The following is a 72,089-nucleotide window of genomic DNA, read 5'->3' on the forward strand; positions in this document are numbered from 1 at the left end:
GCCCTGACTGCTGAATACTGGTTCAGTGAGTGAGTCAGCGAGTGCATGAACGAGCTTCTCTTGGGGCCTCAGTGTTCCTGTGGGTCCAGAGCCCAGGTTGGACCAGGGCATCCTTTCTGCTCAAAAGCTCCATAGTTTTGGGGCCTCAGAGGAAGCCTCTGCTGCTGCTAGGTTCCATCTACACCCTCACCAGCAAGGCACAATGGAACCCCACCTAAAGAATGTGAGCATGGATAGGACACTGGACCCGAGACAGCTTGTCACCAGCCTGGCCATGGAGCACACACCACCCTGCGCAGATCTCTGCATGTCTGTCCCACAGGACCCGAGCCTCCCCAAGGGAGCCACTGTGTCTCACTCATCTTGTGTCCCCAGCATACAATTCAAGTCCTGACATGTAGCAGACGTTTTGTCTATGTTTGTTCAATGAATGAATGAGTGAATGAATGAAGGTTAAATATAATAAGAGAATGAAAGTGCAAACTTCAGCAAAACCAAGATATTCACCAAAGCAGATTACCAGGCAAATGGGCAAATGGAGATGGTTGGTTCTCTGTCGATAAGTAAATCACGGGGAACAGAGGCTTTCCTGGAGGCTGAGGCTGAGCTGATTGTTTCTTACACTGATGAGGAAGCTCAAGTTCAGAAAGGCCCAGGGCTGTCCGAGGTCCCATGGAAAATCAGAGGCAGGACAAGGGGTTGTGATGATGGTCAATTCTGTCAGTTATTAACCCAAGCCTAGACTAGACATGCGAGGCCAAGCACTTGTGGCAGAGAAAGCTAGGAATGGTCCAGTGTTAAGGTCCCAGAGAGGCAGGAAAATGCCTGTGCTCTAGGTAAAGGCTGAGGCCCTAGAAGGAGGCCCCCCAAAGGTTAGCCCGCGAACCATTTGTTTTTTCAACAAATATTGTTGAGTGAGCACTAGGAATGAACCATGCATGAGACAGAGTATCTGCTCTCACGGAGCTTATCTTCTAGTGGGGAAACCAGACAAACATGTCCTATCATGCCAGATGGGCATCAGAAAAACCAGGCAGGGTGAGGGTGGCAAGGGCAGAGGTGGGGTCTCTCTGGGGAGGTGACCTTTGAGCAGACAACTGAGTGAAGGAAGGAAGCGAGCTGTGGAAAGGGTGAGAGTAAGGCTGCTCCGGGCAGCCAACCGCAAGAGCACAGGTCCTAAGCAGGAAGAAGCTTGGTAAGTTCTAGACTAGCAAGAAGGCCAGGATGGTTGGAGCAGAGGGAGGGAGGGAAAGGATGGTCAGAAGGAGGTCAGAGGCCAGGCGCAGTGGCTCACGCCTGTAATCCCAACACTTTGGGAGGCCGAGGTGGGCAGATCTCCTGAGGTCAGGAGTTCAAGACCAGCTTGGACAATATGGTGAAGCCCCATCTCTACTAAAAATACAAAAAAAAAAAAATTAGCTGGATATGGTGGCACACACCCGTAATCCCAGCTACTTGGGAAGCTGAGGCAGGGGAATTGCTTGAACCTGGGAGGCAGAGGTTGCAGTGAGCCTAGATCATGCCACTGCATTCCAGCCTAGGTGACAGAGCAAGACTCTGTTAAAAAAAAAAAAAAAAAAAGGAGGAGGTGAGAAAGGCTAGCAGGGCCTTGTCATGTAGGGCCTCCTAAGGTGTGGTGAGAAACACAGGATTTCTCTTAGTTGCTGTAGGGTCATTGGAAGTCTCCAGCAGGGAGTGAACGCATCTGATTTACCTGTTGAAAGGATCACAGTGGTTCCCTAAGTGGGGCCCAGGACCAGCTCAGACCCTTGCCAAAATGGATTCCAGACTCCATGGAGGCCTGCTGAGTCAGACCACTGGAAGGGAGGCCCCAAGTCCGCTGCCACTCCTGGGGCTCTCTGTGCCAGGTCCTGGGCTGAGTGTGCTTCGTGCATGATTGCTTTGAATTTCTGTAACCTTGTGATGTGGGGATTCTTAGCAGCATGCCACAGAGTGGAAGCCGAGGTCCTAAGAGGCAAGGCCACCTGCCTAAGGTGCTGGGCTTATATGAACCCAGCCCTGGACTCCTCCCTGTACCATGAGTCACCTCCTGGCCCTCCCCTCCTCACAGCTTCCTGTAAGTCTAAGGTCAGGGATAAGAAGTGGGACTCAGATGGGCTAAGTGAATCGCCTGAGGTCATAGATCTGGGATCTGGTGCAGCCAGGATTCATGGAAGGGTCCTCTGGAGGAGGGGCTCTGACTTTGTCCAGAGATCCCGCATGTCTGTTTGTGAGCAGGAAGCTGAGGTGTGGGGAGGAGGGCATGGAAAGGGAGCCCCCAGGAGAGGCAAGGGGAGCCTTGAAGTATTTGCGGGGTGCCGGAACAGGGCAGACACTTGGTGAATATCACACATTATCATTATCATTACCATTGACATTGCTGTTGTCCTCTCTGCCACGCTGCTTTCAGACCAAGGACCCCAGAGGATGGAGGCCTCTCGGTGGTGGCTGCTGGTCACTGTGCTCATGGCTGGGGCTCATTGTGTGGCCCTGGTTGACCAAGAAGCTTCTGATCTCATTCATTCTGTCCCCCAGGACAGCAGCCCTGGGCCTGCCCTGCCCTGCCACAAAATCTCTGTGAGCAACATAGACTTTGCCTTCGAACTCTATAGACAGTTGGCTTTGAACGCCCCCGGGGAGAACATTCTCTTCTCCCCAGTGAGCATCTCCCTGGCCTTGGCCATGCTTTCTCGGGGGGCCCCAGTGGCCAGCAGGACCCAACTCCTGGAGGGCCTGGGGTTCAACCTCACCGTGGTGCCTAAGGCGGAGATCCAGGAAGGCTTCTGGGATCTGCTGCTCAGGCTCCGTGGGCAGGGTCCCTGGCTCCTCCTGACCATGGACCAGCGCAGGTTCAGTGGCCTGGGCGCAAGGGCCAACCAGAGCCTAGAGGAGGCCCAAAAACACATTGACGAATACACAGAGCAGCAGACCCAGGGGAAGCTCGGGGCCTGGGAGAAGGACCTCGGCAGTGAAACCACAGCGGTTCTGGTGAATCACATGCTCCTCAGAGGTGAGAGCGTGTGTGCGCAATGCAGATCTCCTTCCCAGAATCCCAGAACCCAGGCTCCAACCACACCCTAGCCCCACCCCTCACAGCATCTGGAAAGTGTCCCCTCCTGACTTGGATATAGATGACACTCGGTGAGTGTCTGCCCCTGAATCCTTGATGTCTCTACTTGAATGCCTCCCGTAACACGGAACTCATCCCCTTCTCTATGTTAATGATACTGGAAGAGTTTGTTTTTAAAGAAGACTTTTTCAAACTTAATGTGCATATGAACTCTCTAGAGAGTTTGCTTAAATGCAGGTATCTCGTACCTATCCTAAGTGATTCTGATTTCAGTGGAGTAAGTCCAAGACCCATGACTTTGCGTTTGAAGAAGCTCGCCTCCCTTCCCCACACAGGTGATTCTGCTAACGGAAGGCTGAGCTCCCCTTTGAGCAACTCTAGAAGCCACCACTGTATTAAGGAACCTGAATTTCCTTCCTCTGGCAGGCCTTAGGAGGCACGGATTAGAGCAGGAAGAATCCTAAATTTTTTTAAAGTCCTTAATTTTTTCCAAGAGAGTGAACAGGCTGCATGTCCCCACCATTGTGTGTGTTTAAATAATATGGTCATGACATTCAACCCACCGCTGTTAATGCCTGGCTTAGTTTAACAGTCAGACCATACTGAGGCCATGGTGGCCATTTGGGGGCAGGCAGGGGGACGCGTGTTGTTATCCCCTTGTTCTCATTCAGGACTCAGGAGGTGAACTCAGTTCTCACATTTGTACAGTGCTCTGTGGGTCTCAAAGCGTGTGTACCCCACAATCTCCCTTGACTCTCTCACTTGGGTGAAACGGACCAGGCTTATCTTAGCAGATATGCCTAAGATCAATATTCCCATTTTACAGATAAGAAAACACATTTTTTAAAAAGAAGAAAGCTTATTTGCCTGAGCCAGTAAGGCATCACTCAAATATGCATCTATGACTATTGATGGTGTTAATTTGTAGACATGGTTACTCATATACACACGCACATATTGACGACGAAGTTCTTATTAACATGCCGGCTCTGTGTATATTTAATTTTTAATTCTCATCACAACCTGACAAGATAGATATTATCGTGTCCACTTGAAAGATGAGAAACTGACGCAAAGTCGGGTAACTTGCCCTAGATTTCAAAGCCAGGCAGGGCCTAGCCTTCAAATGTACACCTACCTTCAAGAAGCCTGTGCCACAGTGATACATTTTTTCTTAAAAATTAACCACCTCCAGGAGAGGTTAAGGAGATGAGAGACCATTAGTGTTTATGTGATTATAATCTTGCTACACTATTGTAATAGTTTCTAATAGTATTGATCATTTTCAAATGAGGAGACAGAAGCTCAGGGAGGCTCCGGGCTCAGCCCCCAGGGCCACACAGGTACTAAGGGACCTCTCAGGAGGGAGTTAGTGAGTGGGATTTGGCTTCCTGAGTGTGGACTCCAAGATTCCAGCATCCAGGGTGCTTTCCTGACTCCCACAAGCTGCCAGAAGGGTAACCCCAAGCCCGTTCTCGGTTGTCAGTGAGGATGACGTCCGTGTTGCTCTTCCCCTCAGCTGAGTGGATGAAGCCCTTTGTCTCACGTGCCACCAGCCCAAAGGAGTTCTTTGTAGATGAGCACAGCGCTGTGTGGGTGCCCATGATGAAGGAGAAGGCCAGCCACCGCTTCCTGCACGACCGTGAGCTGCAATGCTCTGTGCTGCGGATGGACCACGCTGGGAACACCACCACCTTCCTCATCTTCCCCAACAGGGGCAAGATGAGGCAGCTGGAAGATGCCCTGCTGCCTGAAACACTGATTAAGTGGGACAGTCTGCTCAGGACCAGGTAGCCTGCACACAGCAGAGCCCCGGGGAGGCCGGGCCTCGCCTTCTCACTCAGCCACCGTAAAGTGTCCCCAGGGCACAGTCACCTCAAGAGCATTGTCACTCCAGGGCACTGTCATCTCCAGGGCACTATCACCCAAGGACTCTGTCCCTATTCAAAACACTGTTCTCTCCCAGGATGCTGTTACATCACCCAGGACATCTCACCTCCAGGACACTGTAATCCCTCAGGATATTGTCACCCACTCAGAGTACCGTCACACCCCAGAACACTGTCATTCCCCAGGCACTGTTATTTCTAGGACACTGCCACCCTACAGGTATTGTCACCCCTCCAAGACACTAATGCTCTCAGGATACTATCACCCGCCACCCATGCCATCATCACCCCCAGAACACATTGTCATGACACTATCACCACAGGGACACAGTCACCCCCCGGGATGCTGTCACCTCCATGGTATTGTCCCCCCTCAGGGCTCTGTCACTCTCCAGGGCACTGTCATTGGCCCCTTGAAGATATCAGTTTGGGTCCTGGGGAGGAAAGACTGGAGAAAGCACTGGCCCAGGAGTCTGGAGGCTGGTTACAGTCCCACCTCTGCTGCAGACACTGTCACCTGTCATGGGCTCCCTTGGCCCCTCACGCTGTTTAAGAGCCTGGTGCTCTGGCCTCTCCCAGTCTCAGCCTTCTCCCTCCTTGGCCTTTTTTTCTGTGTTCCCAACTCCCCCATGCTTATTCCTGGAAACTACTGTGCTCCCTGCAGTTTCCTGAACTTGCCAGGCTGTTCCTCAGCCCCGGTCTTTTGTGTGTGCAAATTCTCATCCTGGCGTGCCCTTTCTTGACCCAGCCCTCTTTGGGATTCTTATTCTTTATTCATGGCATAGCAGAGCTATCACTTGCTCTGTGAAGGCTTGACGGATCCCCAGAACAGGCAAGGTGTGCCCTCTAAGTGTTCCTGGGAATATCATCGTATCATCTGCTATTATCACATGGGAATAACAGTGTCTTCCTCATAGGGCTTCCATGTCAGTGTAGTTACAACCCACTTCCCACACTGAGGTGAATGGGGGATGGTACGCCTTTTAGAAAGCTCACACCCACTGCCCCTCAGAGAATGGGATGGAGGGGGTGTGTGGGGCAGAGGGACCCCAGGCAGGGAAGAAGGTGAGAGGCTGTTTCAGGATCTCTACTGCAACCCAATTTCTGTCTCTCTGCAGAGAACTCGATTTCCACTTCCCCAAATTTTCCATTTCTAGAACCTGCAGACTGGAGATGCTCCTCCCACGAGTGACTGTGGGTGGAGGCTTCCCTGGGCAGCCTGGACTGAACATTTCTAAAGTAAGTTGGGGATGGTGTGTTCAGAGTGCCTCTTACTGTCTTTTGACGAACACTGGAGGGAGATGTCCAGGACCTCCTTAAAGACAGGAGACGCTGTTTCCTTTAACTTTGCAAGTTGCTGTTTGCTTCCTTGCATTTATTCCATGACTGCAACCTGCTTTGTTAAAACACTGGGGATCCCAAAGGAAATAAGGAAAGGGAAGGCAGTAAATATGCAAATCATGTCCCCACGTTGGAAGCGCAGAGGATGCTTCCTGGGGAGGTCACTCATGCTTTTAGACCTAAAATACAAGCTATGTTAAAAAAAAAAAAAAAAAAGAGGACTGCTGACAGGGAACATGGGGAATAGCTTGGTCCTCAGGGAACTGAAGGTTTCCAAGTCTTCCATGATCTAGTCATCACCCTCCTGTCCAGACTACGTCTCCTACTCTTCATAGCGTCCTGCTCGACTGAACTTCACGGAGTCCTACATGCCCCACAGTTTTCACCTTCTTACTTTGGCTCAGACTTTTTATTTCTGAACCACCCAAAACATTCTCCCCATCTCTGAATATTCAAATTATATCAATCCTTCAAGGCCTTGCACAAATGTTACCTCCTCCATGAAGGTTTCTTTGCTCTTATCCTTCACCCCCACATTCAAAGCAGAAAGAAATCTCTCCTGATAACTTTCCACTCTTGCTTTCTTTACCTGTCTTATCTTCCCGATCAAATGATGAGCTTCTTCAAAGTCAGTCCAATCCATGTTTCTATCCCCTACCATCCCTGGCACAGTGGAGTGCACAGCATCGGTACTCAATAAATGCACACGGAATAAATTCATGAATACATGAGTAATGGAATGAGAGAGGATAAATTAGCAAAATGAAGTGAATGAAAGAATAAGTCAATAATGGTTGGGTGAAAGAGTAGTTGGATGAATGCATGGATGAATGGATGGAGAAATGGGTGGATGGACAGATAGATGCTGGTGTGATATTCAAAATATACTGCAACCAGTATAATGCAGATGCCAGCCATAAAAATGGATGTAGATGGGGAGATTGGTGATTGGATGCATGAATAGGTGAATAGCGAATAGCTGGAATCATAGAAAGATGCATGGGTAGCAAGGTGCATGGATGATGCATGGATGGGTGGGTAAGTGAGTGGTGCATGGACAAGTATGTGAATACATGAATGGTGCATGCAGAGATAAGTAGATGGCTGAGAGAGTGTGGAGTATGATTGGCTGGCTGGCTGGTTGAATGGATCAATGATGGGTGGACAACAGTCAGACAGGAGTATGTAAGAGTAGTAGATGGACAGTGGATTTTTTAAAGGGTAGTTAGCAGAATCACTGACTGGGTAAGTGAATAGATGGATACATATGGGGTTAAGTAACAGAATAAAAAAAATTGATCCCAACATAAAGGCCTGGTTTGTCCTTCCTATGGGGTGGCTTGATGATTCTAGAATTTTCCTTGCAGGTCACTCATAAGGCCATGATGACACTGGATGAAAAGGGCTCTGAAGCTGCTGCAGCCACCAGCATTCAGCTCACCCCTGGGCCTCGCCCGGACCTTGACTTTCCACCCACTCCAGGCACTGAGTTCAGTTGGCCCTTCCTGGTGATGACTTTCCACACGGAAACAGGAAGCATGCTTTTTCTGGGGAAGATTGTAAACCCACTGGGATAACGCCCCCTCAGACATGCTGGGTGACTCAGAGAGAACAGAATGGCCTACACAGCAGGGAGCTTCTATTACAGGCTCAAGTTTAAGGAAAAGCTGAATATACCTGAGTTCTTTTGCTTGGTTTCCACAGGAACCAAGGGGGTAAGGATAGTAACGGTGATCAAGGCTGCTCTCCCTGCACACAGGCAGTGATTACCATTGAGCAAACACCTACTATGTACCAAATGCTTTCTATCTCTTATCTCATTTTAAAATGAATTACAACAACAATCCAACAAAATAAGTATTTGATTGAACCATATGAAATTACTTATATTTGGGTTGTACCTATATTTTGTAGATACAAAAAAAAAAAGGCAACTTCTTATGATTCAACCCTTCTCATAGCTGAGGATCAGAGAATTTCAGAGACGTGCTCAAGTTCACTGAGCTAGAAAGCAGGCGAGCTGCATTCCAGTCTTATCCATTTCGCTAAATTAATGAATCTCAAACTTTACTATATGCACAAATTCCCTGTAGGTCTTTTTAAAAAGCACATTTTGAATCAACAGGTCTGGGATGGGGCCTGAGGTCCCACACTTCTCACAAGGTCCCAGTGATGCTGAGGCTGCTGGTAGAGTGGCTACATGTTGAGCAGCAGCTTGCTAAATGCACTTGCCCCCATGATCCTCAGAGAGGTTAAGTTGGTGTGGCCTGCAGGGCAGGGGAGTGGCACTGGCCCCTTAATCTATGTGTGGGGCTGAGAAAAATATGAGCAACACCTTTTTGAAGCCTACAGACAAAGCCTGTTTTAGGGTTACCTATTAATGAGTAGAAAGGGAAAACTGAGTATCCTGAAGATTTTTTGCCCAGTCTAGACACACAGTGGGTATTTGTAACTGTCTGTACCCACTGTATTAGTCTGTTCTCATGCTGCTAATAAAGACATACCCAAGACTGGGTAATTTATATATATATATAAAAGAGGTTTAATAGACTCACAGTTCCACATGGCTGGGGAAGCCTCACAATCATGGTGGAAGGTGAAAGAGAAGAAAGGCATGTCTTACATGGCGGCAGGCAAGAATGTGTATGCAGGGGAACTGCCCGTTATGACACCATCAGATCTCATGAGACTTATTCACTATAATGAGAACAGCATGGGAAAAACCTCCCGCCGGTCCCTCCCATGACTCATGGGGACTATTACAATTCAAGGTGAGATTTGGGTGGGGACACAGGGCCAAACCATATCATCCTCCATGTAAGTTACTGCAACTGTGACTTTGGCTGTCAGCTGGCTCATGTTCCTGGATTTCCACCTGCACAAAAGAAGGAACCCACACAAGCTTTAGGGCCAGGCACATCTGAGACAAAATCTTACATCTGGTGCAAAGCAGGTTCACTGTGCACTGGTGACCAACTTGCCTGAGTCCAGTGAGACCCACACACAAGTTACATGAAGTGGGTTTATTACTGACAGATGGGCAGCAAAGGATAACAGAAGCCTAGGATTCATTGCAAGCTGGGTCCCCAAGGCTCAGGAAAGCTGCCTGGGGAACATGGGGTCTTATCTGTGTGGGCTCCATTTGCACAGCAGCTGAGGAACCCAGAAGGCAGCCCACCCTGAGTGTCTTAGTCTGTTTGTTTTTCTGTATGGGAATACCTGAGGCTGGGTAATTTATAAAGAAAAGAAGCTTATTTGACTGACAGTTCTGCAGACTGTACAAGAAGCATGGCATCAGCATCTACTTTTGTTTGGGGCATCAGGCTGCTTCCACTTATGGTGGAAGACAAGGGAAGCCATCATGTGCAGAGATCTCATGGTGGGAGAGCAGAAGCCAGTGAGAGGGAAGGGAGGCACCAGGCTCTTTCTTTCTTTCTTTCTTTCTTTTTTTTTTTTTTTTTTTTGACACAGTGTTGCTCTGTTGCCCAGGCTGGAGTGCAGTAGCATGATCACAGTTCACTGCAGACTCAACCTCCTAGGCTTAAACAATCTTCACACCTCAGCCTCTGGGTAGCTGGGACTACAGGCACATACCACCATGCCTGGCTAATTTCTTATGGCGTTTTGCCATGTTGGCCAGGCTACACCAGGCTCTTTTCAACATTGGTGCTCTCAGAAACTAAGTGAGAACTCACTTACTTCCACAAAAATGGCATCAAGCCATTCATGAAGGATCCGCCCCCCATGATCCAAACAGGATCCCAGCAGGCCCTACCTCCAGCATTGGGAATCGAACCTCGACATGAGACATGGCGGGGCCAGACAAACCATATGCAATCCGTAGCACTGGGTTTTACACCCAGGGGCAACAGGACTTGCTGGGCTAAAGTGTTGAAGGACACCATGTTTCTAGGGAGGATGGGAACAGAGCCTGGGCTGTTCTGGCCAGTCCTTCCCTATCTCAGGATATTGTATTCCCAGCCCATGCTACAGTTATTCTTGAGAACTACAAATGAGAAAGAAGTGGGGGAGAACTGGATCATCCAAGGCCGCCTGGAGAAATGCCCTGCACCTGGCTCTCACTAGACGCCCCTCCTAGAGCCTTACCAAAGACAGCAGGCAGGCACAAGGAACCATGCTGAGTGCTGGTCAAGGAGCCAGGCCTGCATGAGCCCACCTAATCTTCATTTTGCATTCTACATTTTTGCAAGAGATAAAACTTGTTTTTTTTTCTCCTCTCCAATAAGAAGGTGCCCACGAAGTACCAATGAGTCAATAAAATTAGCCTCCCCCAGAAGGGGGCAGTCCTGGAGTCACTGGGGGTAATATGAGAAAGTGGAGTGAGCAGCCCCAGTGTACAAGAAAACAGGTGTCTTACCTTTTGTTTTGTGAGGGTTTCCAATGAAAGGATCCCAAACTCAAATGCCTGTTGGGGCAGGTGGGCAGTAGGCAGTGATTAGAAAAGGAAAACAACAGCACAAGTTCAGTCATGACCTGGGCCTCTGTGAGGGGATGAAGTGCTGGTAACTCAATGCTCTTTCCTCCTCCCTCCCTGGCTTAAGGGACTCTGTCCCCTCTGTCTCTCAGATCCGGCCAACCCCATGCTCCCCATTCACACTGTGAGGGATGATCTGGTCCAATGCCCTGGCATGAACCCAGGTGCCCACAATACCAAAGCCAGGAGGGGGTTGTTAGCTGTCTGACAATGTGACTCTCAGTCCTGTGATTCCAAATTCCTGAAACGAGGAAGCCCAAAGGCTGGCCCACCACCTGGGACAAGAAAGCACACCAGCAGCACAGGCAACATCAGAACAGGAGATCCTGCCGCACACAGGAGTGCCAACGCCATCCCTGTCCTCAAGGAGCCCATGGCAGAGAGAGGAGGATTGTGCCATGCACAACCAGCCAGAATGCAAGGCAATTACAGCTGTGACAGAGGGGCCCAGAGGACAGATTTCAGTTCGCAAAGGATGAAGGAAGCAGGGTAGCATGCCAGAAAGACCCTGGCAGTGGGGGGTACCAGGTGCAACTTGATGCCACCACGAGCCGTGTGAACTTGAGGAGGTGACTTTCTCTCTCTGAGCCTCAGTCCCCCATGTGCCAGGCGCTGTTACAGAACATGACATGTATTCATGCAGTCCTCATGGCAACTCGGTGTGGGGGCTCCTTGCATTCGGCAATTGAGGAAACTCAGGGACAGAGAGGCTAAGAAACTTCCTCTTCCAAGTCTCCCGCATGGAAGTGATGTCTGCCTTCCAAATCTCATAGCACCCTCCACATCTCTTCTGAGCCCTGAGCCCTCTCTGTCATGCATTTTGGTTTTAGTCTCTGCCTTTCATGCCTGCAGCAGATCGAACCATGTCTGAGCCACCTCTGGATCTTTTAGGCGCGAAGGCAGTGGGTGGTCAGGGCCTGGCTGGCTGGAACGCCAGCAGACCTGGATTGTTCTAATAATACAGCAGAGAAGAGAGATTGGGGGAGAAAAGGAAAGGAACAGTAAGACACACAGACACACACACACACACACACACACACAGAGACACACACACACACAGAGACACAGACACACACACACACAAAAACACACACAGAGAGACACACAGACACACACACAGACACACAGATATACACACCCACAGACACACGCACAGACACACACACACACACACACACAGACACAGACACAGACATACACACACACAGAGACACAGACACACACACACACAAAAACACACACAGAGAGACACACAGACACACAGATATACACACCCAGAGACACACGCACAGACACACGCACAGACACACACATAGACACACACACAGACATACACACACACAGAGACACAGACACACACACACACAAAAACACACACAGAGAGACACACAGACACACACAGACACACAGATATACACACCCAGAGACACACGCACAGACACACACACAGAGACACAGACACAGACATACACACACACAGAGACACAGACACACACACACACAAAAACACACACAGAGAGACACACAGACACACACACAGACACACAGATATACACACCCACAGACACACGCACAGACAAACACACATAGACACACACACAGACACACACAGACACACAGACACACACACAGAGACACACAGACACAGACAGAGACACACACACACAGACACACACACACAGGCACACACACACAGACACACACAGAGACACACACAGAGACACACACAGACACACACACACAGAGACACAGACACACACACAGACACACACACAGACAGACACAGACACACACAGAGACACACACAGAGACACAGATACACACATAGACACACACACAGAGGCACAGACATACACAGACACACACACAGAGACACACAGAGACATACACACAGATGCATAGACATACACAGAGGCACACACAGAGAGACACACACACACAGAGACACACAGACACACACACAGGAACACACACACAGAGACACAGACACAGACATACATACACACAGAGACACAGACACACACACACAGAAATACACACAGAGAGACACACAGACACACACACAGACACACAGATATACACACACAGAGACACACGCACAGACACACACACATATACACACACAGACACACAGACACACACACAGAGACACACACACAGAGACACACAGACACAGACAGAGACACACACACAGAGACACACACAGAGACACACACAGACACACACACAGGCACACAGACACAGGCACACACACAGAGACACACACAGACACACACACAGAGACACAGACACAGAGACACAGAAACAGAGACACAGACGCAGACACACAGAGACACAGACATACAGACAACACAGACACACACACAGAGACACACACACAGAGACACAGGCACACACACAGACACACACACAGACAGACACAGACACACAGAGACACACACAGAGACACAGATACACACACAGACATAAACACACACAGACACACACACAGAGGCACAGACATACACATAGACACACACAGAGAGACACACACACACAGAGACACACACAGACACACACACAGAGACACAGAAACACACACAGACACAGACACACACACACATAGACACACACACACAGACACACACACACACAGAGCGGCCTGGGGAAAGAGGGAAAGCGGAGCCCGGGGAGGCGCCGAGGAAGGCAGCCGGGAGACAGGAGAGAACATTTCACAGGCCCCCAAAGCGGAGCAGAAGAAATTGTTTCCAGAGGCCGTTTAGAGCTGCCCGGCTCCCGCCTCTACAGCCCTGTCACTTAGCAGGTCTAGAGGTCCCCTTGCAGCTGCCAGGACTGGGTGGAGGGAGGGCAAGCAGGGCAGGGCAGACAGGGCCTGCTGGAGAAAATCTCACCAAACCAGGCTTGGCATCCGTGTCCCCCATGGCCCTGTGCCTGGGGAGTGGGGGGGGTGGCGGGGGGTGGCAGAGAAAAGTGGTCCAATATGGCTGGTCTGCACACGCCCCAGATGCCCACAGGCTCATTAGGAGAGGCCAGATGGGTAACCCGAGAGCCCTGAAAATGTGGCCTTTAGAACTGCCGACTCTATGCTCTCCAAAAGGGAGCTCTGTCTGCTGGATCCCAGGTAGGTCAAAGTAAAACACAAAAAGCTTGTATCTGCTCTGGAGGAAACACATTGTGAAGGAAAGCAATCCCCCCAAATTTCTCTCTGATTTTTCTTTTATTGTTGTAAAAGCATTTAACATGGATCTACCCTTTAACAATTTTTTTTTCACAGACAGGGTCTCGCTCTGTCATCCAGGCTGGAGTGCAGTGGTGGGATCATAGCTCGCTTCAGCCTCAAACTCCTGGGCTCAAACGATCCTCTTACCTCAGTCTTCCAAGCAGCTGAGACTACAGGTGTGCATCACCACTCCTGGCCAATTAAAAAAAAAACAGTAGAGATGGGATCTTACTATGTCGCTCAGGTTCCCTTTTACGAATTTTTAAGTGCACGATACAGGATTGTTTTCATGCACAAGGTTGCACAGCGTATCTCTAAAACTTCTTCATCTTGTATAACTAGAAGTTTTATCTGTTGAATCACACTGCCTCAGTTCCCCCTCCCTCCTGCACCTGGCAACCAGCATTCTACTCTGCTTCTATGAGTTCAGCTGTCTTACAACCTCACATAAGTGGAATCATGCAGTCCATGTCCTTCTGTGATTGGCTTATTTCTCTCATCATAATGTCCCCCAAGTTCATCCACATTGTCATATATTTCAGGATTTCCTTTTTTTTAAAGGCCCAATAATAATTGATCATATGTATATAGTGAAGAAGCCATCTACAGACTGGGAGAAAATATTTGCAAACTATACATCTGATAAGGGGTTAATATCAAAAATACATAAGGAACTCCTACCATCAATAGCAAAAAACAAAACAAATAACCCAATTAAAAAACGGGTAAAGAACTTGAATAGAGACCAGGCACAGCAGCTCATGCCTATAATTCTAGCACTTTGGGAGGCTGAGGTGGGAGAATCACTTGAGCTCAGGAGTTTGAGACTAGCCTGGGCAATGTAGCAAGACCCCATCTCTACCAACAATGAAAAGATTAGTCAAGTGTGGTGATGCACGGCTGTAGTGCCAGCTACTTGGGAGGCTGAGGTAGGAGGATCACTTGAGCCCAGGAGTTCAGGGCTGCAGTGAGCGACGATCACGCCACTGCACCCCAGCCTGGGTGACAAAGTGAGACCCTGTCTCAAAGCAAACAAAACAAAACAAAACTTGAAGAGACATTTCTCCAAAGAATACATACAAATGGCCAACGGGTATGTGAAAAGATGCTCAGCATCACTCATCGCCAGGGAAACGCAGATCAAACCACAAAGAAGTATCCCCTTGTTAGGGACCATTATTTTAAAAAATATTGGTGGGGTGGTGAAGAAATTGGAACGCTTGAACACCGTCAGTGGGAAGGTAAAATGGTGCCGCTGCTAGAAAAACCAGTATGGCAGTCTCTCAGAATGTTAAAAATAGAACTGCCGCGTGATCCAGCATCCCCACTTCTGGGTATTGATCCAGAAGAATTCACAGCAGGATCTAGGAGAAACATTTGCTCCCCGTGTTTATCGCAGCGTTATTCACAAGAGCCAAGACTGGGAACCAGATGCCCGTCAGCAGATGAATGGATTACGAATTCTTCTCATACATTTTCTCCTTCAGTCTTCACCACCCAGTGTCAGAGAGGGGAAAGATCCCAAGACCATCTGCCCCTGGGCTTTTCAAACAGTGCTTGAGGGGAAGACCACGGAGACGATGGGGCAGAGGGGGTCTGCTGGGAGTATCAAAGTCCCCATCCTGCTCCAAGCTGGGCAAATCTGTTGTTGAAGATTTTATTTTACTTACTATTTATGTATTTATTTTTGAGACAGGGTCTCACTCTGTCACCCAGGCTGGAGTGCAGTGGCACCATCATGGCTCACTGCAACCTCTGCCTCCTAGGCTCAAGTGATCCTCCCAGCCTCCTGAGGAACTGGGACTACCGGCATGCACCACCACACCCAGTTAATTTTTGTATTTTTTTTTTTTTAGGGACAAGGTTTCACCACATTGCCCATGCTGGTCTCGAACTCCTGAGCTCACACGATCCGCCCGCCTCGGCCTCCCAAAGTGTTGAGATTACAGGCTGGAGCCACCAACCCTGGCCAAAGATTTTAACTGAGCTGCTAAAAATATTTTAAATTTAAAACAGCCTATGATCATATTGTATAACTCACTATTTCCCAGGGAGCAGAAAGTGGCTGTTAATGTCACCAGGCCTCATGACAAAGTGGATAAGAACCTGGCCTGGGAACATGGGCCTCTGAGTCAGGGGGCCTTGGGTTCTTGCCTGAATGCTGCCGTTGTCTAGCTGTGTAACCTTGGGCGTGCTGCCGAAATGGCTTCCTCCCTCCCTTGTGGATTGGGATACTATAGCCTCCTTCATGGGGTTGTTGATACAGTAAAACGAGTCACTAACCCCGAAGCACTTAGGAGCATGTGGGGCACAGGCAGCCTGGGGAGGCACCAGCTGCTGTGTCCTTCACAGAGGACCCTGGAGACCCTGGCTGCTTAGCTACAGGACCACAGACAGCTCCCTTCTCTCACCCACAGTCTTGTCATGTGCTCAGCGAGGACATGGGTCTAAAGCAGTGGGTCCTCACCTAGGCTCCACAGCGAAGTCATCTGGGAGGTGTTGCAGTGAGACTGACCCCAGCTCTCACTCCCACAGTCTCTGACATCATTGCTCTGGAGCGGGCCAGGGCATCCGTGTTTTGTATAAGCTCTCTGGCAATTCTTTTGTGCAACCGCAACTGAGAACCACGGCTCTAGCTCATTATAAACCCCTTCCCAGTTCTGAAACTCTGAGGCTGGACCGAGCTTGATTCCAAAAGTCTCTGAAAAGCACCTCATGTGTTTGGAGCACTGAGTTAGGTCCCTGGCCTAGTGACGTCTCATTGCCTGGGAAAGGCTTGATGTGGCTGCAGCTGGGTGTTTTCAAATGAGATGCCTTTCTTTTCTTAATATTAAACTGCCTGCCTCCATCTTGCCAACTTTTCAAATAAGCTAATTTTGTAAACAGTAGCCATACAGCTGAAATTTATTGTCCCACAATAACTATAGGTTAAATACAAGAAAGAAATTGTCTTTGGGCAACTCTGACTTACCCTTATGCTGACACTGGGTCATGCCCATTCTACTCTATCTTTGCCTTCAGTTTAATAATTTTTTTAAAAGATTGGAGACATTAATAGCTTTCACATATACAAAAAATAACGAAATAGGAGGGAAAAAGAAAAGGAGAAGGAGAAGAAGAAGAAGAAGAAGAGGGACAAGGAAAGGAAGAAAGAGGAGGAGGAGCAGGAAGAAAAAAGGAAGAAGAAAAAAAGGAAGGACTGATTTTTATACAATAGCAATGATGATGGCAAATAAAATACTAAGCACAAACTTGAGAATTATGCAGGCTCTAGGCAGAGGAAAAATTTTAAAAGCTGCAAAAGAACAAAAGGAATGCTTGAACAAATAAAAAGGCACATTGTAACCTTGGATGGGAATACTCCACATCGTAAAGACGTCAGTTCTTCCTAAGGTGGGATATAAATTTAACAGGAACTTAATAGAAACACCAGTAAGTATTCTTGGTCTTACGCGCGCGCGCGCGCGCACACACACACACACACACACACACACACACACACACTGGGGGTGGGAGGTGGACAGGCTGAAACGAGACAGATGAAATTATTTTAACTAGACAAAATGAATCTAAAATGCATATAAAAACAAAATAAGCAAGAATAGTAAAATCTGAAAAAAAGACTATTGGAGGAGGGCTAGACATATAAGATATCAAAACATATTCTGAAACCTCTAATAAGTTATAAATAATAAAATTCTAATTTATTAATTATATAATGGATAATTAAAACTAGATGGCACATGAATAAAAAGACTGATCAATGGAACAAAATAAGAAATCTGTAAATGGTCCCAGATACATAGTAGAATTTAGAATATTATACAAAAAGTTATTTCAAAACAGTGGAGAAAATGTGGATTTGCCATTAACTAGAACTGAGACAATAAAGTTGTCATGTGGAAATGAAATATTGGATCCATAATTTTTGTAAGTAATCACTGGAACTGTTTACAAAGATTCCAATGTTCCTCTCCTTCTCAGCATGTGATTTGCTTTGATTAATGAAATATGGGGGGAGCATGTCACTTCTAGGAGGAAACCTTTAGGAGCCAGGGCATGGTTCACCATCTCCCTGTGCCTTTCCTGCAGTGACCAACAATGTTCCCAGTGATGTGTTCTGTCAGCCTGGGTCCCTAAGCCCCCTGATAATAAAAAATGAACAGAGAACATGAGTAAGAAGTTAGCTTTTGTTTATTTCAAATATGATGATGTGGAGATTCTTTGTTACTGCAGCACAAAACATCTTATCCTAACTGATGCAGTCACAGCATCATATTTCAGTCACATTTCATAGACATCAAAGATTTAAATAAAAGACAACGTAAACTAAAAGTACTAGAAGTTACCAGAGACCCATTTAAAACCTTGGAGTAAGAGGCCGGGCGCGGTGGCTCACGCCTGTAATCCCAGCACTTTGGGAGGCCGAGGCGGGCGGATCACGAGGTCAGGAGATCGAGACCATCCTGGCTAACATGGTGAAACCCCATCTCTACTAAAAATATAAAAAATTAGCCTGGCAAGGTGGCGGGCGCCTGTAGTCCCAGCTACTCGGGAGGCTGAGGCAGGAGAATGGCGTGAACCCCCGGGGGGTGGAGCTTGCAGTGAGCCGAGATCGCACCACTGTACTCCAGCCTGGGCGACAGCGAGACTCCGTCTCAAAAAAATAAATAAATAAATTAAATTAAATTAAATAAAACCTTGGAGTAAGAAATGCATAAGAAATAAAACCCAAAGGCCATTTTTTTCCCAAGATTTTTAAGTATGTATAAATTTTTTAAGATTCTACATGACAAATACTATGGTAAGCAGAATGAAAATAAAAGGAAAAACTGAAGGAAATACTTACAGCTTAAAAAGGGATTAATTCCATATATTTGATTGTATATATTGCATATATGTATATATTGTATAACCAAATATATGGAATTAATCATCTTACGTCTATATATATATAATTTATATATATAAGCAAAAATATTGATTGTTCATAATAAAGAAAATAAGTTGGCTCTCAAACATATAAAAGTATACTCAACTTTACTCAAGTTAGGAGAAAAGCAAATTAAACTACAAATGAAATCCTGTTCTACCTGTCAGATTGGTGAAGATTAAAAAAAAGGCATGCTGTATGGATAAGAGTGTGGGAAACATGGACTTTCATATATTCCTTGGGGAAGTATATAGATATCCCTCCACAGAGGAATGTCTGATTATATCTCTCAAAATAAGCACATATGCCCTTTGTCCCAGAAATTCAATTTCTAAGAATTTATTCCATAGGTAAATCTATACAGGTGAGAAATAATATATATACAGAGTATTCATTGCAGCATCATTTGAAATTGCAGGGAAAAAAGGTAAGAAATTATGTTAAAAAAAGAAACAAAGTAAAAAGAAAGCAAACAACTCAAATACTCATTAATAAACAGCTGTTTATATAACAATGGTCCATGTATATGATGAAATATGATGCAGACAAAAAGAATCAGTAAACTCTTTGGGATTCTTTGTGATCTTATATAGAAAGACCACCATAAAATATTAAACACACAAAAAGAGCAAAGTGAAGAACAGAGTGAATATTATGCTACCTTTTATATGTGAATAAAATATTTCTGGAAAAAAAGTTCAAGCTGCTTATAATGTGTTTGCCTTGGGGAAGTGACCTGGGTGCTTGGGAGAGATTTGGAGGCAGACTTTACTGTATTCCTTTAATGAATTTTGAATTTTGAACCATATTAATTACATTACCTATTTAAAAATTACATTACCTATTTAAAGAACAACTTTAAATAAGAGAGAGAATGAAAAATCTCTCTGAATGTAACTAGCCCTTCTAGAGTTTCCCAGCACAAGACCACAGCTACGACCCATCAGACAATGAAATTAAGTGTTTATGTGTTTCTGAGTATTGGAAACAATTATGTAACCCTAGATGCAATTGAAATCTCATACCAAGAAGTTTCAAGGCATTTGGCCGTAATTTCCCACTGCATTGAGTTTCGTATATTTCAGAATTGAAAGATATTTCTTTAGAAAAATCTAAGACCAAAATTTTTTCAAGAGGTCAACTCTAATTCCATTTCAGCCAAGAGGTTTCCCTGCCTTGATTAAAGCCGTCAAATTGCTCCACAATGGCAATCACATTTTGTGTCTTCTTATCTTAGAAGATCCCATAAAGATTTCACTCACAGCTTCCTTCCCAACAGAGAAAGCTTAAAAAGGTCTTTGTCCAAGTGAATTTTCTATTCTTCTAAACTGCTCATTTCAGGCCAGACATGGTGGCTCATGCCTGTAATCTCAACATTTTGGGAGGCCAGGACATGAGGATCACTTGACTCCGGGAGGTCGAGACCAGCCTGGTCAACATAGTGAGACCCCCATCTCTACAAAAAAAATAAACAAAATTAACTGGGCATGGTGGTGAATGCCTGTATTCTCAGCTACTTGGGAGACTGAGGTGGGAAGATTGCTTGAGCCCAGGAGGGCAAGGCTGCAGTGAGCTGAGACTGAGACACTGCATTCCAGCCTGGGAGACAGAGTGAGACTGTCTCAAAAACAAAAACTCAGTCATTTCATGGTAAGAATTACCAACCCGGGATCACTTGGGAAGGGTGATGATGACACATCAGCTATCTATGATGCTCCAGTGGTGGGTGGGGGACAAAATTGGGCCTCCCTCTCAAAGGTCCACCGAGCCCTACATTGCATATTCTAGGAAAGTTGTACATTGGGTCAGCCTGAGAAGAAGCTTTAAATCAGGAAGATCTAGATTTGAATCCGTGCTTCATTTAGGGATTTACGCAGAAAGAATCCCGGGATTTCTGTCTCCCCACACAGAACTCTTTCCTTCTCTAAGTGCCTGCCTGTCTGTGGATGACATGATGAGGTTTGAATCATGCAGTTGATCTTTTTGGAAACCTAGCATGCAGCAGCCTGCATACACTTTCCACTGGCACCTCATCCACTGCCTTACACGAAGCACCTCATCTCATTAATTTCTTGCCTTCCCAACCTGCCTCCAGCTTCCAAGATACATTCCAGAATGAATTCATCATATTCAAAATGTCGTTACATTGTCCTTCTCTTGGAAGGTGTGTCTCATTAATTGCCCTGGCCAGGTAATCTTGCTCTCTGACAAGCTCCCATCAGCCTTTGCTGGGAAATTCCCAGTCCCTTTGCTGGGAAACTTGAATCTGGAACAAATCTAGATCCTCCCACGTTGCCCCTAAAGAGACTGCCTCCAACTCAGGCCCACTCCTTGCTGAGCTGACAAGCAGAAGCCAAGAAAGGGTCATTGCTACTGAATCTCACATTGCTGGAGAGAGAAACTGGTCACCTCAAAGGATTTCTTGATCTGTGAGCCTCAAGAGAACCTCGAACTGTGGCAGTTTCCTATGGAAACACTGGTTCATTGGCAGCATCATGAGCCCTACAGAGGCAAGAATAAGGCCCTGGGAATGCTTCTCCTGGTGGAGAGAGGATGCTCTGGGTGGGAGAAGTCTTTGTCCAGACTATCTGTCATGAGAAAGAAGGACCTGATTGGTTTCGAGGGGACTTGTAGGAAGATGCAGGACCTGGAAGCAGAAGAGCTTTGTAATGGTCCAGCTGCCACGCAAAGGAAGGGGTAGTTTGGGGTCTCCCTGAATGATTTCAATCCAGGACTCAAGAAACATATGTTGAAGATGTACTAGAGATGGCTTGAAATGAGGTGGGGGAGCTCATGGTCAAAAGCAAGCTTCCTGGATACACTCTCAGCACCTACTTCCTAAGAGCTAGTACGAGAGTTAAAGCAGGTAGTGCTCTAAGCCACAGCTGTAACCACAGTTAGAGTGGCAGGGTGATTTCTTGACATACAAACTTAGGTTTTGCCACCTTTGCATCTCCCCTAACCTTTCCCAAGAAGTAACCTGGTCTAAGTTTGTTTTATATTATTCTTTGGCAGTGGGGAGAGGGGAGAGGAGTGTTTGTATTTTAAGGTTGAATTCAGAAAGTCATGGTCTTGGAGAAATGAGGTGGGAGAAGGAAGAGCAGGAAGAAAGAAAGGTACATTTCCCAAGGCTGGGGAGGAGGTGGCGCTCTGTGGCTCCACTAGGAGTGAGGACCTATTTCCTGCTCACTGGTCACTCAGAGGCTGTCAGATGGCCTGGGTTCCCTTACCTCAGAAAAATCACCCATTTCCAAGCCTGCCACAACAGTAGTAGAGCCATCTGCCATCACAGAACCCACAGCATCCAGTTGGGGTGCTCTGGGCTGCAAGTAATAGAAAACCCAAAAACAAACTGGTTTAACAATAGAAAGATGTTTTCTCGCATAACGATTTGGTGAATCTTTTCATCTCATAACTGCCTGCCTCTGGGTGCCAACCTACTTCCCCTTGTGGATGCCAGATGGCTGCAGCAGCTCCAGCAGTCACACACAGACACAACCATATTCAGGAACAGAGGACCCTCTCTTTTGAGGGTCTCTGTTCTTGAGCTCCTGGACTCTCAAAGTGCTAGGATGACAGGCAGGAGCCACTGCACTCAACCGCAAAGAAAGCTTTCCCAGAGACTTCTTCTTCCCCTCTAATGAGGCATGGCAGGGTGACACACAGATTTTAAAACTGCCCCTGGCAAGAGGCTGAGATGGCAACAAGGGATTCTTGTTAAAATGGACACTGGAGAATCAGGCAGCATAACTCTGACAATAAAGATATGGACAAGGAACATCCCAGAAGCATCATAAGACAGAAGAATTGGTCAAAAGCAAAAAATTTAATAAGCCTCAAATAAGCCTCCTGTATCTTAAACTATGTAGGAAAAAGGGATACCCTACCATACCCATTTCCTGTTAATGAATGACTATGAATTTCCAGCCAATTGGATGGGGACTCAGAGCCAGATTAATTTAAATTCAAAAACATAACAAAATGTAACATTTCTTGTATACCTGAGTTGGTAGGGTAAAATAAGTATCTGCATTGATGATGATGATGATGATACAAAGCAGAAGATACTGCTTTTCTGACGTCTAACCCTGTTGATTCACATAACATTAACTCCTCCACCCATATGACTCTCTCAAGTTGTTTCATCCACCAGGCTGAACCTACTTGCTCTGAGCTGGCGTTTCTGCCACTCCATTACTCAGCCTCTGCCTTCTGCTTTCTGCCTAGGTCCTCTGGGTCAATGCTGCACTTAATATATGTGCTTGGTTATGGATGCAATATGTCCCCCATTCTCTTAGTTCCATCCCCTATGTTGGTCCCACTCACTCCCATCTGTGGACATTTTTGACCCAGTATGGTGTCCAGAAGGGTAATACAGACTCTGATTTGCCCACTTGGAGCATCAAAATCTCAACTAAACTAACCATGCAAGGTGGATGCTTAAGTCCTCCTGCATACTAAGGTGTTCCCGTAGCATAGATAAACCTCATAATCTCCCCAGTGGTCACTAGTTTGGCAAAAAAGTCTGAGGCATGACCAGCTGCACATGTTTTACCCTGAAAGCTTGCTACATAAAGGGCATTTTATGGAGGGCAGGTGTGGGTCCACCATTTCATAGCCATTTCAGACATGGCTTCTGTTCATAAGTCCTTATTAAATTTTTTTTTCTGAGAAACTGGGTTTCTCAGCCTCTTTCTTCAGCCTCTCAGCTCCCTCAGCCTTTGGAGGTAGGTTTCCATAGACCTACTCACTACAGAACAATGGGCATCTACAGGACAAGGAGAAAGCCCTTAGAAGAAACCAATGCTGCTGACACCTTGATCTTGAACTTCCAGCCTCCAGAACTGTGAGGAAGTAAAGGTCTGTTGTGTAAGCCACCCAGTCCATGGGGCTTTTTATGGCAGCCCTAGTGCGCTAGTATACTGCTGTCATTCATCCACTCAACAAATTCGTCACACTGTATGCCTCCCCCTTGTCTCTTTTAAAACTTTGGGGATGGTGTTGCCTGATTTGTTGGTCTCTCTGATGTGTGTCTGGTTTGTTCTAGCTTGCTTGCTTTCATCTTTCTTTTTTCATTTTGTTTCCTTTTTCCTTTTCTCTCTCTTCCTTTCTTTCTTTTCTCCTTCCTCCATCTCTCTCTCTCTCTCTTTCTCTCATGCAGCACCAATAAGGAGTGCTACAGAATCGATCGTATTTGTCAACAAACAAGCAAACAAACAAAAACTTTACTTCCTAAAAGGAACTAAAATTTATTGCTACCGGGCAACTTCTTTGACACTTCCTGTGTAACACACTGAACTTCCTCATGGCACTACTGTCTCAGAACCAAGGCTGTTTAATCACTTCAAACCACTATTATAAATTTATTCATGGGCAAGTAATGGAATGATATATTCTCAAAGCCCCTCCTGTCTTCTGAGTCCATGACTCAAGGGGTTTTTGTGGGTGCTAAATGAGATCCAACAGAGTGTTTCACACAGAACCTAGCACATAGTAGGCTCCATAAAATGTAACTATTACTATTATCGTTATTATTATTACCTCATGTCTATGCCATCCCCTCAGACTTAGCACACAGGAGTTGCCTCAGAAAATTTATTTCTATTATTTCCAAGAAAAAAAAAAAAAACACGTTCTCTTTCAGTTCCTCCAAAGTAAAGTAAACATGCCAAATGACTTCCAAAAAACAATGACATGACATTTTTATCCCATGCGGTGACGGAAAACCACCTGCCACATTGATGCAATGCCTTCAAGTGCATACAAAGTTTGTTTTTAAATCTTTCTTTAATGTTGAGTCTTGACAAAGAAATTCAACAGGAAGTAGAACAATAAGTAAAAAGCTGCCAAACCAAGAAAAAAATCCTATACTGATGGTAACCCTATCATCAATGGCGTTCTCTCACACAGTGGAGCAGCGGCCTCACTCACAAGTCCTCAGGGGCTCAGAAAGGGTTGTCCAAGAAGCCATCACCCCGGAGAATTGGCTGCCCGGCCTATTCTCAAGGCATCTGCAACGGCTCAGCTCCTCCCGCTCGCCAGGCCCCACTGCCACTCTGGGGCCTCCTCCTGCCCTTCAGAACTCAGGGTTCCCAGTACCTTGGCATAGCTTGTGGTCCAGACCCAGGCCTTTGGGGCCAACCCTGAGGCTGACCAACATTTGGACAGAGATACTCACTCATGGGCTGGCGGAAATCAACATTACTTCTGTTCAGTGCAAGGGCTGAAATCAAACCGGAAGTTTCCCACATGCTACAAATGAAATAAGAGGGAGGAAGCAGGTGAAATGTTCCTCCCCTGTTTTATTTTGAAAAACTATCAAATACACAGAAAAATGAAAAGGATAGCACAATTAACAACCGTATACTCTTCTTCTAGATTTACCAGTCATTAACATTTTGTCACAACTGCTTTGTCTCCTCTCTCTCTCTCTCTCACACACACATGTACGCACCTGGTGTATATGTGTGTGTGTATATACTTTTTTTGCTAACCCATGTGAAAATAAATTACACACATCAAAACACACTACATATAAAAACACGTGCACATATACACATATAGGTATTTACATGCCTACACACATATATATACATATCTGTGATTATACATAGACACAGACACACACACACACAAATGTATTACAGAAGACAGAGGCAGGCATCTCTGTCTCTGCAGGTTGGGTGCTCAGGGCTTCCCAGTCAACCCTAAACGTGCCCTCTAACTAACATCGTTCAGGCCCCGTGAAAACAGAAACGTTCCTCCACAGCTCTTGCCTGTGTCATCAAAACAAAGGATAAATGTGTCCAGATGCTGGAAAGGATTGTGGGTTGTGTCTCTGTTGATTTTGGAGGCAGACAAAATCTGAGTATGAGGAGGCTTGAGTGTTTGGGCAAGAGGAAAGACAAATACTTTGACTTCCCAAGTCGTTCCTCTAAGATAGCAAGAATGCAATAGATTCTTACATAATGATGTGTCATTTTCCAGAAGTACACACATTCATTTTCCTGCCTCTTTTTATGTTACAGTTTGTGCTTCTGGAGATACTCACAAATTAGCATAATATTCCCAAACAGTTGCTCATGACAGCTGAGGAATATTTTTCCACATTAAAGAATGCATGTCACCCCTAAATTTGTGTAAATATGAATCTAAACAAACCACATATCAAGTGTGAGATGGACTACTCACCTTGGCAACTACAGTAAAATTGCAAGTGGTTTTATAGTTATTAAAATATTTAATAAGATTTAATTAAATTTACAAGTAAATTTTGCTTTATTTGAATAATACTGATTTTAAATGTTATATTTATTATATATTAATATAATTTGCATTTTTCATTTAATAAAAGAGTATTTAAAATATTTTTGGAAAATCATAATTTGAAAGTATTTTTAATTTTAACTTTCTGTATTTTTATATTTTTCATTTACATTTTCATGCAAATATATTCACATTTTGTATACTTTGATTTCAATTATTTTATTTTTTTAATCTTTTAGCTCATTACTGTCACTAGAAAATAATATGTGGTAATATTGATTATGGCAACATAATTAGTGATTTTGCTAAAATGAAGGAGTAAAATACTGTCTGAAATAAATACATTCTAATTTAAGAATTTTGTGTTTATATGTTACATTCTTCATCCAAACTTTGACAGTCCATCATCACAAGAGCCAGACATGAACTATAACAATTTGATTCAGTTTTTCTTAAATATTTTGCCAACTTTTAGTCATATGAAAATCATAGCTTTATAGATTATTTGTTCTGTCATTGTACAAGTATATTTGAGAAGGTAGGATAAAACACATGTTAATTAGTGGTTCCTTAGTTTTGTATACAACTTTTTTTGTTTTGTTTTTTAAATTTTTTTAAAAATATAAATAGAGATGGGGTCTTGCTATGTTGACCAGGCTGGTCTTGACCTCCTGGCTTCAAGCAATTCTCCCATCTCAGCCTCTCAAAGTGCTGGAATTACAGGTGCGAGCCACCATGCCTGGCCAGTATACAACTCTTAAATGCTTACACATATGGTTTGTGACTTCTATTTATACTTTTACCTGAGGGCCTCTATTCATAATCTCATAGGTCCCAAAATGTTAGGACAGACCTACACGCAAAGAACTTTGGACACACACAAACCCACATGCATGTATCTCATTTATATAAAATATAAATGTAAAAACAAATAAGGGCCTGGTAAGGCAGCTCATGCCTGTAATCTAAATACTTTGGGAAGCTGAGATGGGAGGATTGCTTGAGGCCAGGAGTTTGAGATCAGCCTGGGAAACACGGCAAGACCTTGTCTCTATAAAAAAATTTGTTTTTAAAAATAGCCATGTGTGGTACATGCTTGTAGTCCCAGCTGCTCCATAGGCTAAGGCAGGAGGATCATTTGAGCCCAGGAATTCAAGCCTGCAGTAAGCTATGATCATGTCACTTCCCTCCAGCTTGGGTAATAGAGCAATACCCTGTCTCAAAAAAAAGAAAGAAAAGGAAAGAAAAAGAAAAAAAAAGAAAAGAAAAAGAAAAAGAAAAAGAAAATCAAGTAAGTATTGGCAAGCCATAAAAAACCCAAATTTGTTTATAGCAATGTTCTCCAGAACCAAATAGAGAAATTTGAAAGGTAAGTGGTTTAATGGTAGAGAAATTATTAATATAATAAAATCCATTTTTTAAAAATGATCCTGACAAATGACACAAGAGCACATGATAAAATTTAATATTCATTCTCAATTTAAATTTCTAAATTTTTTTTTAATTGGGAAAAGTAGAACATCAAACTTAATGTCACATTCCATGGTGACACATTTCAGATATTGTGCTTAAATTTGGAAAAGAAAAGAATGCCAGGGGATATTTTCATTTGTCAACATTGTCCTTGAATTCCCATCTGAGGCGCTTCTGCATAAAGTAGAAATAAGATATATAATTGTGGGAGGAAGTGACAAATTCACGTTATTTGCAGCTGGTATATGTCAAGAAAACCCAAGACAGCCATCCGAAAAGCTATTAAGAATAATCAAGTTTCAATAATATGGCCAGATACATAGTAAATATGCCAAAGTCAATAGTTTTTTAATATACTAGTAATAACAGATGAGAAGACATAAGAGAAAAAGAGGTTCCTTCCTTAATAACAATAAAAAATAAAATACCTAGGAATAGCTCTAAAAAGATAATGGAAGAGTCCGTATGAAGAGAAACATAAAGGTTTAGTGTGGGCTATAAAAGATTTGACACAATGGAGAGAACATGATCCCGGATAGGACGACTCAATAAGGAAAAGACATCAATTCATCCCAAATTAAATGAAGATCTAATGCGATAGCAACCAAACCAACAGAAGTTTTTTTTATAACTTGACATAAGTGATTATAAAGTTACTCTTTTAAAAAGTTAAAATAGCCAACAATTTTTCAAAAAGGGTAAAATATAGTCATTTAAGCTTCCATTAAGCTGTAAAACATTATAAATCAATATCAATTAAAAGAGTGTAGTACTTGAGTGATTCAAGAAAAAGCAAAAGTCTATTTGTCTGCAGCTCTTTAATGAGCTTGCCCTTGTCTTCCTCCTTATCTCAAGTTCTGCTAATCTCCTCAATAATCCTCAGCACCAGTTCAACAAAATCACAATCTACACATGTCCCCAAGAGACCACTTGATTTTTTAAATTGGTTTCTGAGTATAAAATTTTATATATTTGGATGGCCAGGCGTGGTGAGGCCATGGCGGGCAGATCACTTGAAGTCAGGAGTCTGAGACCACCCTGACTAACATGGCAAAACCCCATCTTTATTAAAAACACAAAATTATCCAGGCATGGTGGTGGGAGCCTGTCATTCCAGCTACTTGGGAGGTTGAGGCAAGAGAATCACTTGAACCCGGGAGGCAGAGGTTGCAGTGAGCCAAGATCTTGCCACTGCACTCCAGCCTAGGTGATAGAGCAAGATTCCATTTCAAAAAAATGAAAATTAAAATAAAATGTATATATTTGGAAAATTCAAAAATTAGAGTGGTGAAATAGTCATCACTAATATCACTACCTGGAAACAAAACCTGTTATGTTTTTGTAGATGTTTTTCAGGTTTGTTTCCAAGTAAAAAATAAAACACAAATTACATAGCTATTAGCGATAATTAGGATTATGGTGTTTATACAATTTTGGCTTTTTTTCATGAAATGATTATTTTACAGTATTCAAAATGGTCTATCATATGGATATCATATAATATCAAGCAATAGTGTGCTGACAAATGTTTGACAACAGGCTTTTTGGGTGGTGGGCTGGGGAGCCCTATTTGTAGCATTTGCCAGATTCTTTGGTGTAAATGCTTCCATCACGGTCAATTTCAAGACAGTGATGTAACATCACTGAACCTATATACCATTGAAAAGGAACACCCACCATCAACTCTCATGAGACCATGCTAGCCAACTCCAGCATACCACTGATTTTAAGCAACTTTGTTTTGGTGGACATTGAGTTGGGTGAGATATTTTACCATCATAAATAAGTATTGTGGATATTATCTTATTCCACAAATTAATAGTTCTTATTATTTCGATAACACAGATTCCCAAAAAATAGAATTCCAGATCCAAGAAGACTATCACTTTGAAGCTGTTTATGAATACTGCTAAATTGCCTTCCCAAAATGTATAGATTTACTCCACTATCAATAATATATCTGCCTCACTCTATTCTCCTCAGAAATATGATCATTTCCAAAACAATGTTGACCAATTTCATAGGCCAAAAATGAAAGTTTTACTTGCTCTTTAATTATTTGTGAAATTTAAAATTTTTCACTTTGTTAGCCTTTGTATTTTGTCAGTAAATTCTTTCATCATAGCCTTTGCGTATTTTCCCATTCAATTACTAATTTTTATTGATTTGCAGGTGTTCTTTATATGTTAAATACCTAGTCCATTGACCTAGTTTGCCAAAAAAGTTTACCTTTTTTCTAACTTTTTAATTTTATTTTTTTCTTCTTTTTCTTTTATAGCATCACTAGACTTCTGATAAATCTTATTTACACCATATTTTGATGCAGAGAAATTTTAACTTTATAGTAGTCAAATCTATTAATATTTTACATTGTCATTTATTTCATTGTTTTTTAGGCTAAAATGTCCTCAATTTAATCTCTGATAGATGTGGCATTTTAAAGTAGAAAAAAATCCATTTTTTCAATCAATATTATTGGGATGATATAACTATGCAGAGAAAATTAATTTTGACTTCTTCATTATGCAAATATATTTCAGATGAAGTAACAATTTTAATGCAAAAAAATGAAATTTTAAAAATGCTGAAGAAAACATAGGACAAATTTGTATATATTTGTGTGTGTGTATGTGTGTTTCTTGCCATGATCCTAAATCCAAAACCTATAAAAGAGAATATAATAATTTGGACTACATAAAATTTCAATATTTGACATGACAAAAGTAGCATGAAGTTACAAGTAACAAACTTTAAGAACACAATTCTAGGAGATGATATAGCTATAGCAATACTTATAGAGATATTGTAGATAGAATCTTCTCCAAATTATTAAGAAATTATTGAGAAACAGAAAAAAACACAAAATCAGAAAAGAACATGAACAGTTCACAGAAAAGCAAATACAGGTGGTGTTTAAGTGCAGAGGATCACAATAAGTGAAATCCACAAACTGATACTAGATTCATCTAAGAGAGTGATAAAGATCTGATGAGCTAGACTGGCAGTATGTTACGTGGTAAAGGGTATGGGAAAACAGGCATCTGCAGAAACTTTGGGCGGGTATGTAAATGGATATGACCTTGGGGCCAATTTTTACAATATTTGTCAAAATTTAAAGTTTTTTCTTTCATTGACTGTTACACTTGTAGGCATTTGTTTAATAAACCAATAGGACGGTCACGTGCGGTGTCTCATGCCTGTAATCCCAGTACTTTGGGAGGCCCAGGTGGATGGATCACCTAAGATCAGGAGTTCGAGACTGGTCCCAGCTACTCGGGAGGCTGAGACAGGAGAATCTCTTGAACCTGGGAGGCGGACGTTGCAGTGAGCCAAGATCGCGCCACTGCACTCCAGCCTGGGCTACAGTGAGACTCCGTCTCAAAAACAAAACAAAACAAAACAAAACACCAATAGGACAAGTATTACACACATACACACACCACACACAAGAATATTCAGTGCAGCATTGTTTTAGGGGCAAAGAACCAGAAACAAGCTCAACAAGAGACTAAGGAAATAAAGTATGGTACAGCCATTCAGTCCAGTGCTACCCTGTTATTAAAAAACGAGAAGCAGGTGGTGGTCTGTAACTCCAGCAGCCCCTCGAGCTTGCTGAGCTCCCACTGAAGGAGAAGGTGTAAGTAAGGAGATCTCTATACTGTGGCTTGCACAAAGCCACCTGCCCCCAAAACCACCCGCAGCTAAGCACCCAGGAAGCCGCAGGCTACAAAAGCCCCTCTCAAGAGCGCGCCCTCTGCTGGACAGGTGAAAAAACGTCAAGATCACAGGCCCAGAACTGTGGCATTCCGTGAAATTAGAAGTTATCAGAATCAGAACTTCAGATTTTTTAACTTTCTTTCTAGTGCCTCGTGCCAGAAATTGCTCAAAACTTCAAATCAGATCTGCGCTTCCAGACCCAGCCATTGGTACTTTGCAGAAGGCAAGGGAGGCCTTATCTGGTTGGCCTTGAAAAAAAAAATTGTAGGTACACGGTAGGTGTATGTATTTGCAGGGTACATGAGATATTTTGAAACACACATGCAATGTAAAACAATCACATCATGGAGAATGGAGTATCCATCCCCTCAAGTACTTAACCTTTATGTTACAAACAATCCAATTGCACTCTTTTAGTTATTTTTTAAATGTACAATTAAATTATTATTGACTATAGTCACCCTGTTGTGCTATCAGATACTATATCTTATTTATTATTTCTACCTATTTCTTTTTACCCATTAAGCATACCCACCCCCCACCCCAGCCTCATACTACCCTTCCCAGCCTCTGATAACCATCATCTACATTCTATGTCCATGAGTTCTTTTTTTTTTTTTTTTTTTTTAGATCTCACAAACCAGTCAGAATATGAGATGTTTGTCTTTCTGTGCTTGGCTTATTTCTCTTAACATAATGATCTCCAGTTCCACCCGTGTTGTTGCAAATGACTGAACCTCACTTTTTTTTTTTTTTGAGACAGAGTCTTGCTCTGTCTCCCAGGCTGGAGTGCAGTAGTGCGATCTCAGCTCACTGCAAACTCTGCCTTCTAGGTTCCAGCAATTCTTCTGTCTCAGCCTCCCAAGTAGCTGGGATTACAGGCGTGAGCCACCATGCCAGGCCAATTTTTGTATTTTTAGTAGAGATGGGGTTTCTCCATATTGGCCAGGCTGGTCTTGAACTCCTGGTCTCAAGTGATCCACCTGTGCTGGGATTACAAGTGTAAGCCACTGAGACTGGCCTCTGATTCTTTCTTTATGGCTGAATATACTCCATTGTGTATATGTACCACGCTTTCTTTATCCATTCATCTGTTGATGGACACTTAGATTGCTTCCAAATCTTAACTAATGTAAACAGTGCTGCATCAAACATAGGAGTGCAGCTATCTCTTCAATATACTGATTTCCTTTCTTTTGGGAACACACCCAGCAGTGGGATTGCTGGATCATATGCCAGCTCTATTTTTAGTCTTTTGAGGAACCTGCAAACTGTTCTCCATAGTGATTGCACTAATTTACATTCCCTCCAGCAGTGTACGAGGGTTCCCTTTTCTCCACATCCTCACCAGCATTTGTTATTGACAGTCTTTTGGATATAAGCAGTTTTAACTGGGGTGAGATGGTATCTTATTGTAGTTTTGATCTTCATTTCTCTGATGATCAATGATTTGAGCAACTTTTCACATGCCTTTTTGCCATTTATATGTCTTCTTTTGGGAAATGTCTATTCATATCTTTTGCCCAATTTTAAAATCAGATAATTAGATTTTTTTCCTGTAGAGTTGTTTGAACTCCTTATATATTCTGGTTATTAATCCCTTGTCAGGGGGGTAGTTTGCAAATATTTTCTTCCATTCTGTGGGTTGTCTGTTCATTTTGTTGATTGTTTTCTTTGCTGTGCAGAGGCTTTTTAACTTGATGTGATCATGTTTTCCATTTTTGCTTTGGTTGCCTGTGCTCGTGGTGTATTGCTCAAGAAATATTTGCCTGAACCAGTGTCCTGGAGTTTCCCCAATATTTTCCTGTAAGAGTTTCATAGTTTGGCATGTTGGATTTAAGTCTTTGATCCATTTTGATTTGATTTTTGTATATGGTGAGAGATAGGGATCAAGTTTCATTCTTCTGCGTATTGATATTCAGTTTTTCCCTCACCATTTATTGAAGAGAATGTCTTTACCTTAGTGTATGTTCTCTCCATCCTTGTTGAAAATGAGTTCACAATAAGTGTGTGCATTTGTTTCTGCGTTCTGTAGGCTGTTCCATTGATCTATGTGTCTGTTTTCATGTTGGTACCATGTGGTTTTGATTACTATAACTCTGTAGCATAATTTGAAGTCAGGTAATATGATTCCTCCAGTTTTGTTCTTTTTGCTTGGGATAGCTTTGGCTATTCTGGGTCTTTTGTGGTTCCCTATAAATTTTAGGATTATTTTCTCCTTTTCTGTGAAGAATGTCATTGGTATTCTTATAGGGATTGCAATGAATCTGCAGATTGCTTTAGGTAGCATGAACATTTTAACAATATTGATTCTTCCATTCTTCCAAACCAGGAACATGGAATATTTTTCGTTTATTGGTGACGTCTTCAATTTCTTTCATCAGTGTTTTAGAGTTTTCATTATAGAGATCTTTCACTTCTTTGGTTAAGTTAATTCCTAGGCATTTAATTTTAGGTGTGGCTATTGTAAATTGATTACTTTTTAATTTTATTTTCATATTGTTCACTGTTGGCATATAGAATTGCTACTAATTTTTGTATGTTATTTTTGTATCCTGCAATTTTACTGAATTTGTTTATCAGCTCTAACAGTTTTTTGGCAGGGTCCTTAGGTTTTTCCAAATATAAGATCATGTCATCTGCAAACAAGGATAATCTGACTTCTTCCTTTCCAATTTGGATGCCCTTTACTTGTTTCTCTTGTCTGACTTCTCTAGCTAGGACTTCCAGTACTATGCTGAATAACAGTGGTGAAAGTGGGCAACCTGGTTGTGTTCCAAATTTTAGAGGAAAGGCTTTCAGTTTTTCCCCCCTTCAGTATGATACTAGCTGTGGGTCTGTCATATACGGTTTTTATTATGTTGAAGTACGTTCCTTTTATCCCCAGTTTTTTGAGGATTTTAGTCATGAAGGAATGTTGAATTTCACTAAATGCTTTTTCAGCATCAATTGAGATGATCATATGGTTTTCATCCTTCATTCTGTTGGTATGAAGTATCACATAGATTGATTTGTGTACGTTAAACCATCCTTGCATCCCATGGATAAATCCCACTTGTTCTTGATGAATAATCTTTTTAATGTATTGGTGAATTCAATTTGGAAGTATTTTGTTGAGAATTTTTGCATCAATATTCACCAGAAGTTTTGGCCTGTAGTTTTCTTTTCTGATGTGACTTTGGTTTTGGTATCAGGGTAATATTGGCTTCATAGAATGAGTTTGGAAACGTCCTCTCCTCCTCCATTTTTTGAAACAGTTTGAGTAGGATTGGTACTAGTTTTTCCTTAAACATTTAGTAGAATTCAACAGTGAAGCCATTGGATGCCAGAGTTTTCTTTACTGGGAGACTTTTTCTTTCTCTTTCTTTAAACTTTTATGTTCAGGAGTACATGTGAAGGTTTGTTACGTAGGTTTAATTACATAACAAATAGACAAATGGGATCTAAAAGAGCTTCTGCATTGCAAAAGAAACTACCATCAGAGTGAACAGGCAACCAACAGAATAGGAGAAAATTTTTGCAATCTACCCATCTGACAAAGGGCTAATGACCAGAATCTACAAAGAACTCAAACAAATTTACAAGGAAAAAACAACCCACCAAAAAGTGGGCAAAGGATATGAACAGATACTTCTCAAAAGCAGATATCTATGCAGCCAACAGACACATGAAAAAATGCTCATCATCACTGGCCATCAGAGAAATGCAAATCAAAACCACAATGAGATACCATCTCATGCCAGTTAGAATGGCAGTCATTAAAAAGTCAGTAAACAACAGATGCTGGAGAGGATGTGGAGAAATAGGAACACTTTTACACTGTTGGGAGTGTAAATTAGTTCAACCATTGTGGAAGACAGTGTGGCAATTCCTCAAGGATCTAGAACTAGAATTACCATTTGACCCAGCAATCCCATTACTGGGTATATACCCAAAGGATTATAAATCATGCTACTATAAAGACACATGCACATGTATGTTTATTGCAGCACTATTCACAATAGCAAAGACTTGGAACCAACCCAAATGTCCATCAACGATAGACTGGATTAAGACAATGTGGCACATATACACCATGGAATACTATGCAGCCATAAAAAGGATGAGTTCATGTCCTCTGCAGGGACATGGATGAAGCTGGAAACCATTATTCTGAGCAAAGTATCACAAGGACAGAAAACCAAACACCACATGTTCTCACTCGTAGGTGGGAATTGAACAATGAGATCACTTGGACACAGGGCGGGGAACATCACACACTGGGGCCTGTTGGGGGGTGGGGGACTGGGGGAGGGATAGCATTAGGAGAAATACCTAATGTAAATGATGAGTTGATAGGTGCAGCAAACCAACATGGCACGTGTATACCTATGTATCAAACCTACACGTTGTGCACATGTACCCTAGAACTTAAAGTATAATAATAAAAAAAAATCTTCTTCCTTTTCTTGGTAGTTCTGAACACTCAATATTTTTCCCACAGGGTTAAATGTACCTAAGTATATGATTACTTGCAATCGTGAAAAAAACGGGGGTCAGAAATCAAGAATTGGCAGTTTTTCTATTTTTATTTGTGAATATTTAATATAAATGCTGAGAAGTAAAGCATTAACACAAGTCAGAATGTTTCAGTGAATAAGTTTCAGCAGTTCAACTTAGTAACAACTATAAATAAACATGTCAAAGGTTCCTGGACAATGTGAGCATTTACATTTTGTAAAACAGGTAAATTTCTTACTGATGACCACTAAGTGGTGTCTGTAGCATTTTTATCATATAGTGCTTCCATCTATTCACTATACGTTTTTAACTGAGTTGTCCTACATTGCAAGTACGTGTTTTAAATGTTGTCTGCCTTCTGTGCTTTTCCTGCAGGTTTGCTACTAAAATATATTAAACTGTATTTTAGAAAGAAAGATACAGGTCTGCATACATGACAAAAAATAATAGATGGTAGCGGCAAAAAGGTAAGACATGAAACAGTGTATGCAATATGATTCTGTATTTTTTAAAATCACGTATAATGCCTTTAAAAGGATACACAAAAGCTGACAATAATTGTTAAAACAACGACTCTGTGGGTAAGAGGTTGGGGAGGTGGTGCAGAGTTTGTGGTGGGGGTGGGAGGTGATGAGAAATGTACTTCTCAGTGACATGCACAGGTGCCTGTTGGATTGCTTACCACATATTAACTACACAAATAAATGTATGTGAAAGGTCTTCCCACTCTGAGATCAGATAAATAATCACATATTTTCTTAGAGACTTCTACATTTTCTTTTACTTGTTTTTAGGTTTAGGTTTCTAATTCAACTGGAATTTATCCTGGGAACAAGTGTACGATATTGTTTTTCTAACTCTGAGCCCTGGGCTCCATAGAGTTACAGCCAGGGAAACTCCCAGGCAGGGAGCAGGGAAACGAACAGGCTGACACAGCTCCACATTCATCCGGACTCTACATGGGAATCCCGCCTCGATGTTGCGGTCCGTGCATGCAGGTGGGGAAATAATAGCCAGGAATTCAGAAGTGAGTTCAAATCTAGTGATGCAAAATTCAGTAATTTCAGAGAAAAAAAACAGAGGAGGATGTGAGTGTTCTTATAGTCACCAATCCTGGAAAAGCAAAATAAATAGAGGAAAACAAACAAGTGAACCCTCAACTTCTGCAAGTCTGACCTTAAATCAGCCTTAAAAAGAAATTAAAGGGGCCAGGCACAGTAGCTCATGCCTGTAATCCCAGCACTTTGGGAGGTCGAGGTGGGTGGATCACCTGAGGTCAGGAGTTCAAGACCGGCCTGGCCGACGTAGTGAAACCCCGTTTATATTAAATATACAAAAATTAGACGGGCATGGTGGTGCACACCTTTAATCCCAGCTACTCAGGAGGCTGAGGCAGGAGAATCACTTGAACCTGGGAGGCAGAGGTTGCAGTGAGCCGAGATCGCACCATTGCACCCAGCCTGGGCAACAAGAGTGAAATTCCATCTCAAAAAAAAAAAAAAAAAAATTAAAGGGAAAGTAACACAGAACGTTTTAAAGTCCACAGTTTTAAAGAAAGAGCCTGTCTCAAACAGGGAGGAGGCGCTCATCACCGAGAATCTACACCTGGGACATCAGATAGGAGACACGTGGGAGAAGATGGAATTCTGCGGCCACTGAGGCTGGTGACACAAGAAAGCTGAAAATCTATGGGGCTTGGAATAGCATACATTTCTTTACTTTTTGGTCTTTGTTGAGCTCCTACTGCAAAACAGCAATTTCCTAGGAGCTGGGGATACCACAGTGAGCAAAGCAGCCAAACACCTCTGCCTCTAGGGTGTTTGCCTCCTAGTGGGGCGTGACAAGCAGCAAAGAAAACCATGAAGGGGAAGGACAAGACAGTGCATCAGATGGAGATGACTGTCATGAAGAAACCATAGCAGGGGGGCGGGGGAGGGACAGGGAATGAGGGGAGAGGGATGGTGGAGGTGGTTGGAGAAGGTGACATTTCTCCAAGACCTAGAGGGTGCTCTGTAGATACCCGGGGAAAATGTGGCCAGGCAGGGCCAGCACGTGCAGTAGTGCCCCTGCTATGAAGGTCCAGCAGAGGGAGCGAGGGGGGACGTGCCTGGCCCCCCTCATGGACATTGCTCTGTGGGGCCTGGAGCTGGACCGGTGTGACCTCCAGCTTCAGGACTCACACTCTCATAAGGACAATCTGATGCCCGAGGAATTTGGGAGCTTTTGGAGGCAAGGCCCTGCCCAGGCAGGATTACCTTAAAGAGCCTATTTATTTATTTATTGATATTTTTGAGACAGAGTCTCACTCTGTCCCCCAGGCTGCAGTGCAGTGGCTTGATCTTGGTTCACTGCAACCCTCGCTTCCCAGGTTGAAGCGATTCTCGTGCCTCAGCCTCCCAAGTAGCTGGAATTACAGGTGTTCGCCACTACTGGCAGCTAATTTTTGTATTTTTAATAGAGACGGGATTTCACCATGTTGGCCAGGCTGGTCTTGAATTCCTGACCTCAGGTGATCCACCTGCCTTGGCCTCCCAAAGTGCTGGGATTACAGGCGTGAGCCACCACGCTTGGCCAAAGAGGCTCTTTTAATGCCCAGAGCCTGTCGCTGTCAGAAAGATTTGCTTCCTAAAGCCTTAGTTCATCGGATGTGTCAGTTTTGTAAACATTCTGAGCCTCGAGTCTTAGGGAATCTGAATTTAAAAAGCAATGCAAGGGGTTTTTTTTGTTTTGTTTTGTTTTGTTTAGTTTTGAAGAAAGGGGAGGGGGAAAGAAGGCAGCTGGTCAGAGCCAGCCCCAGAGAGGCCTGGAGGATGCGTGCATGTGTATGTCCTATGGCTAGATACAAAGCTGTACAATAAGCCCTGTGGCCACCTGGTGGTGGCCACAGTCACACAGGGAACAAGGCCCCAGCCCCAAGCAAAGCCCTCTTCAGTTCAGTCTGTCTTCACACAGAAGCCAGGAGAGGGATCTGGGCTCTTTCCCTGGTGAGAGATGACTGACAGTGACATTTTTTTTCTCACACCCCCAGCTAGGGCTGGGCCACCCCTGCCAACATGACACCCATTTCTTCCGTCTCTCTTTTCTGCTGTCTTCAGGGTGCAATGTGAATTGGGGCGGGACAGTCTGATGTCGGGTGAGCGGCCCCAGCACTCAGCACTGGGCTCTGAGCTCCCGGGGTGGACAGGCCGAAAGAACTGGATCCACCTCCCAGCCCTGCACCTGAATTGTTGCTGGACTTCAGCACTTAATTCAGATCAAAGGCGCTCAGCACTGACCCCCTCTCGACCCAAGTCTCTTTAGCTGTAAACCTGGGACCAGGTTCCCTGCTTCAGGGGATTCAGGGAGGATCAGTCACACAGAGTCCTCCTCCAAGACAAAGACTGGGTCTCGTTCATCTGCAGCCCCTCAGTGCCTCCAAGTGCCTTTTGGTTAAGCAATGTCCTATTGAATTCCTCTACTGAAATGCATGTTCATTAAAGTTTCTGCAATTTAGCATAAATTAAATTATTGATATCTTCATGCCACTGCAAAAGAACAAGGACTTAGGGGAGCCTCAGCTAACAGAGCTCAGATAAGGCACTGCTGGTACCAATGATAATTCCTGCCAAGAGTCCTGTCCTAAATCCAATGGAAACTCCTGGGAAACAGAAGGCATAAAATGGCATTGGCTGGCATGGTGGCTCACTGCTGTAATCCTAGCACTTTGGGAGGCTGAGGCAGGTGGATGGCTTGAGCCCAAGAGTTCGAGATCAGCCTGGGCAACATAAGGAAACCCTGTCTCTACTAAAAATACAAAAAATTAGCCAGGCGTGGTGACATGCACCTGCAGTGCCAGCTACTCCAGAGGCTGAGACAGAAGGATCACCTGAGCCCAGGAAGTTGAGACTCAGTGAGCCAAGACTGCACCAATGCACTCCAGCCTGGATGATATGAGTGAGACCCTGTCTCAAAAAAAAAAAGGGGGGGGGGATGCTAATGAGCCCGGTATGAATGTTCATTAACAGGCATGTGGAGTCAGAGAACCAGAGTCCAAGTCAAGCCATTGTGCGTGAGTAAATTCCTTGACTCTCCTAGCCTCAGTAACCTCATCTGTAAAATGAGGACCAAATGAACTGTCCCCATAGGCCCCACACGTTGATCGGGAGCATCAAGCGAGAGGAGTGAGCTCGCTTTGCTAAGGGCAGGTGTGGTGGGGGTGCTTGCCGTGGTGTACCCAGTGGGTGCATGGGACAAGCCACATAGCTCCTAACCTCCATGTTCAGGAGGTTAAAACGGGATTGTGTCAAGTGTCCACTGAAGCCCCCCAGGGGCCAATAGTAAAACAGTAGGCCCCTAAATCTCCCCATATTCTGAGATGAGATGCTGGACTACTGATGCAGGATTTGTAAAGATGGTGCAAGAAAACCCATTTGGTGACCCTCAGCCTATTCTATCTAACTGAATAGAAGAGACAAAGAGAGAGGGGACCTCTTGGGGACAGCTGTTGGACTACTAAGGTATTCCCTGCCCCTATGAAGGAACTATCCTCCCTCCTTACCCCAAGCCCTGGGAGGGGGCCTTGGTAACCCTGGGAGAGCTGTGTCCCTTGGTGTCCGTGCGCACAGAGGCTGGTGGGTGTCAGCCTCATGCCTGGGGAAACCTGAAGGCAAGAGGGCAGCTGCCAGCCTGAAGTGTCAGACAGCAGAGGTGTCCGGGAGGAAGAAGGGCTGGACAGGGCTTGAGCAGTCTTTCCACTGAGAGTGGTCGGAAGCATGAAGCTGTGCCCCCACCAACTTAGCTTCCACCAGAGGAGCTGGCTTGGGGTCTCTTGGAAAGGGACTTTGCACAGAGGCACCTGGAGGGATGGAATGTCCCAGGACCACAGGCTGACAGAGCCCAAAGGCGGAGGGTACAGGCAAGTCCTGGAGATTTCAGGTGTGGGGATTGCTAAGAAACCTGCAAGAAGGGTGCACGTGAACATCGCCAAGCCCAGACCTCGAGTGCTCTCAGGCAGAGCTTTTCCATACCCTAGAGCAGCAGGAAGGACGCCTGGTGAGCAGAGGGGAGGCGCTGGGAGTAAAGACAGAAGCAGCAGCCCGGCCCACCCCCACCAGAGGAGTGAAAGAAAAGTTTATCTTTGGCTGGAATTCAATGTTTTCATTATGACACTGGACTAAACAAAGGATTTTTTTAAGTTCATTCATATCCTCTTTTATTTATGAGCCATCCCAACAACATTTAGTTTATGTAGGAAATATGTATAGAATCTCATAGTTGGCTGTTGAAAGTTTAAAACAAAAAAAATCACCTGTTTTGTCTTTTAAAGTAGGCAAAATTTCCTTTAAATAACAACATAGTGTTAAATCGCAACATTTACTTGTTTTTAACCCCCAACAGCAATCTGCTTTCATACATACCCTGCACATAATATTTTTTGAAACATATATAGAAAATTTTCTTTTCGGCTAGGCATGGTGGTTCACGCCTGTAATCCCAGCACTTTGGGAGGGCCAAGGCGAGAGAATTGCTTGAGTCCAGGAGTTCGAGACCAGCCTAGGCAATATGGCAAGACTCCATCTCTAAAAAACAAAATAAAAGGAAAAGAAAAACAAATTTTAATTAAAAATATAAAACATAAAATTTAAAAAAGGAAAGAAAAAGCTTTTTTTTTACCAGAACAAAAATATTTGCACACTTTCTATTTAGTAGAGTTAGCAATGCAGTTATGTTGACAAATTTAGCTCTTTGTTGGGAGGCACCTGTTGCGTACACAAAAAAATCCAAGAGACAGCAGATATTTTCACCTGTAAGAACAATGTCTAATTTAACTTTTTTCTTCTATTTTTTGAAGAAGATACTCCATTTGTAAATTCAAATTTGGTTGGCCCTTTTTAGTCTCTTTGCTTCATTTTTTCTCTCTCTCTTTTTTTTTTTTTTTCCTTCACCCAGGCTGGAGATCGGTGGCGCCATCTCAGCTCATTGCGACCTCCGCCTCCCAGGTTCAAGCGATTCTTGTGCCTCAGCCTCCCAAGTAGCTGGAACTACAGGTGTGTGCCACCACACCCAGGTAATTTTTGTATTATAATTTTTTTTTTTTTAGTAGAGATGCAGTTTTGCCATGTTGACAAGGCTGGTGTCGGACTCCCAGCCTCAAGTGATCTGCCCTCCTCGGCCTCCCAACGTGCTGTCACTACAGGCGTGGGCCACTACACTCAGCCTTGGGCTCCATACTTTAAGCATTTCCATCTTTTTCTTTTTGTAGGGCCTTTGAGCTTCTCCCTCCTGCTTCCTCCTCTCACATTCTTGTTTCTTAGCACGCTTAACTTGTACCTGTTCCTCTTCTTCTGTGGTTCTCTGATTTGATGTTTGAACTTTTCTTTGGGATGGTAAAGGAGTTCACTGTTGTTCTGCATTGTTCTGGCTGAGGCTGGTCACAGCGACACCGACCTTCAAGCAAACCTGATCATGCTACACTCTTCTTCAGGCAAAGGCTGGTCAACTTTTCAGAGCTGCTTCCTGAATCTCTCCTCTTCAGTTAAATAGGTTTCAAATGATCTGGGGCATCAACCTGCGAATTGAGATTCCTGTGACATTGGAGACTTCTTTTCCTTCCATGGCAACTTCTTGTAACTTTGCTGAATCTTCCATTTTTTTCAAAATGCAAAGCCTGTCTCTAGTGAACGCTCCCCACGAAGGCTTGCAGACAGTCAGACAGTTAGGCAGCCATGATCTCTGATTCACATTCTTATTCCTGTATCCATCCAGAGAAACCCCATTCACCATACCACCATATATATATAAATTAACTATTAGTAGGCAGAGGACTTTTTATTATCCAAGAGCGACTAGAAAAAGCTAAGCCATGGGACCTGCTGGAGACAGCGCTCAGGGATGGGGAAAAAAGTAGAGCATCACTGGGGTAATAGAGACAAGGGAAGGGCAAATCCAGATGCTTTAGGATGGAATCCTCGAGTCCCACCTGTGAAAACCTGCAGCCCTGTTCATAGAAGAGCATAAAGGCGTGGAGAGAAGTCTTGTAAAATAACCACTAAAATCTCAACGGTAGTTTGTGGGAAGGATTGAGAATGTGGGGCAGGGATACTGAAAGGTATCTATTGCTTTTTTTAAATTCTAGGTGTTCTTGTATTCGGGGGTACTTTTTTTGAGATGGAGTCTCGCTCTGTCGCCCAGGCTGGAGGTGCAGTGGTGCAATCTCAGCTCACTGCAACCTCCACCTCCCAAGATCAAGCAATTCTCCCTGCCTTGGCCTCCTGAGTAGCTGGGATTACAGGTGCCTGCCACCACACCCAGGTAATTTTTGTATTTTTTCGTAAAGACGGGGTTTCACCATGTTGGCCAAGCTGGTCTCGAACTCCTAACCTCAGGAAATCTGCCCGCCTCGGCCTCCCAAAGTGCTGGGATTATAGGCATCAGCCACTGTGCCTAGCCTAGGGGGTACTTTTTGAGATGAGGGTGTAGACAGGCATCACTGGAGTAATTACAGGACAAGTAATAACTGCATCTGTATACACACACATACCCCACCTCTTCCCCCCCTTTAAGGCCAACCTTTGTCCTCTAACCCTGTCTCCTGCTTGCAGGCATCACTGGCTTCTGGAGGCCATGAACATCTGCTGCATCAACCCAAATTCAGTCCTGCCTGGCCCACCCCAGTGCCCAGCAGTGAAGGCTAAAGGAGATGGAAGCTAAGGAATGAAAGGGAGACAGATTGCAGGGAGGGGGTGTCCATATGCCTTCCTTGTTCTCCTTTGTTTTATATAAACACTGTCATCTGCCATTAAATGTGAAGACTATGTGGACTGAAGAAACTGCCTGACAGCTTCGTGGAAAGCACTCTGGGTTCATTACGCAAATATCCAAAGCCTCACTTGTAATCACTCATGGAGTGCCAGATTCACTCCTAGTTCCTGCCAACAGCATGGCCCTTCTCTTTGAGACATCGGAAGGAATCAAGAGGAAACCAGATGAGCCTGAGCCTCTTACCTACTCCCTGACCCTTCAGGAGGAAAATGTGTTTAGCCAGAAAAGCAGGGTCATCCCTCAACTGAGAGACCACTATTGAGCCAGGAAGCAGCTCCCATTTCCTTTCAGGGTATTTCCTTTTGGTTTGAGCCCCAAGTATTATCCTAGGTGGAAAGAGCTCCTGGAATACTGTTTTCTGTGGAGACTGAAAAGAACATCAGCATCATAAATGTGGGCTCACTTAGAAGCCTCAGATTTCACATCTAGTAAGTGCTTCCAGGTCCCCGGCTTTGAGGTGGGAGCACAAGACCTTGTGATGTGGACTTCACCATTCATTCCTCCACCCACATGCACAGAGCACCTACTGTGCGCCAGCTCCTGGCTATGCATGCTGGACTCAGAGAGGGAAAAGATGTAGCCTGCCCTAGAGGCTCAGTTTGGGGGAAGGACAGACATGAAAACGCATAAGAGCAGGTGGCTTTTGTGGATGCTGGGATGGAGGTCTGTATAGGGATGGTGGGATGCAAACACAGGAGAGGCAGGAGGAGGAAGCAGGCAGAGCTTTGAGGAGGGAAAAAGACCCGAGATTACCAGGAAACAAGGCCAAGAAGGAGCCACGAGAGGGAGCCAGGCCAGTGAAGAGATGTTAGAACTTTCATGGGACAAGAAAGGGACCAACGTGGAAAGGGAGGACATTTGTGTGCGGCTCCCTAACTTCCCAGAGCCTTTGCACACACTTCCCGTATTTCAGGTTTCCCCTCTTAGGAACCCCAGCCTTCCAAGGTAGAAAGCGGCAGCTCTTTCCCGGCTTCCCCTACAGCTAAGGTACAGCCATGTGACCTTAGGTCCACCAACCAGATTCAGCCGAGGGAGGCTTCATTTTTGGAAGCCAGTGGTGTGATGACAGAGGCGGCTCTTGGACTAGCCCTGCAGGCTCCCTCCTACAAGGGTGGCTGCAATCCCAGGGGTAACCCGCCATGTCCACCATCGCCCACACCAGCCTCCTGTCCTATTTAGCAGCAGAGGCACCAGACCCTCCACTGGCCTGGAATGTGACCACTGCTCCTACCCAGGAGACTCCAAGCCTGCACCCCTGGCTCTCCTGAAGGGTCTGAGAGCTGCTAACACCCTTTAATTATCTCCTTTTCTCTCTAAACTCACAAGAGTGGGTTTTATTGCTTGTAACCAAGAATTCTGATTGGTATAGTGGGGATATAACAAGAGCTAGAACTAGAGACTCATACAGGAGCCAAGTGCCAGCATCCGTATGCAGCCCTAGGAGTCTGGACTTGACCCTGGAGCCCAGTGACTTTCCGTTGGGTGCTGCAGAGACCTGACAATTTCATGGAGCTTCCTGAAGGCTGAAGTGGGGGCTTCTGCACCCCCTTCCTACATCCAGCTGTTCTGTCTTTAACTCTTTCACACACTGCTGAGCTTTCAAATGCAGATTGCATTTCTAAAAAAACAACAATAATACCCTTACCGTTCATTGAGCACTTGTCACTTGTTAGGCACTGTGCCACAGGTTGTATTATCCAAGGTGGCCGCAATAGAATCTTCCATCACACAGGCTCTTGTTACAACATGACCTTGACAGCCCCTGCATCAAGAGGGCTGTGAATCCGTGGCTACTGTGAAAGTGATGCTATGTGACTTCCAAAGCTAGGTCCTAAAAGTGGATGCAACTTCTGCCTGGTTCTCTTGGGACTCAGTCTTAGAGCCCAGCCACCATGCTGGAAGGAAGACTTGGTCAAGCGTGGGTGCTGCAGCTGAGTGAGTCTGGGCCAAGTATGGGTGTTACGGTCTGGACACTCAGCTCAGACCCCACTACACAGTCAGCATCATCTGTCAGGCAGATAAGCAAGGAAGCTCAGGAATGAGTCTAGCCCCAGCCACCTTCTGACTAAACCCACGAGAGACCAAATGAGAACTGCCCAGATGATCCCCATTGATCCCCAGAAATGTGAAGGACAATAATAAAATAATTGTCATTGTTTTAAACCACTATGTTTTGGGGTATTTTATAGTCGCAACAATAGATAACTGGAACACACTGTTTAAGCGCCTTAACTGACTGACGCATTTAATATTCACCATGACCTATGAGGTAGGTGTTATTATTATCCATTGTTATTAGTATTAGCCTCACTTTTATAAATGAAGGAGCAGAGACACAGAGAGGGTGAGTAACTTTCTCAATGACACACAGGTGACACGCGGTGAAGCTCAGATTAAACACAGACTGTCTGGCCTTAGAGTCAGTCTATGTTACCACAGGGGTGCGCGGCCTTACTTGAAAAGCCCTGTGGTAAGCCCAGACGGTCATAAGAGGATCTTAAGGAGGGAAGTGGAGTGGGGTAGCCATGGTCAGATTTGTGTTTTAGGAAGATGTGATGTGGGGGAGGGACTGAGGGCAGGTGTCAGGGCAAGGCTGGAGGCAGAGGCCACCTTGGCCACTGCGACATCTAGGTTAGTCCTCAGCAAGGCCTCACCCCAGGCAGTGGCTGTGGGGATGAAGAGTTGAGAAGAGGAAACAGATCTAAGAGACAGCATCACTGGCTAGGTCATGGGAATGGGGAGGGGCAGGCTCAGAGATGATGCATTGTAGATCATCAGCATGTTTACTGCGGTGGCTGGAAGATAAAGATACCAGCTGCCACTTATCTTATTGATTTCAGCAATTGCTAAATGCAATGAGTTATTGCTCCCAAAGACTAGCCTTGGGTACCAGCTAATATCACAGTTATCAGAAAACACGTTCCCAAGGGTGAGCAGAACTAGGATGTGTGTCAGTAGAAACATGCGTGGTTCTGCCACGCTAACAACCCTAAAATCCCAGAGGTTTAAAAGAAAACAGTGCTCATTCGTCTGTCCCCTGAGGCCAGCCAAGGGCTCTGCTCCACATTTTCCCCCATCCGTGGCCTCCTTTTCAACCATTGCTGATTACCATTGCAGAGGGAGAAAGAGCTTTGGAGAGTCTCAGACCAGCCATTAAGTCTTTCCCCGAGAAGTGACCCAGGTTGTACCCACTCACACTGATTGGCCAGATCAGGTCACCTGACCTACACAACTGCCAGGGGGCCAGGAAGTTCAGCCGGGTCCCAGGATGCAAGAGCTAGGTCCCGATGCTCAGCAGGAGATGATAATGTGGGTGTGTCCTGCCTACAGGGTAGCGTGCTTGTGCGTCCGCACCCTGGCTTCGTTTGGGTTAGCACTATTTATGCATCCTTTGACCCCATGTGAGCCCCTCAGGGCTGAAAGCCTGTCTCCCTCTTCTCCCTAGCAGCGAGCTCTCACATCGATCTGATTGCCAGTTACACAGACTGAAAAGTCATTAGATGTGCACTTTTTCTAAGTGTATATTATACTTTAATAAAAAGTTAATTTAAAAATGGGAAAGACCTACTCACTCCAGCAGGGTAGAAACCCTTTTATCCCGGAGTCTCAGCTCTTGGGACTGGTCCCATTCATTCCTCAGATCTACTCACTCACAAAATCAAAAAGCTGATCCTCAGCCTGACAGCTATCGGTCCAGGAAGCAGGACCAAGTTAGCCTCAGTCCTCATCCAGTCTCCTTAGGGTCTCTCTGCTTTCTGGCTGAGGCTGGATAAAGGTACCGAGTGGGTTAATTGTGCGGCTACACAGCGGGAACCTCTCAGATGCACAAAGTCCATTAACCTGGAAACCTGGGCGAGGAGACACTGTTTGTCTCCCAGTTTGTGCTTTTGGGACCTGGCAAACATCTGACCTCTCCTGGATGACTTTTCCAGGGTCAGCCTATTATGAACGAATCCTGACTAATTCGGTCACCCTTCCATTTCTTAAGTATGATTTGTGGCTTAATTGCAGCAGGAAAAAAATAATGAGAAGTGCACAGCCCAGGCCATATCCATAATTCATAACTGCAATAAAACCCTCGACATGCTGTCGTGACTTATGGCAGACTTAGTGGTGTGCACCCTGGGGCCAGCGGAGGGCCCAGATGTTTCCGCTGCAGAATTTAGAGCTCACAGGCTGGAGGATCCAGGCTTCCCAACACTCATGGCAAAGCTCAATCCTGGTTGGAGGCAAAAACCAGAGCTTTGGCTTAGGGCCCAGGGACTCAGGAGGGGCCCATGTGTAGGCTGCCCAGGAAAGCAGGGTGTGTTGGAGGCTTGGAGGCTGGAGACACTACTGAAGCAACTGCAAATTATCTCAAACCTACAGAGCCCCTTGCCATCATCATACAGCAGGGCGGGTCTGCACCAGCCCCAAGAGAGTGTAAGGATGATATATCAGTTAAGAGGCGAGGCCATGAATGATAGAAAACCCAGGCCAAATAGCTTAAACTATAAGGGGAATTTATTGGCTCACATAACGGAAAAGTCCAAAGATCCTCAGGCTTCAGGTGAGGCTTGATCCAGAGGCTCAAATGACATCATCAGATAGAAGGCGTCATCCATTCTTCTCTCTGCCTTGCACCTCTGGTGCCACACAGTGGCCACTCACTGGCAGTTCCAGGGTTTCCTCTCAGGAAGTCAAATGGCTGCGTGAGTTCCACATCTTACAGCCTCAGGGCAAGAAAGACTGCCTCCTTCTGCCAAGCACTGAACGAAGGCCCCAACTCTCACTGGCACCCATTGGGTCAGGTGTCCATTGCTAAACCAATTACCAGCAGAGGGGTGTGGAGGAGAGCAGAACACACTGATCAACTGGAGCCAAGCAGGCAAGTGAAGTCCATGGACTCCATATACTTAAAAAGAGGGGAAAGGTAGTTCCCTAGGTGGATACTTGTTTGCCCAAAAGAAGCAGAACTGGAGATGCTAGGAAGGAAAAGGACAGATGCTCGCGACCTAGGCCAGGGGTGGACAAACTGGGTCTGGGGCCCACATCCAGACCCAGAGAGCAACCTGGCTCCCTCAGTCACTGGGACATGGCGGGGCAGGGCCAGCGGCTGCCCCAGGCATCACTAACACTCCCACATGCTGGTGATGCAATCCTTGGGATGCAGGTCTCAGGGAGCAGGCCCGGCCACAGGGGAGACCAAGGCCCCCCTCTCAGTGTCGCCTCAGCCCCAGCAGGAGCAGTGCTCGAAACCCCTATGAGCCATCTGGATTCTGAGAACATTCAACACCAGTTCACACGCCAAACAAGGAGGCAGCGGCCGAGAAGGCTCTCCCGGTGTTAGGGAAACACCGGGAATGGGGAGCACTGAGACTTAGGCATTCAAGAAGCTGTTTGAAGAAGGAGACATCTGAGTGCCTCCTACAATGAGGCTAGAGGAACGCTGTCACCAGGAGGAGAGGGGAAGGGAGGACCCCCTGCAGAGGGAGCTAGTTTAAAGGTCAGTGTTGAGGAAGAACAGCTCAGCTCTCACACTGAGACGGCAGCGATCCTCCCGGCTGAAGAGTCACCTGTGTGCCCGGCCCTCCTGGAATAACCTCCTCCCTCTCTCTCACTTAGTTATGTTCATTCTTTTTTAGCTGACCAGAAGTCTCAAATCTTCCCAGTCCCAGTAGTCTGGAAGGCTGCTCTCTGGCATGGTGAGATGGCTGATTCCCACTTTCCACAGTTTGCTTTATTGACGATTACATATGAGCTCACTGTTCTCAGTGTTTGGACCAATGCACTAATAAGGCTGGAGACAAAGGAAGAGGCACCCAAGCCTAAGCCATGAAGAGTTAAGGAACACATACTTAGCTTTAGAATTGTGTATTTCATTCTAAGTAATTTAGTTCCTGCCTTTTACAGTTGCAATTAAGAGATGGTGAGTGACAAAAGATTTCTTCTCTGTAGGCAGAAAAGCACATACCCACACCCCCATGCACCCACACAAATTCTATCAGAACCCTCGTGCATGTCCAGGAACACACAGCAATACACAAGAAGAGCCCTCGCCTCTGCCTGTACCACATTTACACACATGTGCACACCCCATGCAAGTGCACGCAGAGATGGGCGCACATGAGAGCTCACGCTGATTGACTATACATCATGTGTGGTAATTGCATGTGTGGGCATGCTTGCACTAGCACTTGTGTGTGCTGGCATCACATTATGACTTGTAAGAGGCTCTGAGCATGGAAAAGCTTCTGAAATATCCTTGCCTCCTGTGAGCAATTTAAAAGAAAAGGTTATTTTTTTAAATATCAGAAAATTTGCTGGGTGCGGTGGCTCATGCCTGTAATCCCAGCACTTTGGGAGGCCTAGGGGGGCAGATCACCTGAGGTCAGAAGTTCGAGACCAGCCTGGCCAACATGGTGAAACCCCATCTCTACTAAAAATACAAAAATGAGCCAGGCATGGTGGCGTGTGCTGGCAGTCCCAGCCACTCGGGAGGCTGAGGCAGGAGAATCACTTGAACCCGGGAGGTGAAGGTTGCAGTGAGCCGAGATTGTGCCACTGCACTCCAGCTTGGGTGACAGAGTGAGACTCCTTCTCAAAAACAAAAACAAAAACAAAAAACAAAAAACAAAAAACAAAACTTGTGGGTGGTGAAATTTAAGTAGCTTATTTCTGAATGTTTCTGATTACAACTTGAAGTTATTTTTCTGTACGTATTTGTTTGTTCATTTTTTCATTCATCTATTTGTTCATTCATTTTTTCATTCATCTATTTGTTCATTCATTTCAGTGCCCCTGCTTTGCTGGAGCTCTGGGCACAGCCTGCCTCCTGGATGATCCAGCAATGACATATACGTGCATTCACCTATATGTGCATGTAAGCCAGTACTCACACAAGTGGACTAGTGCTCCCCACGCGTGCACACAGGCTTGTGTGCTCAAGCACACACGTGCACACACACACAGACTAAGGGAGCTCCAAGCCAAAGGCCCAAGAAGGAATCTGGTGCTGGCGCCCTCACTGCCAACTGCGGCCAGCGTTTCTGCAGGACCCCTCTCCTCCCTCCTGGTGTTTTGGCCCCTGCAGTTTCCAAGCCCGGCAGGAATCCACAGAGCGCTCACACAAAGCCCAGCCCTGCAGACCTCTGATGAGGGAATGGGCCTGGTTCAGAGAGACAAAGGCAGGGGCGGTGGAGTAGGGCCCAGGGAGGGAAGGAGACACATACCAGCGGGCCCTTGGAAATGTGGACTGGGTGGGGAGGACAGGGGATGGCACTAGGTGATGGTCAGGATGGCCAGTGGACCTCAGGTGCGACCAGCACTCTGCTCTGGATGTCTGCTGATGACAAACTAATGCCAGCCCCAACCACCTTCAAACACCAGCTCTCCCATCCCCCGGCCCAGGCCCTAGTCCGTTTATAGCTTTAAAAACTGCTGAGGGTGGCCAGGTGCGGTGGCTCATGCCTGTAATCCCAGCACTTTGGGAGGCCAAGGCGGGCAGATCACCTGAGGTCAGGAGTTTGAGACCAGCCTGACCAACATGGAGCAACCCCGTCTCTGCTAAAAATACAAAATTAGCCAGGCGTGGTGGCACGCGCCTGTAATCCCAGCTACTTGGGAGGCTGAAGCAGGAGAATCACTTGAACCTGGGAGGCGGAGGTTGCGGTGAGCCGAGATCATGCCATTGCACTCCAGCATGGGCAACAAGAGCAAAACTCCATCTCAAAAAAAAAAAAAAAACTGCTGAGGGCTGGGCACAGTGGCTCATACCTGCAATCTCAGCACTTTGGGTGGCCGAGGTGGATTGATCACTTGAGCTCAGGAATTAGAGACCAGCCCGGGCAATATGGTAAAACCTTGTTTCTACTAAAAATACAAAAGTTAGAGGAGTGTGCTGATGCGCACCTGTGGTCCCAGTTACTTGGGAAGCTGAGGTGGGTGGATTGCTGGAGCCCAGGGGATGGGGTTTGCAGTGAGCCATGATCGTGCCACTGCACTCTGGCCTGGGTGACAGAGTGAGACCCTGCCTCAGGAAAAAAAAAAAAAAAACTTTGAGGGGGTCCTGGGTCCCATCTCCTACATTTCGATCCAATTGGTTTAGGGTGGGGCCTGAGCATCTGGGTTTAGAAAACCTTTCCAGGTGATTCTAACATGCAGCCAACATTGGGAATCTCTGTTCTACAGGACCCCTGATGAGTAAATGTCCCACGACGGGGAACTCACTACCTGAATTAGCAGCACCCCCACCGCCTTGCTTTGGGGACAAGTTCAGAGTTGAGAGCATTTCTCCATAACATGGTTCCTAATTTCCAGAAAGGTGAAAGCAACCCCAGGGAGTGTCCTCCCACCGTCATTAGCTGGGGAGGTGTTCATTGATCCTGCTGCCCTCCTCTGGTGGCTGGCTGCCCACTCTAGCAAGACCTGCCTCCTCCAGGAAGCCTGCCTGACTACTCCAACCCCCAGGCCTCTCTCCCAGCTCTGGGCACCCAGACCTCCGAGGACAGAGTGCTTGCTTCTTGTTCCTCATATCTAAGCCTCATCCCCGTCAGGCTTTTGTCAGGTGAAAGTGCAAGCAGCTGCCACTATAGGGCTGCAGGTCTGAAGAGAGCACAGAGCGGGGGACCAGCAGATGCCGCCAGATGCATGGCCCAGGCAGGCCCTCCACTGTTCAGAGCCTGCTTGCTCAGCCACGAGGTGGGGCTGATGCACCCGCATGAAACACCTGAACAAATGTGCAGAGCACGCAAGCACCGAGCCTGCACACAGTGGGGTCCACACGGCTTCACCCCAAGCTGGGTGCCTGATGCTAGGCCGACTCCTCCACTAGGCACTGTAGACCCCATGCCAAGAGCCCATGCTACTTTTAGAGGGCCCTCAAAATGTCTTCAATTTCTTTTAAAATCAGAAGAAAATGATGACTATGATGTAGCCTGGGTTATATTTGTCTTCATACCGATGATACTGTAAAAGGTAAATGTGAATGTTTTATGGAGAGAGGACCCATGAAAGCCATACTGCACCCCTAGCAAAGGCAGTGACATCCAGGCCTACAGGGGGGCCCAGCTGGATTCCCCCACATTCCCAGTGGGCCCAGGCCAGTGTTTCAGAGAGCACGGTCTGTGCCCATTGAAGCTAACTTCTACCAGAGGAGTTTCTCCAGCAAAGCAAGGCAGGTGAAAGCATGGGCTCCAGAGATACATGGGTGGAACCTAAGCTGTGTGACTTAGGCTGGTTGCTTCACCTCTCTGTGCTTCTGTATCTGCTGCTGTAAAATGGTGGTGCTAAGACTCCTCCCCGGGTTATGAGGACTCAGGGAGATGATGCACTGAGAGACCCAGGCACCTGGGAGGCCTGTTCTCATCCTCCGCTGGGACAGCAGTGCCTCCAGGGCTATGGCAGCACAGCAGCAGGCTCTTTTCTGGGGCCCTGGGACAAGGCCAGGCCCTGGGCATCACTGCAGGTTGCAGATAGACATGAGTCCATGGGAGATGCCTCAAGCCCCTGCTTCCTCAAGCCTGAGAAAGGGGCTGAGCTCCGGGGCCTCTGCCTGAGGAGCCCTGGGGAGCTGCTGTTTGATCCCTTTCTCTGGCTCATGAAGGGGTCCGAGGGAAGCCAAGAGCACTTTTCAGGATGTGTGGCTGCTCTGTGCCTGGGGCTCCTCTTCCTCCCTCCTCTTGGTCCACACAAAGGAGCAGCGGTAGCTCTGCTCATTCTCCTGGCTTTTTATTCTGGGCACATTCAGCAAGCACTTACTGAGCACCTACTGAGTACTGGGGGGCATATGGAAGCAGAGCCACTGGCTGGGATTTCTGGGACTCAGCCAGGCTGAGGGGAACCCGAGCAGCCCAGGGAGGGAGGGGATCTCTTCTGCTGCAGAGCGCCCACAGGGGCTGGACCCCCACTGGTGGACGCTTGCTCCATCGTCACACTGTCCTGCAAGATGGGGCAGTCATCACCACTTTACAGATGAGGAGATTGATGCCCAGGCGGGAGAGGGGCTTCCCTAGGTCATGTGGCTGTCACCGGTGAGCTGAGGCCTGCACCCAGCTCTGTCTGACTCAGCCCACACCCTAAGCCACCTCACCTCCCCTGCCACAACAACTGAGGCGACTCTTATGCCAGTGCTCCTGGGACCCTCAGGCAAGAGCCTGCCCACAGGCCCACCCTTTTGGCCTGAACCCGAGAACGGCTGGGACAGGTTAGGAAGGAGCCATCCTTGATCCTCCCCCTGGGGGTCATCACCAGCACTGCAGCTGAAAGGGAGGCTGCAGCCTCGGGAGCTCCGAGAGGAACATCTGACAGATGGGGAGGGCGGAAAGTGACTTCCTCAAGGTCACACAGCAAGGGAACAGGAGAAGGGAGCTGGTGGCCGGGGGCAGTGGTTCATGCCTAAAATCCCAGCACTTTGGGAGGCTGAGGCGGGTGGATCACTTGAGGTCAGGACCTCAAGACCACCCTGGCCAACATGGTGAAACCTCATCTCTACTAAAAATAAAAAATTAGCTGGGCGTGGTGGTGAGCACCTGTAGTTCCCGCTACTCAGTAAGCTAAGGCACAAGAATCGCTTGAACCCAGGAGGTAGAGGTTGCAGTGAGCCAAGACTGCACCACTGCACTCCAGCCTGGGCGACAGAGCAAGACTCCATTTCAAAAAAAGAAAAAAGAAAAAAAAGAAAAGGGGGCTGGGATCAAGCAGCCCTGAATGTCCTGTTTCCTCCCCACCGGGGAGAACCCTCTAAGCTATCAGATGGGCATCACACCCCACTGGGAAAGTGGAAGATGCCCTTTGGGAACCAGTGGGATCTTATCTGGATTTACCAAGTATCCTTCCCCCACCGACACTCACAAAAATCTCCCTAAAACACACATTGAACCTGACAGTTCTTTTTTTTTTAAATACAGGGAGAGAGTCTCACTATGTTACCCAGGCTGTTCTTGAACTCCTGGGCTCAAGCAATCCTCTTGCCTCGGCCTCCCAAAGTGCTTGGATTACAGATGTGAGCCACTGCACCTGCCACCTTCCCCCTCTTTTTTTTAAACCTGACAGTCCTTAAAACATTTTGCACTTTGCAAAGCATATATATGTGTGTTATTTGTGCTTCCTTACCACAAGTTTTGAGATAATCTCATTTAAGGGTGATTTTTTTCTGATTTTAAATCTTTAAAGCACAGTAATAAAAAGATGGGAAAATTCCCCATGAATAGAATCCCTCAGAAGTAACCCCTTTTATTAACATGTGGGCATATTTCCTTTTTTTTTGAGGAGTCTCGCTCTGTCACCCAGACTGGAGTGTAGTGGTGGGATCTCAGCTCACTACAACCTCCACCTTCTGGGTCCCAGCAATTCTACTGCCTCAGCCTCCCAAGTAGCTGGGATTACAGGCTTGCACCACCACACCCGGATAATTTTTGTATTTTTAGTAGAGACGGGGTTTCACCATGTTGGCCAGGCTGGTCTCAAACTCCTGACCTCGTGATCCACACGCCTCAGCCTCCCAAAGTGCTGAGATTACAGGCGTGAGCCATCACACCCGCCCTCCTTTTATTTTCTTTGCTACTTTGTTTTCACTTTCTGTTGACGTATAACATCCCCAAAATCTGTAAAGTGTACAGTCTTAAACCTACAACTCCCTAAGTTTTTAGCCACTAGCTAGATCCAGATCAGAAGTATTTTAACACTCCACAGGTTCCCCCCCCACCCCTGGCCCAGGACAACTGCTGTTCTACCATCAATCAACATAGGTTAGTGTTGCTTGTTTTATAATTTTGTAAAGAAATCATTGGTATCTTGCTTCTTCCACCCAACATAATAGCTGTGAGGTTCCTTCCTGCTTTTGCCTGTGTCTGCGGTTGTGCTTTTTGCTGCTGTCTGCTATTTTATTTTATTTATAGTTTTCACTTTTTTTTTTTTTTTGAGATGGGATCTTGCTCTGTTGCCCAGGCTGGAGTGCAGTGGCGCCATTTCAGCTCACTGCAACCTCCGCTTCTGGGGTTCAAGCAATTCTCCTGCCTCAGCCTCCCAAGTAGCTAAGTAGCTGGGATTACAGGAGCCCACCACCGCACTTGGCTAATTTTTGTATTTTGAGTAGAGATGGGGTTTCACCATGTTGTCCAAGCTGGTCTCAAACTCCTGACCTCAGGTGATCTGCCTGCCTCAACCTTCCAAAGTGTTGGGATTACAGACGCAAGCCACCTTGCCCGACCTGTTATTATATTAGAAGGATGTACCATTATTAATTCATCCTTTCCACTGTTAATGCACATTTGGATTATTTCTACACTGGGGCTATTAGGAATGAAGACGCTGGGAAATTCTTGCTTTTTGGAGGATTTCCTACAATGAATACATCTCAATAATAATAACTGTTACATACTATATAGTATATCATATTATGTTATATAATTAATAAATATATTAAATTTTAATGACTACAATAAAAACTAATATAATTTTCATCATCTCCAATGAAATCTTAGCTTTGCCAATATCAATATCTTAAATGCCACATCATTAAAATCCCTGCCTAGTCATTATGCTTCAAGGCTCTACATAATCTCCGATTTTATTTTTCTGTTTTGCAGACGAGAAAACAGCAAGGAAGGCTCAACTCGGGCTTGCCCGGGGCTCTTCCCCCTCGGCGTGGAGTTTCAATGCGAGGAAGCAAAGAGCCTAAAATACGAACACCCAGGAAATTAAGCAGGGGAAGGGGCCCTTCTGAGACAATAAAGAAACATACATCCGAAGACGGTGGAAAGTGTTCTGTTGTTGGCTTCAGCAAATATAAAGCAGAAAGAGCCCCGATGGGTGGACCCAGCCTGGGCGCGGCTGGCCGGGGCCTCCGCGCTGGATCCAGGGAAGCGCCGTCCCCGCACCCGCCACGAGGCGGCGCCAGAGCAGCGTCCACAGCCCGGGCCTCTCGGCAGGCCTGGGGATGCGAGAGGGGCCGCGGAGACAAACCAGGCCTCCAACCAGGCTTCCTGCAAAGACCAGGTAGGAGAAGGCTCTGACCGCGGATTAGAAGATTTTCCTCAGACACGCTCCACTCTGCCTTCCATCCTAAAGCATCTGAAATTACCTACGCTCCCTGAGCTTCCCTGACCTCATTTGTCAGCCAGGAAGAAGGATGGAATGAAAGTGGGGGGCCTTATCAGACACAAAGCGGGGAAAGGGTGATTCTCTGCTGTGCCGCCCCTTCCCATAGGATTTCCCAGCCAGGCAGCACCTGGAGGCCAGTCCCTCACCTTTACAGCGAGTTCAGAGAGGGCCTTCAGCCAGCCTGAGACCACAGAGCCACCCTGGGTCCTCTGTCTTCTCCCAGAAACCCTGGGATTTCCTCTTCCAGCAGGGACCACGCAGAGAAGCAGCCAGTCCCCAGGTCTCCCATCTGCACCCCGCCGCCCCGCCTGCCTCTCCCGCTGTGAAACATTGTTCAGAATAACTAGCTCCCCCTGCGATACACAAGAGCGAGCTATGCGAGTGGCTCTTCCGGTCACTTTTATGCTTGGGGTCGGAGGAAGGCACTACAAAAGCTTTAAGACAAAAGCCACGTGGATGTCAGGAGTGCGTGCGGGGCGTCGTCTTCCACGGAACAGCTGCAGAATCATCGTTGGAAGGGAACTCTGAGACCATCGGATCCCAAAACTCAGTCCACCGACTGGGGACCAGTGTACCTGCCCTATGCCACACAGCAAATGCATTTTACTTCCAGCAGATGAAGCTGTCACCTAAGGGGGGCTTCTCAGCCTAGGCTCAGGGGGCTGCAGAAATGTCTTTCACCATCCTTCACCTGCAGGAAGCTCATGAGACAAATGAGGGGAAATGGAGGGAGGAGGCGAATGGAAGAGGAGAGGCGAGAGCGTGATGCCCTCCCAGAGGCGGCGGCGCTGCAGAGGGCAGGGCCACGTCCTGCTGCCCTTCTCTCCCCTGCCCAGGGAAGCGGCAGTGCTTCTCCCCGGGGAGCGGTGAACCGAGGGCCGACGCAGACACCTCCATGTGTGGAACACTGATTAGACAATCATAGCTGTCTGGCATCATTAATACCACTAATATTAACTCTCCAGCCCCTGCCAGGCATTTGACGGTTGTCACTTCTGGTCCCACAATGACCGTGCAGAAGTACATACTGTCATCTCCATGCTGCGGAGGAGAAAATAGTTGGGGAGGCAACGTGACTTGCCCAGACCCACACAGCTAAGAGCAAAGGAGGCCGGACCACATCCAATGGCAGCGCCGAGACTTCCTCCTGCGCTGCTCGGCCGCCGTCCCCGGACAAGAGAGTACATGGCTGCTTGAGCTGGAAGGAAGCTTGGTGATTGCCGCTCTAGGGTGTGTTCACATGAGGTCGGCAGGGTGACTGTATGCAGGGGATGCAACATGCACACAGGTACACACACAGGATACAGCGGGAATCCCACCGGCCAGAGTCCCGGTGTTAGTGTCCAGCCCCTTTCCCCCACAGCACGGGTGAATACCTCACTAGGATAAGAGCAATGCCTCCTCTGAATGCAGGCCACATTTCCCCTCTGCATCTCTGCTTGGATTCTGCAAATCCGCGTTTCTCTGGCCCCTGCCGTCCGCATCCCTCAGGGTTATCCGGTGGAGTGGGCACCCTTCGAATGACTGAAAGTTCTCTTCACCTCCTGCTCCAGTTGCTCAAAGCACGCACAGGTGGCCTGGGCTGGCCCCCTTTGGATAGCTCCCTATACTGGGTCTGCCTGTCCCTGATCTAATCTGGACACTTCTTTGCGGGGCAGGGAGGCTGCCTCATCCATCCCCTGATGTCCACTGTCTGTCCCAGGCTTGGCACCAACGGAACGTCCAGACCCCCAGCTCAGGGGCCTTCAGATCTGAGCTGCTATTGATGGCCAAAGAGTTCAGGAAGCAGCGCAGGCCTCATCTAAGTTATGATGTCAGCCTTGGACAATATCCTCCGTGTATTTTTTTAGGATCCCAGGGCCACCAATTACTAAATATTCATGGTTACTCCTCCACGCTGAGCTGCAGGTCCCCTAATTAAGGAGGCTATGTCATTGCTGACTCAGCTGGTGCCTTCTCTCTCCCGAAACTACCACAAGATAGCGTCTGACTCATCACGCTTGTTCTTACTGGCTGCGCACATGCTTGTTCGTGTGTGGAAGGCACGTGGGTGCATTAAAAGCCATTTAATATGCACAACACATGACATTATAGCTGCCATTGCACGCTAAATCACTTTGTAAATGTATTTTTCTTCATGATAACTTGATTTTTGTTTTGTTTCATTTTGTTTTTGAGACAAGGTCTCACTCTGTCGCCCAGGCTGGAGTGCAGTGGGATGATCATGGCTCACTGCAGCCTCAACCTCCTGCACTCAACTGATCTTCCCACCTTGGCCTCTGGAGTAGTTGCAACCACAGGTATGCACCACCATAGCTGACTAATTTTTATTTTGTATAGATACAGTGTCTGGCTTTGTTGCCCAAGCTAGTCTTGAACTCCTGAGCTCAAGCGATCCACTTCCCTCTGCTTCCCCAAGTGTTGGGATTAACAGGCATGAGCTACCATGCCCGGCCTCTTCGTAACGTTAAGCCTCTTCATTTGTGGACTGCTTCCTGTCTTGTGTTTGCATTTTCATCACTGGTAACCCTGGTTCACAAATGCACGTGGGGATGTAGATGTAGCGATGGTGGATTTCACATCAGCTGCAGGGAAAGATGGAGCACTCATGTGTGCTCTTAGAGGAGCTGGGTGGTCGCCAGGAAAAAACTAAGGTGGGAATCACACCTCATACTATATGCTAAAATAAATTCCAAATGGAGCAAATATTTAGATACAAAAAAATCTCTAAAAACTTCAAAAGAAAGCACAATATTTTGTATATAATCTCAGGATGCAGAACTCCTTTGTCTAAGCATGGCATAAAACTCCAACAACAGGCTGGGCGCGGTGGCTCACACCTGTAATCCCAGCACTTTGGGAGGCCAAGGCGGGTGGATCACGAGGTCAGGAGATCGAGACCATCCTGGCTAACATGGTGAAACCCCGTCTCTAGTGAAAATATTAAAAAAAAATTAGTCGGGCGTGGTGGTGGGCACCTGTAGTCCCAGCTACTTGGGAGGCTGAAGCAGGAGAATGGCGTGAACCTGGCAGGCAGAGCTTGCAGTGAGCCGAGATCGCACCACTGCACTCCAGCCTGGGCAACACAGCAAGACTCTGTGTCAAAACAAAAAAAAAAAAAAAAAACAAAAAAAACCAAACTCCAACAACCTAAGATTGTTCAATTCTCATAAATAAATTTTAAAGTCAAAAGTCGAGCAAAAAGCAGGGGAAAATATTTGCAACTCCTATCACAGATACAGAGACAATTTCCTTAATATATAAAGACTCCCTACAAATCAATAAGACCAAAAATTCAATAGAAAAAAATAAATAATAAAAAACAAGCCCAGGACATCAACTGTTGATATGGTTTGGCTCTGTGTCCCCACCCAAATCTCATCTTGTAGTTCCCATAATTCCCACTTGTTGTGGGAGGGACCCAGGAGGAGTTGATCAAATCATGGGGTGGGTCTTTCCCCTGCTGTTCTCCTGATAGTGAATGGGTCTCACGAGATCTGATGGTTTTAAAAACAGGAGTTTTTCTGCATGAGCTCTCTCTTTGCCTGCTACCATCCATGTATGACGTGACTTGCCCCTCCTTGCCTTCCACCATGATTGTGTGGCCTCTCCAGCCGTGTGGAACTGTAAGTCCATTAAACCTCTTTTTCTTCCCAGTCTCGGGTATGTCTTTTTTTTTTCTTTTTTTCTTTTTTTTTTTTTTGAGACAGGGTTTCACTCTCGTCGCCCAGGTTGGAATGCAATGGCACCATCTCGGCTCACTGCAACCTCTGCTCCTGGGTTCAAGTGATTCTCCTGCCTCAGCTTCTCAAGTAGCTGAGATCACAGACGTGTGCCACCACGCCTGGCTAATTTTTTTGTATTATTAGTAGAGACATGGTTGGCCAGGCTAGTCTCGAACTCCTGACCTCAGGTGACCCACCCGCCTCAGCCTCCCAAAGTGCTGGGATTATAGACATGAGCCACTGCGCCTGGTCTCAGGTATGTTTTATTAGCAGCATGAAAATGGACCAATACAACTGCCTTAACTCAAATCCCCGCTGTGCAAGTTACCACCTGTGTATCCTTGAGCGAGTTACTTGACCACTCTGGCCCTTGGTTTCTTCGTCTATAAGAGATCCCTGGCCTCACTGGGGTTGTTGTAAAGATCCCCACTATTACTGCTGGGTTTTTTTGTTTTTTCATTTTTTTTTCTTTTTTTTTTTTTTTGAGATGGAGTCTTGCTGTGTCGCCCAGGCTGGAGTGCAGTGGCGCGATCTCAGCTCAATGCAAGCTCCGCCTCCCGGGTTCACGCCATTCTCCTGCCTCAGCCTCCTGAGTAGCTGGGACTACAGGCGCCCGCCACCATGCCCGGCTAATTTTTTGTATTTTTAGTAGAGACGGGGTTTCACCTTGTTAGCCAAGATGATCTCGATTTCCTGACCTCGTAATCCGCCTGCCTCGGCCTCCCAAAGTGTATTCCTGCTGTTTATTTACCTCCCCACCCTCCCTCAAGACTGGGGCCTCCTGGGGGCAAAGGCTGGGTCCCTGCAAAGACCCTCTGGCATGCAGCTGTGGTTGGTGAATTGTGTTCAGATGGGCCTTGATGAAGGATCCAATTCCAGTTCTTTGGCCTAAGCCACAGTGCTGCCTGAGTCACTGATAATCCCTGCTGAGGTCCCCACTGTGCATCCAGGTTAGAAGGAAGGAGAAAACACACCAAGGACTTGGAATGGCAAATGCAGGCCTCTGCAGAACGTTACAGCTACATGGCCCTGGGTGGAAGTTAAAATTCATAGACTGTTAATTAGTATGTGGAACAGGAAGTTTCTAAATAGCTTTGCAGTAAGGCAGTCGGCAGGCTGAGGGCCAGCACTTAAAAGCCTGCTTTAAAAGCAAGAGGAGGGAAAAGGAAGACAAAACAATCAGGACTCAGGACGTTTCTGCTTCTTTTTACATCACAGCAACCCAAATACTCATTTCTGCTGGGGCTTCCTATGGAAATGAAGCCAGCTGCCCTCAAGGTGGGCTTCGAAAGGTCTTGGGGCCCTGCAACAACCTAGGGCTGGGAGAGACTACAGGAGGGTGGGAGAGAGAGTGTACACGTGAGGGGGAGTGTGTGTGTGTGTGTGTGTGTGTGTAACTACCTTCACAGGTCACAAAAGGCTTTTTCCTACCTGCTTTTAAAGCCACACCTGCCTCACTGATGAGCCAGGATGCGGGTATGGGATGAACCATAAGGAGATGATAGTGACGCTGATTCAGTGAAGTGGATGCTTTTGGCTTTCAGCAAGAAGTTAACATTCTGGGGAACCTTGAATCCCAAATGTGCAACTCAGTGACCCCCCTCTTCCCTGCCTGGGCCTCAATTTCCCCCTCAGTAGCAGGAGACCCAGGCTCCACAATCTGCTGAAACCCTGCAGCTGCATGGGTGGGAGGCACCCCATTCCCCGTGGGGCTTGCTCACTGTCACCCAGCACTGACTCTAGGCTGAGTGCGGCGCTTCCCAGGCGTTGCTGCCCAAGGCCAGTAGAGGTGACGAGTATTCTTCGAGGTCCGTGCCCGCTGCTGCGCTACTGTGTCCCAGTTGCGGCCACAGCCTGCTGGCTCATGGACCAGGCCCACTGCCCAGTGCCCACCTCGAGGTAGCTGTCCTCAATGTTCACTCTAGGGGGACCGGGCATCTGAACTCACTCTGCTTGGTGTCTCCCTGCGCTCAGTGGCGTGTTGGAGCAGGGCGCACAGGCCTGCGTTCCAGCCTGTGGGGTGGGAGGATGCACCCAGGGTTCCAGAAGGCCTGCTGGCAAGCCTGAGAGATGCTTCGAGAGCACGTCCCCTGGCCAGGAAGGCAGCTCCAGGGCTTACTGCCCCTCAAGGCCCAGCCTCTGTCAGTGGCTGGTGCAGTTTCACTTAAGGTGGAAATGTGCCCGTTGGGGAGGCCTTCCACCTTGAAGAACCTGGGAAGGTGATTGTCTTCAGAATTTTTTCAGTCTTGCTAATTGTGTGGAAGAAGAAGAAGGGCTCAGCTTGGTGCTAATGTTTTTGTTTTTGTTCTTGAGGGTCTCCCCTCTGCCATCATAGCTCACTGCAGCCTTAAGCTCCTGGGCTTAAGTGATCCTCCCACCTCAGCTCCCGAGTAGCTGGGACTACAGGCACGCGCCACCACGCCCAGCTAATTTTTGTATTTTTTGTAGAGATGGGTCTCATCGTGTTGCCCAGGGTGTTCTAGAACTCCTGGGCTCAAGTGATGCACCCGCCTCGGCCTCCCAAAGTGCTGGATTACAGACATGAACCACAGCACCTGGCCTGCTAATGTTTTTAACACCTCTCTGATACCCGTTCACCCCTATTTTCCAACTGAGTGTGTCTCAGGGCCACATCCTCCAGCTGACAAAAGACCAAAGTACACAGAACAAAATGTCATGGTGTCCACGTGTGTGTTTTTGGGTTTTTTTTTGTTTTGGTTTGTTTGTTTTGTTTTTGTTTTTGAGATGAGTCTCGCTCTGTTGCCCAGGCTGGAGTGCAGTGGCACAATCTCAGCTCACTGCAACCTCCGCCTCCCGGGTTCACATGATTCTCCTGCCTCAGCCTCCCAAGTAGCTGGGACTACGGGCGCCCGCCACCCCGCCTGGCTAATTTTTTGTATTTTTAGTAGAAATGTGTTTTCACTATGTTGTCCAGGCTGGTCTCGAACTCTTGACCTTGTGATCTTCCTGCTTTGGCCTCCCAAAGTGCTGAGATCACAGGCGTGAGCCACTGTGCCCAGCCAGTGTCCATGTTTAAGAATGCTTTTTTAAAGCATCTTTTTAAGAATACTTTCCGTTCACAGCAAGGGGTATGGGTTGTCTGTTTATACACAGTATGTGGTTTCCTCTTGAAGGAAATTTACTAAAGTGAAAAGAGGATACAGTGTTACAAGAAATGATTAGTAACTGTGGACGTAAAATGTATTTAATTTTAAAATTTAATTTAATTTAACATTGTTAAATAAACAAGAGTAGGGGGCTCTGCAGCTCTGGACCATGCCTGAGTGTGGCTCCTGCAGGCCTCTGAGTGGGTGAGCCCCATTCAGCCCCATAGCTCCTGCTTAGACTGCACTTGACCCAGACGGGGGACAGACATGCTCTGTCTCCACTATGGCCACGTCATGTGCTGTGCAGCTCTGAGCCTGATGACAGCACAACTTGGTTTACCCGATTCCCCGGGATCCAAGCAGGGGTCCAGTGTCTCCTGCCCAGGAGGGATCATGGGGAGGGGACCCTCCCTCTTCCCTGGGACTTGGGGGCAGGGTTCCAGAGGCAGGTTCTGACTGTCACCGAGGAAAGCATCGCTGGCCTCTCTGATCTGATGCTGTGTGGGGGACGTGATGACTCTCTCCTGTATGTGAAGGGCCCACACGCTCTGGGTGACTCACCTTCTGGATTTAGGTCTTGTCTTCCCTGGAGCTGAGCCTGCCATTTCTTCTATTGAATACGCAATTTTAGGATGCTTCTTCTGGGCCCTGGGCTCTTCACCAATACGAACTCATTTAATCCTACTCACAGCCCAATAGGGGAGGTACTGTTGGTCTACCCATTTCACAGACGGGGAAGCTGAGGAAGAGTGATTCAGGTCAGACAACCAGGAAGGAATGGATTGGATGTGATGTTCATCAACATGGTGGCGAACAACTGAAGTTGGAAGTGGCAGCCCAGCCCTTGCAGTTGACAGAAGGCCTGGGGTTCCCGCACTGTAACCGAGGGGGCTGGTGTCAGAGTGCTCGCCAAGCCAGAGTGTCCTCCTCCGTTAATGGGGTGATGCTACACACCCCACAGGGTAAGTGGCAGGATTGCAGGAGACAGCGTGCAGACAGGACCTGGCATGGTGGGTGACTCTGTCACCAAGACTCATCTGTTCTTCCCTCCCTGCCCTTGCTTCTCACTCCTGAGGGCATCACTCTCACTCTTACCTCACCTGTTCACCAGAAGCACACTGAAAAAACATATGTAAGCATTGGAAACGGTGCCAGGTGGGGCCAAGCTCCTGACTTCTTCAGCTGGCTCCACCACCACCTGCTGTGTGATCTTGGTCTGATCCCTACCCTCTCTGGGCCTCACACTCTGCCTCTGTAAACAGGTGGATGTCATCCCAGATGAGGAGTCAGAAACCTACAGCCCTTGCGCCAAATCAGACACTACCTGTTACAACGGCAGAGTTGAATACTGGTGACGGATACCTAAAATAGTTACTCTGGCCCTCCAAAGTTTCCCAGCCCCTGTCCTGGAAGATCTGGGCAGAGACTTTGTTTTGTTCACTGAATTTGCTCTTGCCAAGCCTAGAACAGCACTGGACCCCGTGGGCTTTCAGTAGATGCCTGTTGAATGAATTAATTTCTGAGAGCTCTGCCACCTTTGATTATCTAAGACCATGTTCACGACTTGTGGACTGGGGTCACCACAAAGGCCTGTGACTCACGTGCTTCCCCCAGCTGCCATACAGCAGACGGCTCAAGGGCTACGGCAGTCATGGAGGTGTGCCCTTCAGATCCATTCCCCTCAGATCTGTGCCTCTCAGATCATTCTTAAAAAAGGAATCCACTGTTCAGCTGCAAGGAGGGCAGCTGGCTGACAGCTCCAGCTGTTGGAGCCCTCTGGACCCACCTCCTCTTTCCAGCCCAGGCTATGCATTTCCAGTATTAGGGCCTCACCACTTATGCCGAATCCAGGACTCCTTTAGCGAGCAATCTTTGTTCTGAGCTCTCCAGGGGGCTGGCCAGGACTTGTCATATGCCAACAGCAGCCTGAGTGTCTTCCTGATTCCTTTCCCTTTGCCTTTCATAGAGCTGACCTACAACAAACCTGTGGCACTCCTATCTCCCGCACACTACCTTTTTTTTTTTTTTCTTTGAGATGGAGTCTCGCTCTGTCTTCTAGGCTGGAGTGCAGTGGCACAATCTCGGCTCACTGCAACCTCCGCCTCCTGGGTTCAAGTGATTCTCATGCTTCAGCCTCCCGAGTAGCTGGGATTACAGGTGCATGCCACCACACCCAGCTAATTTTGGTATTTTTAGTAGAGATGAGGTTTCACCACGTTGGCCAGGCTGGTCTTGAACTCCTAACCTTAGGTGATCCACCTGCCTCGACCTCCCAAAGTATTGGGATTACAGACGTGAGCCACCACTCCCTGTCCCATGCAGCTGCTTTCTGCAGGACCCAAACCACAGGGACAAACTCCTCAGCATGCATCAAGCACCTGGTGTTTAAGGAGCACTGGGTTAGGAGTTGGAGGGTGGGGCCCATCCACCTGAAGAAGAGCAGAACTGGCCAGCAGCCTGGCAGAGCTCTCAGCAATGGTCAGCTCACCCTCGCACCCTGGGAATTCCAACATTCAGGGACTTGCACAACTTTCCAGCTGAACCTGGTGAGCATTTGGCTGCAGCCCTGCCGTCTGTGGAGGCGACTAGTCTCAGAGAGTGGAAGGGGTAGGGATTGAGGGGCCCACAACTCCCGCCCTCTTGTATTTGGGAGCAGGAGGAAGCAGGTGCAGGAGCAGTGTCATTGCAGACCGCAGTGTCCGCTTTATTGGAACAGCTGATTCAAGAGCTAGGCTTAGATCAGAGGCCAAATGCAAATCCCTAAGACTTTCTGTGCAGAGTTAAATCCACACACAGCCGTGAGCCCCCTTCCCATCCTGAAAAGAGGGTCTGAGCTGCACCCCGTCAGTTCCCCATCCCAAAGTCACCATCAGCTAAGTGACTCCTCCTCCCAGGGATGAGATTGAGTCAAGGGCTAGCGAGAGAAGAGGCCAGACTGTTTACCTCTCACTTTTTTATCCTGCAGAGGGGAGAACAAACTCTTCCCTCTCTGGGCTCTCAAGCGTGCATAATTAGCAGAAGAGACTTGTCTCAGATCTCACATGTAGGCTGTTGGTGGTGGAGTTGGAATTGGACAGAGAAACGCATTATCGAGCACAACATGTTGAGAGGTCTGGCAAGAAAGAGACAGCCTCCTGCACAGCTGGCATCTGGGGAGAGTGTAACCCAGGGACTGGTCCCAGAGTTGGCAAGGCAAGGGGTACAGACACATCGCGGACTAGTGAGGGGATGGCATTACCACCCCAGTGTTGCAGGTGCACGTGGAGAAACCGTGGTGGGAGCCCGGTGGGAGCTGAGCTTGGCTGAAGCCACAGAGCAAAGGAACTGGGGTAGTGACGTCCATGTGGCAACCTCTCCAGGCACAGGGCCTCAGAGGAAGAATCCCAAGGGGTGGAGGAGGCATCCCGAGGGGTGGAGGAGGGATCCCAGTGGATGGAAGGGGATCCCAAAGGGTAAGGTTGAGCCCAGAACAAAGAGCAAGAGCGCGGGAGCCCACCATGCCGTGCGCCTTATGTGCAGTGTTTCACTTCATCCCCCAGGATGCTTCAAGGTAGGAGACATTTCCCCCTTTTATAGATGAGAAAACTGAGGCTCAGAGAGGTTAGGAGCCTTGGCCAAAGGATACCAGCAAAGAGTCATGGCGTCAATCACGGGACCTCCATCTTTAACATCTTCCCAGTCCCTCTCGTCTCACCTTCACAGCAGACGGCGAGAGGGATCACCAGGCTCCCTGGGGCTCTGGCTGGGTCACCGCCAGGCAGGGAAATGCTTGCTTTTCCTGACTGAAAGGATTCAAAGTCTTAGAAAGTCATCCTGCCTTTGTTCCAAGAGCCATTCTATTTGCCGTTTCTGTGGCAAAGTGCGAGTCTCTGCTAATCAAGCCCCAAAGGCTATTGACTCTGGGAGTTTTCAGCATCATTACCCCAGTGCACCCCTCATTGCATTTCTCCAGACATGTAGAAACATCTGTTGAGCATTTGGCTGTGAAACACTCAGGTGCTCCTCTTCAGGACCACTCACATGAATGGATCCACAGACAGCTGGGAAAAACAGAGCAGGAGGCTGTGAGAAGGGGCCTCCCCATCATTGATGGTGAGGCCAGAAATTCACTGGAGTTCGTGACCAGCCTGGGCAACATAGTGAGACCCATCTCTACAAAAAATACAAAAATCAGCCACTCGTGGTGGCATGTGCCTGTGGTCCCAGCTACTCTGGAGGCTGAGGCAGGAGGATAGCTTGAGCCTGGGAGGTGGATGTTGCAGTGACCCGAGATCAAACCACTGCACTCCCGCCTGGGTGGCAGAGTGAGACTCTGTCTCCAAAGGAAAAAAAGAAAAAAGAAAGAAAAGAAAAGAGAGAATCCAGGGCAGGCACGGCAGCTCACGCCTGTAATCTCAGCACTTTAGGAGGCCGAGGCAGGTGGATCACCTGAGATCAGGAGTTCAAGACCAGTCTGGCCAACATGGCGAAACCCCATCTCTACTAAAAATACAAAAATTAGCCGGGCATGGTGGTGGGCACCTGTAATCCCAGCTACTCAGGAGGCTGAGGCAGGAGAATTGCTTGAACCCAGGAGGTGGAGGTTGCAGTGAGCTGAGATCGCGCCATTGTACTCCAGCCTGGGAGACAAGCATGAAAGTTCATCTCAAAATAATAATAATAATAATAGAAAGAAAGAAGGAAGGAAGGAAGGAAGGAAGGAAGGAAGGAAGGAAGGAAGGAAGGAAGGAAGGAAGGAAAGGAAGGGAGAAAGAAAACCCACCAGAGATGGCAGAGTCAGTGCAGTGAGGAGGGAACAGTAGGGATGCTGCCCTCAGGTTCCCCATAGTGGACGCTTCATAAATGGCTCTTAGATGAGTGAGCACCTACCTTGTGCCTGTAGGGTGCTGTCCAGGGAAGGTGCCCTGCACAGAGTCAGATGTCCCAACAGAGCATGGCAGTGTGATTAATGCCAGTGGCTCTAGGCAACAGAACCTGGCGTTGAATTCTGTCTTCCCTGCTCGTTAGCTGTGTGATCATGGAGAAGCATTGCCCTTTTCAATCTTGTTTTCCAACTGTGCTTGGAAAAAAAAAAAAAAGGATTGGTGGGGCACAGTGGCTCATGCCTATAATCTTAGCAATTTGGGAGGCCCAGGCTGGAGGACTGCTTGAGTTCAGGAGTTTAAGACCAATCTGGGTAACATAGTGAGACCCCTGCCTCTACAAAAAAAATTAAAAATTATCCAAGGGTGGTAGTGCATGTCTGTGGTCTCAGCTACTCAAGGGGCTGAGGTGAGAGGATCGCTAGAGCAACAGGAGTTTGAGGCTGCAATGAGCTGGGATTGTGCCACTGCACTCCAGCCTGAGTGACAGAGTGAGATCGTGTCTCAGAAAAAAAGAAGTATCATAAACAAAGACCACAGTGACAGCTCATAGAGCTGGTGACAAATATTAAATGATGTAAGAGTTGGAAATAGTTAACCCAGTAATTGGTATATTAAAAGCATGGGATGAATGATACCTGTGGTTATAGTAATTAGCTATGTGGCTCTGGACAGTTTACTTAACCTACCTGTGCTTTAATTCCCTTATCTAGGCTCGGTGGGATGGCTCACACCTGTAATCTCAGCACTTTGGGAGGCCAAGGTGGGCGGATCACCTGCGGTCAGGAATTCAAGACCAGCCTGGCCAACATGATGAAACCCCGTCTCTACTAAAAATACAAAAATTAGCCAGGTGTGGTGGCAGGTGCCTGTAATTCCAGCTACTCAGGAGGCTGAGGCAGGAGAATCACTTGAACCTGGGAGGCAGAAGTTGCAGTGAGCTGGGATCATGCCATTGCACTCCAGCCTGGGCAATAGAGCAAAACTCCATCTAAAAAAAAAAAAAAAAAAAAAAAAAAAAAAAAAAAAAAACCTTGCCTATAAATGGTGATAAAACAGTGCCAACCTCTAGGGAAGTGCTTGGCCCAGGTTGCCTGGCACACAGTAGGAATTTGGTAAAGTCTAGCTCTCTAATCAGCAACCATCATCATCATCAACTACACCAATCTCAATTCTCCCACCTAATTCTTACTCATCTGCATGGATCACCTCCTCCAGGAAGTCCTCCATGACCTTGCTGTGAGATCTTAAACCAGCTTCACAACTTTACCCCTCCCTCTATTACTCACCTACTTCTTCTTCCCTGAGGCCACAATCTGGTTCCTCTCCTCCCTGTCCTCCCAGTATCTAAGTTGGGGCACATTCTGCAGTAGGCTGTCATTGGATGAATGAAATGGAGTTGAACTTAATAAATGTTACTTGAAACTAAATCTAAATACAGGTGATAAGGGAAACAAAAGAGAAATGTTACCAGAAGGCAATCATCCCCGCTTTCCAGGACTGAGGCTGAGAGATTAAGTCAATTGCTCCAGATCACCCCGCAAGGAAGTGGCAGGTCTAACCTAGAATGCAGGCCTGTGACCCCTTCCCTTGATGCCGCCAAGCCTCAGAGGGACTTGTATTTCTTTTTTCTTTCTACTTTTGCCCAGTGGTGCCATCTTGAGCAACTCCAGCTCAGATACATTTTCCCAGTGTTTCCTTCCGCCTACATCCAAATTCCTGGGTCCAGCCAATCACCAGGGCCCCTGCCCAGGACACGTCCAACTCAAAGGAGAAATTTCTGATGTCTTCCAAAGTTTACATTTAATCAAGGATTTTGGCCAGGTACAGTGGCTCACACCTGTAATCCCAGCACTTTGGGAGGCTGAGGCGAGCAGATTACTTGAGGCCAGGAGTTCGAAACCAGCCTGGCCAACATGGTAAAACCCCGCCTCTACTGAAAATACAAAAATTGGCCAGGTATGTTGGTGCATCCCTGTAGTCCAGCTACTCAGGAGGCTGAGGCATGAGAATCTCTTGAATCCGGGTGGCGGAGGTTGCAGTGAGCCAAGATCGCACCCCTGTACTCCAGCCTAGGTGACAGAGACCCTGTTTCAAAAAAATTTAAAAATAAAAATAAGAAAATAACATCAAGGATTTCACTGCATTGTACATTGTGTTAGAAGCTGGGGAGTCCATGCCGAACAAAGTTGTCAATCAATGTCCCTGCCCTCACAGGGAGAGTGTGTGTGTGTGTGTGTGTGTGTGTCTGCATGTGTGTGTGTGTGTGTGTGTCTGCATGTGTGTGTGTGTGTATGCAAGAAGTGAAAAGAAGGAAATAAAAGGGGGGTGGGCCTTGAAGAAAGTGGTCAGGGAAGGCCTCTCCAAGGAGGTAACACAAAAGCAGAGATCACCTTCTCCCAGACTTGACTTGAGACACTGCTCTGCCCACCCCAACCAGACACTCATGTGCTCACTGCAGGGCAGCTGTTCCCCATCCCAGGGTGCAATCCATCCCCTGGGACCATGGTCTAGCGCAGACCTAAGGCAATGGGTCTGGTCCAGGGTCCGAGATCGTGCATTCTTTCCAAGCCCCTGGGTGAGGCTGCTGCTGCTGGTCTGCGGACCCCACTGAGCAGGGCAAGGGATACCAAGACCCCTCCATAGAGCTCTTTGCCCTAAGTCTTCCCTTCTAGCCCCTTCCTCCAGACCCTTCATTAGCACTAACACTAGGTAGAAATGGGTGGCAAGAACTAGCTAGAGTTTCCCTTAGATATCCCTGATAACCCCTCCACTCTTCGGTATGGACCTTTTACAGTCTTATTAAAGTGATACAAAGGAAGGTCCAAGCCCCTGCAAACACCATGCTTCTAGCCCAACTACCCCCCGATCCTGCTACATAGAAGTATTGAACCCCATTGTCCCTGTTCTTCAGAGCATGTCATCATGGTTAAGACAAGAACTCTGGGCCAGGCGCAGTGGCTCAAGCCTGTAATCCCAGAACTTTGGGAGGCCGAGGTGGGTGGATCACTTGAGGTCAGGAGTTTGAGACTAGCCTGGCCAACATGGCAAAACCCCATCTCTACTAAAAATACAAAAATTAGCTGGGCATGGTGGTACATGCCTATAATCCCAGCTACTTGGGAGGCTGAGGCAGGAGAATCGCTTGAACCCAGGAGGCGGAGGTTGCAGACAGCTGAGATCGCGTCACTGCACTCCAGCCTGGACAACAAGAGCGAATCTCTGTCTAAAAAAAGTAAAAAAAAAAAAGAAACAGGAACTCTAGGCTACTTGCAGTGGCTCACACCAGTAATACTAGCACTTTGGGAGGCCAAGGAGGGAGGACTGCTTGAGGCCAAGAGTTCAAGACCAACCTGGCCAACATAGCGAGACTCTATTTTGGATAAAACAAAAAAATATGTAAAAAAAAAAAATGGGAGATCTGGAGCCAGGCAGCCTCGGTTGCAATCCTGAATCTGCCTTCTACTTACTATGTGCACTTGGGCAAGTTTCATACACTCAGTTTTCTTACCTGTAAAATGGGCATAACAGTAGTATACCTACTTCAGGGCTGTTATGAGAGTTTAATGAGTCAGTTCTTGGAAAGCACTTAGAAGATGGCATATAGTAAG

General features: G+C 46.6%; 1 protein-coding gene across 1 annotated transcript; it reads left to right on the plus strand.

Annotated features, from left to right (window-relative positions):
* Nucleotides 1-1,835: 1,835 nt before the first annotated feature.
* LOC101153093 (putative serpin A13) lies at nt 1,836-8,151 on the plus strand. Its single transcript, XM_004055643.5, has 5 exons — nt 1,836-2,077; nt 2,411-3,010; nt 4,590-4,860; nt 6,078-6,198; nt 7,668-8,151. The coding sequence occupies exons 1-5, from the start codon at nt 1,894-1,896 to the stop codon at nt 7,875-7,877; spliced, it is 1,386 nt and encodes a 461-aa protein (XP_004055691.5). The 5' UTR covers nt 1,836-1,893; the 3' UTR covers nt 7,878-8,151.
* Nucleotides 8,152-72,089: the final 63,938 nt, after the last annotated feature.

The sequence above is a fragment of the Gorilla gorilla genome, chromosome 15 (genome assembly GCF_029281585.2).
Source record: "Gorilla gorilla gorilla isolate KB3781 chromosome 15, NHGRI_mGorGor1-v2.1_pri, whole genome shotgun sequence".
Lineage (NCBI taxonomy): Eukaryota > Metazoa > Chordata > Mammalia > Primates > Hominidae > Gorilla > Gorilla gorilla.

Coding starts and splice junctions, on each gene's coding strand:
- LOC101153093 (XM_004055643.5), top strand. CDS start 1,894: ATGATTGCTTTGAATTTCTGTAACCTTGTGATGTGGGGATTCTTAGCA. Junction 3,011..4,589: donor GAATCACATGCTCCTCAGAG/GTGAGAGCGTGT, acceptor TCTTCCCCTCAG/CTGAGTGGATGAAGCCCTTT. Junction 6,199..7,667: donor CTGGACTGAACATTTCTAAA/GTAAGTTGGGGA, acceptor TTTTCCTTGCAG/GTCACTCATAAGGCCATGAT.